This window comes from Mustela nigripes, chromosome 7 (genome assembly GCF_022355385.1).
Source record: "Mustela nigripes isolate SB6536 chromosome 7, MUSNIG.SB6536, whole genome shotgun sequence".
Classification (NCBI taxonomy): domain Eukaryota; kingdom Metazoa; phylum Chordata; class Mammalia; order Carnivora; family Mustelidae; genus Mustela; species Mustela nigripes.
In genome coordinates, this window is record NC_081563.1 from 40,384,496 (window position 1) to 40,452,877 (window position 68,382).

The 68,382-nt window shown below is 49.2% G+C and overlaps 1 protein-coding gene across 1 annotated transcript; it reads right to left on the minus strand.

Annotated features, from left to right (window-relative positions):
- Positions 1-45,724: 45,724 nt before the first annotated feature.
- Positions 45,725-52,884, minus strand: SH2D6 (SH2 domain containing 6). Its single transcript, XM_059407745.1, has 15 exons — positions 52,862-52,884; positions 52,709-52,734; positions 52,328-52,362; positions 52,038-52,120; positions 51,833-51,944; positions 51,208-51,266; positions 50,308-50,374; positions 49,360-49,382; positions 48,862-48,907; positions 48,380-48,458; positions 48,168-48,198; positions 48,019-48,043; positions 47,518-47,576; positions 46,832-46,990; positions 45,725-46,288 (listed from the first exon to the last, which is right to left on the minus strand). Exons 1-15 carry the CDS (start codon positions 52,862-52,864, stop codon positions 46,172-46,174), a joined length of 924 nt encoding a protein of 307 aa, XP_059263728.1. The 5' UTR covers positions 52,865-52,884; the 3' UTR covers positions 45,725-46,171.
- Positions 52,885-68,382: the final 15,498 nt, after the last annotated feature.

Consider the following 68,382-nt stretch of genomic DNA (forward strand, 5'->3'; position numbering starts at 1 on the left):
GCCTCCCTTAACCTTTGACCTTGCCCTCCTCCAGCTTGCTGTCCTAACTCAGGATGTATAGCTTATTCCAGATAGACTGTCCACTGAACTGTAGACCCCAGAGGACAGGAACCTTGACGTTCGTGTAGGGCGGGGCCTCCCATATGTTCTGTGCCAACATACATTGCATTTTACAACATGATGGTGATTGTGATAGTGAGAGGGAGAAAAACAAATGAAAGGGTAATTCCCTCTTTCTCTATGTCATAGTAGGCCCACTGGCTCCCTCCTTCCTCAAAATCTGCTAAAACAAAAAACAAAAAGACACGACAACGAGAGAAAATGCTGGGCCTGACTCCTTTGTCCTGTCATATGTAAAATAAGGAAGTAAAATTCTAGGGAATAGAGAATTGAAAAAGCAAACTAATACATTTCTCTTAATGACCCAAATAGCCCAGGAAAGATAAATAAACAACTTGGACCTGAGACAAAAGGTCATTGACCGCTGAGGGAGGCAAACCAGGTGCTTCTGAGAGCCAACCTGGGCCCCACAGCTGCTGGGCCAAGACTGATAATAAAGGAAAGCTGATTACCAAAAATAAAAGGTGCTGAATGGACCCTCAGTGATCATCTCTGAAATACCAATAGGTTAATATTGTGAAGGCCCCCATTTTTTTTTTTTAATGCCCACACACCATCATGACCAATCTGTGGTTATAAATCTGCAAAGCCTTGAGCAGAGAGACCCCATCTGACTTAGGACCTGCAGGGCCATGCCAGTCCCCTCACAGTAGAGTAAAGGTCTTGTTTTGAAAGGTAAAGAAAATTCTGTAAAGGGGAAACAGGAAACCCTGGCTGGCTCAGTCCACAGGGCAGGCGACTCTGGCTCTCTGGGGTGTGAGCCCCACCCTAAGCCCAGACCCTACTTAGGAAAAAAAAATAAAACAGAAAACAAATACCCTCTGAAAGCCTTGTCTTTGGCAGGAAGCAGAACCACCTATCCTAATTCACAGGTTATAGTGCAAATACTTAGGTTTCTTTAAAAGAGAAAAAAAAAAATCTGTCTTTTTTTTCTGTGGTCTCTCCATCACTTTATCCGGCTCCTCTCTACAAAACCCATCTTCCTTTTTTTTTTTTTTTTTTTTTTTTTAACTTATTTATTTGACAGAGAGAGCACAAGTAGGCAGAGCAGCTGGCAGAGGGAGAGGGAGAAACACTCCCTGTTGAGCAAAGAGCCCAATGCCAGGGCTCAATCCCAGGACGCTGCAATCATGACCAAGCAGAAGCAGATTAACTTAAGGACTGAGCCACCCAAGCGCCCCCAAACCCATCTTCCTAAAACTCCAGCCTCACCTCAGGACTCTGCTCAAAAATGTGCAGTGGTTTTCTGTTTCATCATGTATACAATATAAATGTTATCAAGGCTGGCTCTGCGGCCCTAGAGGCCCTAGAAATCCAGGCCCTTTTTACCTTCTTAAAGTCGCTTCCCCTCCCCACAACCAGCCTCCCCCTCTACAGGATGCGCCTGATGCCCATGCCCCACCCCTGTCCCCAGGCTCCCCTGGAAGCCCACTCTTCCTCCCAGCCTGACAGAGGTACTCCAGTGTCCCGTGAGCTTGGAGCATCCTGTGAGTCGCACACTTGGGCAATTATAACCCACTGTTAAACGATTTTGTGTGGGTTACACTTAGCTCTCTGGCTAAAGGATAAAGTCCTCGTGGGCAAGGACTGGTCTTATTTGCCGCTGAACTCATTTCTGAGTCTGGACTGCAGCCAGTCTTGGGTGGCTAAAATCTCTTCATTGCTGGGCTCATCAGGACATCTGGCCCTCTTTTTGCTTTGTCCCCCGCTGTCTTCCCCAAGATCTACGCCATCTCCCCAAGTCTCAAATCAGAGCAGCCTTCAGTTGTCCCCACTTATCTTAATCAGATGAGAATAATGGGAGAGATGACGTATTTGAGGAAGCCCGGAGGGGAGCAATCGGAAATAGCCCAGCTTCATTTACGAAGAAGAACTTTCACTGTTACCTCATTTATGAAGGGAGGCAGCTCTCACCCTCTGGTTTACAGATCTGATAAAAACTGTTTCAGGGCTAAAGGCTTTGCGTAAAGGGTATGTCAGAACTGGCACTTAGGACCCATCTCTTAAGTCTGGCAATATATCCTTTTTCCTTCACCAGGTTGCCTCACAGCCAATGGTGATAACAAAGCTAGTTTTATTTATCAAAAATGAAAACTATGTTAATATTTATGCTTAGACGTCGTTCTAGTAAAATGCTAATCATTACTATCCTGATGGGCGCAAAATATTAAAAATGGTTTTGCTGTATCGGTCTTCCTGAATTTGAGATTGGTTTTAGGATTAAAGTAGTATTAGCCACCTAGCGTGTTTGGGTGCATCCCAGTGAAATCCACTTAGCCTTTGGGTACTCAACAAAAAACCATGTACAGTTTACAAAGACTAGTTCAAGTGCCTGCTTATTGGTAGCAGTATCGTGCCATAGAAAAGACAGCAAGTTACTTTCAAGCATTCCTGGAATTGTGAAACTCAGAAAGCGTATTTATTTTTGAAGACATGTTTATTTCATGCTTTGTATTCATTTTAAACCCTAGGACTACTCTGTGGAACAAGTGTATAAGAATTGGCATTTTGGGGGCACCTAGGTGGCTCAGTGGGTTAAAGCCTCTGCCTTTGGCTCAGGTCATGATCCCAGGGTCCTGGGATCCAGCCCCACGTGGCTCCCTGCTCAGTGGGGAGTCTGCTTCTCCCTCTGACCTTCTTTCCCCAGCTCTCCTCCCCTCACCCCCGCTTATGCTCTCTCTCTTGCTCTCTCTTTCTCAAATAAATAAAATCTTTAAAAAAAAAAAAAAAAAAAAAAAGACGAGGAAACCAAGGCTGGAGTGCCTAGTGGTTGTGACCAGGGTCGCCCAGCTCATTAGTGGCTGCAGCAGTCAGGGTCCTGGCAGGAAACCAAGGACACACTCTAACTGGGTGATTTCAGCAGAATTCAGGACTCCTTACAAAAGTGGGGGCAGAGCGTAGGGAAGCCACAAGGGACAGCCCAGTGTTTGGGGGAGCTACCTGGCGCTGAGGAGAGGGGAGGGCACTGTTAGCAGAAGCAGGAGGGAGACCCAGGGTAGGGGGAGCTGGCCCCAGCCTGCAGAGACCTAGGGAGAAGTCAGGGGAACTGACACCCAACCTGTCTCTCCTGCTGGGAGCCCCTCATTGGCTGCGCCATAAAGCCAGAGGGCAAGGGAAGCCTAAGTTTGCAGAGGCCAGCCTCCTGGAACATAAGACTAGGTGGAGAAGAGCAGGGAGTGCCTCCAGGGTGGGTTAAGCAAACAAAAGATAAGCAGCACGAAGGTGAATAGTGGCTAACCCTCAGACTTCCTGTCTCCTGTTCCTCCTATGCACTTTCCATAATGCTGTGGCCTCTACACACTGGGATCTGGCAGAGAATTCCAGAGAAGATCCCTCCAGATACCACCCTTAGGCCCACAACATCTCTCAGCATTACACTTCAAGCTAGTTCTCTAAAACCTTATATGTGAGTATTAGCCTCTACATGAGGACAGACTACCAGTCCAATGGGAGCTGTGAATGAGATTGAGTCACGCAGCTGGTTACGTAGACCAGGGCAAGCTGGTGGGCCTAGCAGGTGCAGAGAGCTCATTCTGAAGTCATCACTGGTTCTTGGCCTTCACCTCTTGCTAGTCATGTCCCAGGGTCTTTAATGCAGCTGCAGTGGGCATTAGCCGCAAGGATGGCGAAGTTTCAATAAGAGAAGATCCTACTATCTTTTGCACCTGACAATTAAAATATCTTGAGAAAGACTTCATTTCACAGCATTGTCTATAATGATAGAATTTGCACTTGGCTACTGTGGCTTTATTTTTATGTAATGCCCCTGGCGTAAAACTTTGGGTTTTATGAAAAGGAATCATCCTGGGCATTGAGAGTGTTCTGCTCACTTGAGTGAGCTCTTTATTCACCTTTGTCCTTGGTTGGTTGGGAGTGAAAGTCATGAAAGAGTCTGACCATGGCCTCTTCCACTCCCGGGAGCTGTGAGAACAGTGTAAGGAGAAATGCAAACCCGTGTTCTCCTAGAACACCAAGAGGCCATAGAGAAAGAATTTTCAGTTCCTGTCCTAGCAGAATAGTTCCCAGAGAAATGAAGTTGTGGTCACATGCAACTCTTATGCCCTGTAGTGATCACATTCCCCCACAAAAGGTAACAGCTGCGTCTATAGTGACTTTGCTCAGAGTCTCTACAGCCAAGTCACTCCCCCAACTCCTCATCCAAATTAGACCCTATGCACTGCGTATCCCCTCCACCACACACACGCACACGCATGCGCACATACACTGCCCACCTCCCCAGGGGAGGTTTTTCCCAGCTCCACTATTAAGCAGTTTCCCTAGTACCATTGCAATTGACCGAAAAGGCACAGAGATAAACCAATAGAATCTCATGGCAATGGCTTTGCAGTCTCCTTGCTGTTTCTGCCTTGGGCCTTTTGTACTTGCTAATCCCTCTGTTTAGATTACTCTAGCCCCAGATTTCAGCCTGAGGTGAGTATATACCCTGAAGTGGAATTGCTGAATCCAATGGTAATGCTCAATTTCATTTCCTGAGGACCTACCGTATACTGTTTGCCGCAGTGGCTGCACAATGTCACACTCTCGCCAGCCTGCCTCACCTACTTGCACTTACATATATTGTGTAGTGTCTGTCCCTACTCTTACTCGAACGTAAGCTCCACGAGGGTAGAGACTTGCTTCCCAAGTGCTCAGAACCTTGCTTGGCATGTGGTAGTTGGCGGTCAGTATTTTTTTTTTTTAAGATTTATTTATTTGCCAGAGAGAGAGGGAGAGTGGCAGGTAGAGGGAGCTGAGCAAGGAGCCTGATGTGGGACTCGATCCCAGGACTCTGGGATCATGACCCACGCAGAAGGCAGATGCTTAACCAATTGAGCCACCCCGGCATCCCAGCGATCAGTATTTGTTAAATGGATGCAACAGATTCAGTGCCTCTGAGTTCATTTGCAAGGCCAACCCCTTCAAGCCAGCTTGATGCCCAGGGTGCCTCCCTTAGCCCACTTCATCAGAGGGCTCCTTCCTTTTTATTCTTTCTCCTTTCCACTTTGCTTTCTGGTCATCTGGGAACTCGCCCCATCTCGCCGGCTAAATCCGGAACAGTGCTCCTCAAGGTTAGGGAGCATGGTTTGTTTGTTCTTGGCCTTTTGCCAGCTTCCTGGCCTAGAGGATATGTGCTCAACACACACTTAGCAGAGGAAAGTTCTAGTTACCCAAGCTGAGGAGCGACCCTATAGGGGCTGGGCTTGAGGTGCTCCAGAGCTCTCTAGAAAGAGTCCCCCAGTAAACCGTTGGCTGTGTGGCCTCGGCACATGTCTCATTCTCTGGCCTGGTTCTCCTGGGTCTGATGAAGAGGTTGGATCACTGATTCCTCAGGTTCCTCTTAGATATTTAGGTGTGCTGCAGGGCCACTCCTTTGGCAGGAAGACTTCAGTCTGCATCTCTGAGAGCACATGGTCTGAGATGGAGAAAATAAACATGTGAGAAAATTTAAAGACGCAGAGAAAGCTGGTGCCCAGAGCAGTCCTTGCCTGGAAGTACAGGTGTACGGGCCCTCCCCTAATGCCTTCCCCCACTGCTAGAGCTTCAGGGCACAAAATGTCAGGAAACTGAAGAGGAATGCATGACCTTTCCATTCTTGTTGAGAGAAGGAAAAAAAATCTTTATAGCTCACGTGATTTCATTGGGTTATTTTAAACTGTTTATTTTTCTGTCCCATCCCCAGGGAATGAACATTTGCAGGCAAAAATGTACTTGCCTTTGCTCAGCTATTCGTGTATAAATATGACTTGAGCAAAGTCTCCAAAGGACGACCAATCCCCCCTTCCCACTTGTTTCCTAAGAAAGACTTAATGAGTTTGTACCCAAGAGTGAAATGTTTCAGGGACACTTAAAGCCCCCTATATATTTTTTTAATCTTTTCAAATGCATAAACCATGCACTAACAACATTCACAGATTATTTGAACAAATCACTCATGACCTAACAACCCTAACACACAATTCTTTTTTTTATTTTTACCAATTACCTTTCAGGTTTACCCATTTGATTACATAGTTTAAACTGTAGTATCTGGACCATAATACAACCTTGGATTCTATGTTTTCCTCGTAACATCTATAAAGAAATCACACATTTCCCCAGATGTATCTTTTTAAAAATATCCATAAATCTGGGTCAAATCTACCATGGATTGAGTGCCCAGTGAGTGGGTGCTGGGCTATAGAGGCTATAGAAAGATAAAAGTTGTGTCTGCCCTCCAGGAGTTTCCATTCTTTTGGAGAGATGGTACACACATTCATCGGACACTCTTGGAGAGTCCTGATTTTTTTTTATGAGTTTACTTATTTATTTGACAGACAGAGATCACAAGTAGGCACAGAGACAGGCCTCCCCGCTGAGCAGAGAGCCCGATGCAGGGCTCGATCCCAGGACCCTGGGATCATGACCTGAGCCAAATGCAGAGGCTTTAACCCACTGAGCCACCCAGGTGCCCCTCGGAGAGTCCTGATTAATGGGAAGATGTGTGAGGTCAGTGGTGATGCACACATGGTGAGCAGGCATTCTAGGCAGTGGGGAGTTGATCAGGGGGAAGTCCGCCTCTCCTTGAAGATGAGAGAATTGATTTATCCATGATGAGCAACAGAGACAGAAGGAAGGGAGGGAAGAGGCGGTTCAGATGGGGAAAGCTGGAGGAGGACATGAATGTGTTGAGCATGGGGCCATATAATCCATTTGGGAGATGCTGAGGCACTTAGCCCAACAACTGTAGAAGGCGGATGTGTGAGGGAATGGTGTGACCGCACATAGGCAGGTGGTCATGAGAGAGGGATTTGGAGTTCCCCCGAAAGCTGGACAGAAGTATAAAGCTGATATGACTGGGATGAGGAGGGGACATGGTGAGACCAGCACTGTAGTCCCATTGGCCCAGTGGGGGCTGGGAGCTGTGTGTTGGCACCGTTGTTCTGTTCTGGAGGTGAAGGAAATCTATCCATCTGGACATAGCCAGTAGATCGGGGGAGAGTTAAGGGACTAGAGGGCAGAAGGTTGAAGGGAAGCAGGGCCCAGGCCTTGGGAAAGGATGACATAGCAGAACTCACAAGTAAACACCCAGAGCAAGCCAGGGCTTACCCCTCAGGTTCTCTGCTCCATTCCTGCCTAGAACAGTGCCCAGCACAGAAGGAGTCCTCATAAGGACTGAACCAAGTTTACTTTTGCAAAATTTCTATACAGAGTTCAGCAAATCTCTCTTCCTTTTGCAGGCCTCAGTGTCAACTCCCTCAGATAGGCCTATTTTTTCAAGTCTGCCTCCTGGTCATTTAGGGCCAGGTCAGGCCAGGACGCCATGTGAGCCTCAACAGCTAGCCGTCCGGAGCCTCGCTGAGGCTTGGAAGGATTGCCACTTGAGATCCTAGTTAGTCATCCTGGCAGCTGCTTCCTGTCGCCCTTCCCTGGGTGATTTCGCTTTGGGCCTCTCTGGGGTGGTAAGAGGATATTGTCTGGACTCATCAATTATTACCACGGGAAGGCAGCTTGCACAGAAGCACGTGTCCCCTCTCCACGTCATCAGCCAGATGAATGCAGTCAGGCTGGGAGGGAGGGGGACTGACCCGAACCACATACTGCCCAACAGTAGCTCACGGTCTAGCCTCATTCTGGCACATTTTCACTGCTGGAGATACAGAAAAAACTGCTGAGGCAGGGGGACCAATCATTGAGATAAGCGAGGTAGGCAGTAAGAAGTGCCAAGGAAAAAGCGGAGGAGGTGGGGAATGGAATGTGATGGGGGTTTACAGTGGTAGAGAGTGTGGTCAGGGAAGCTCTCAGGGAGAAAGTGACATTGGAACAATGGCCTGAGCAGAAAGCAGGAGGGAGCACTAGACTAGCTGGGTGAAAAGTGGTGCAAAGGCCCTGTGGCAGGAGTGACCCTGGCATGTTGTAGGAACAGTAAAGAGTGATGTGAGACGAGAGGAAGAGGAAGCGAACCCTGAGAGATCCGAGGGGCAGAGGCTGTGCGAGGTCTCAGAGTGCACCGTGGGAGGCCTTTGGCTTTTTTTCTTCCCACACACTGCTCATTGTTGAATTCATGATCCTGCCTTTTCCTGTTGATTCTCAAGGGTGCTGAAACTTCTGTGGGCAGAGGGGAGAATAGGGCAGCCAACAGGATTCTTGAAAGCCCATAGCTGTGGTGTGGGCAGCAGCCTGGGCCACCTGTGCTGGGCCCACCCCCATGCCCCTGCTCCAGGAGTCCTTCAGGCTGAGAGGACAATGTGGCCTCCCATTTCATGGTCAGGAGAGAGAGCACAGATGCAAAGTTAAGTCAAATTAATCCAGTATATAGAATCAGCAAAATGTCGCAGGGGAGCAAGTTCATAGCTGAAGCAAGAGCAAAGGGCTGAGCCCAAGGCCAGCAGTGCTGTGCATGGCTGTGCAAAGAGTAGAAGCAAGTACATTTACATAGCAGTGCCTGGCAAAACAGTCATGTCCTAATGGTGATCCATTTCATTCTAATTCCTGGTGTCCTATGCTCCCTGCCAGCTCTCTGTGCCCACGTGCATGAGGCCTCTGCTCAGACTGGTTTCGCAGGCATCCCCATGGATGCCATGTCCTGGGTGGGCAGCTGAAGCAAGTAAGCAATGAGCACTGTTGTTTACAGCAAGCTCTTGCCTGCCGGGGTTCCCACCCCTCCCCCCAGAAGGAACTGTTACACATCCTGGGGCAGAGCCAGGTTGGCAGATCCATTTCCCCTGGGAGATCTCAGCTTCTCCCGGTGACCCTGGCCCTTCTGCTCTGAGAGGGTGTGGGCAGAGCCCGGATGGTGGGCCAGACCATTGTCAGAGTTCAGTCAATCTGGTCTTGAACTCTGACTCTGGCTGGGATCTTCATCCATGTGCCTTCTCTCTCTCCCTCAGGACAATCCGGTTTCGGAGTCCAGATCAAGTCAATTTCACAATCTCTTATTAATTCCTAGCTGCCAGGCACTTTATCTCCTGCGGGGAATACTAAAATTGACAAGGCATGAATGTTCCCTGCAGAGACACTGAATCTTTTGTAAGTGTGGGGTGCAGGCGTTCATGTGTGTGCACTTGAACTCACATGTGCTCATGGGAGGCAACCTGGGATATTAGTGGGAAGAAGCCTGAGTTAGAGTGAATTGGTTTTGTCCCAAGTCACCCAGCTCAAGGCACGAGGCACCACCTCACAAAGGTGGGGAGATCCTGCCTGTTCTAGGACATAGGTAGGCTATGGTCTCATCTTTATAACAAATAGAAAAATTAAAAGAAGCTTGCATATGTATATGTGTACGAAAAGATCTGGAAGGACACCTGACAAGCAGCCATTGTGGTTACCCCTGCCCCCCACCCCTGGCCCCGGGAGTGGAAGGAAGCAAGCAAGAGGAAGAGGCTCTTTTTGCCTTATGCATGTCCTTATTCTTTTTTCTCCAAGAAGCACACGCTACTATGTAATTTTTTGTTCTAATGAAAAAGCGTAAACTAAGCTAGTGAGGCAGAGTCAGGGTTTAAATCCAAGCAACCAGCTGCCCCTGGGGCTCATCTGGTGGCGAAGATAGCACACACACCCGCAGAGAAGAACCACAGCCAAGGTCGCTGGACAAGGACAGTGCAAGATGATTGGTTCAGAAGTCTGGGGGTGGGAATGACCACTGAGCCATGGGGTGCCGATGAAAAAGAAGGACAAGGACCTTCTAGGCAAGGGAACTTTAGAGGGGAGAGAACAAAGCCCTGAAGGGTATTAGAGACAAATGCAGGGCTGGAAGGCTCAAGCAGGTGAGTGCCAGGGGCTAAGTGGAGATGGGAAGAGGAAGCAGCTGCAAGGACAAGGAACTGAAATTTGATGTGGAGGAATTGAATAACTGGGACTTTGAAGAGAATGATCTCGTAGGCAGTTCCCAAAGTGTGGTTCCAGGACAACCATGTGTCTTCAAGACCCTTCTGGGGGTCTGTGCATTTGAAACCATTTTCACGGTCATGTTAAGATATCATTCACCTTCTCCACTCTCGTGCTGAGTGTGCAGTGGAATTTTCCAGAGGCTACATGATGCATGCTGGCATCACCACTCTGATGTTAACATGCAATGGATTTTATTTTGTTGTGTTTTGTTTTTATTTTATTTTATCTTATTTTGGGGGGTGTTTCTTTTTAATAAAGTAATAAATATTTTTACAATTTCCCGCTTAAACATTGAATGCAGTAACTACTGATAGATACAACCCTATAAAGAAAACTCTTTGGGATCCTCAATAATTTTAGCGCACTCCAATATAAAACTCCGTGTGCACAGCTCTGTGTATGTGCACATGCCTGTGTGTATGTCAGTGAATAAATGGGCTTTTCTACTGGGGTGGGAATCCAAAGTGCTCATTCTATTCTCTAAGAGGTGATACACCAAATGCAAAAGTGGGAAATGGTTGGCTTGAAGGGGTAGAAAAATCAAACCCCAGGACTGAGCAATGGTCCACAGGAGGCGGGTTTTGGGGGCAGTGGCATGGTTTTAGATGAGTACCATAATCCTTTTTTGTCTCCAATTTAGGAATAATAACATTGGTCTATCAACTTCAGCAGGAAGGTGTATGTGAACACACTTTGCACATCAGAGATGACTCAGAGACCATCAAAATCTATGCCAATGTTAGTTTCTAAAATCCGTGGAATTCAAGTTTCTGAGACCTTTGCACCGTGACCTCTACCCTTGCTGCAGCAAAGAAAGAATGTGTGAAGTCTTAGGTTGGTGTTTGCAATTTCTCTTCCAGTCACATTCTGGGGGATGGAACCCAGAGAAAAAACTTAAAGATCTGGGCCTGTCTCTTGATTGGGGTAATACCTGCACGTTCACACATCACTTGTTCTTACATTGTCTGGCTGAGGGCCTGCCTGGCAGCTTGGCTAGACTCCTGCCTAGAAGTGGGATGAGATGAGAATGGGCTGGGACTTGTTATTTACTCCCAAAGGAGCTGTTCCCAGAGACTTAACTTCCCTCTCTCGCCATAGGTAACTTGCACAATTGCTTCAATATCCTTCCTATGGGAAATGATAATCTTATTTTCCTTTGCTTCTTTCACAGGCCTCGGAGTATTGAATATTTAATAGGGAGTGTGTGCCCTTGCAAGGCCAGGTGTGAAGAAAGGGCTGGAATCAGGACTCAGGCCTCGTTGGACAACGATTTTGGGCAAGCAAGGTAAGGATGACGAATGCCAAGTGGTCCGTGACAAGGTGAGCCCTCCTCCAATACAGGTTGCAGTTGAGGAAAAAGAGATATAAAACCATAATGATCTCTATTTCAATGAAAACACCCTCTTTATTGATAACGAGCTCAGGAAGATTTAGCTGAGCAAATTCCTAACAATACTTCCCCCAAGTTCTAAGCCAGCTTTTTGTTCTCAAATGTCAGGTATGAATTTCTCAATGTCGTATCTTCATGAGACATTGCAAGTTTAAACATAACCATTCCACTGCTGCTCACCTCTGCATTCCATTTTATGTTCTGAAATGGCTAAGACTTTTCAAAAGGTGTTAATTAATCTTTCAATAAGTTTCTGTTTAATAGCTAGAAACTTGACCAAGCTATGTGAGCCTTATAAAACCTTAGACTATTTGGGAGCTACTAAGAAGACGGAGTCCAACAGATGTGAGTTTGGATTAGCTGGTGACCTAATAGTTGGTAAGCTATTTAACAATTCTAAGCCTTGGTGTCCTCACTTGTAAAAGAGGATCCAAAATGCATTCAATAAATCCATTTTGAATGTTCGATGCCTGCCAGGCACTCTTCAGGGTTTACAGGGGCAGACATGACAGACGTGCCCCCCTGCTCCCATGGAACTTATCACAGGACCTGGATACTAAACAAAGATTACATAATGAAGTCATTAATTCCAATTGCAATACGGCATCCACTTCTGCCAATGCTGTGAGGATAAGAGAGGCAAGCAAATTCAAAACTGATGTCCTAATAGTACTTATTAGTTTTGCTAACAGTCCTAACTGGAATAGCTCCAGGCTGTGCCTTCGTTCCTCCCTTGTTGTTTTGCCCGTAAAGTGGTTAGAAGCAACGGCAAGCATGCGCCTTAGATGAGTGTCCTTTACAGAAGATGAGAAGGCAAGCATTCCTCCTATGTTGGGGACATGGGTTTAGTTAACCTAAGGAGAGAAGATGGGGTAGCTGGGTGGCTCAATCAGTTGAGTGTCTGCCTTCGGCTTAGGTCACGATCCCAGGGTCATGGGATCAAGCCGCATGTCAGGCTCCCTGCTCAGCTCCCTGCTCTCCTTCTCACTCTGCCTGCTGATCCCCTGTTTGTGCTCTCTCTTTCTTTCTCTCTCTCTGTCTAATAAATAACTAAAATCTTAAAAAACAAACAACAACAACAACAACAAAAACCTAAGGAGAGAAGCTGAAATTGTTGCTAATTGCTGGAAAGAACAGTTTAATGTTAACATTAACTGGAGTGAGCCCCAAGCCTCAGGGGAGTGGAAGGTGTGGGTACAGAGCTTGGCAGAGGGTCTCTGAATCATTTAATTTTTTTTTTAATTTTCTTTTTTTTTTTTAAGATTTTATTTATTTATTTGACAGAGAAATCACAAGTAGATGGAGAAGCAGGCAGAGAGAGAGGGAGAGGAGGAAGCAGGCTCCCTGCTGAGCAGAGAGCCCGATGCGGGACTCGATCCCAGGACCCCGAGATCATGACCTGAGCCGAAGGCAGCGGCTTAACCCACTGAGCCACCCAGGCGCCCCACTTTTTTTTTTGCAAAGCGAAGTACGAAGCTTCTGAAGAGGGAGGAGACTCAAGAGGGTTTCCTGAGGGTTTCTGAGTCCTGATGTGCGTCAGGACTTCCCTCTCCCACAGAGTGAAAGCATATTTTACCCACATATGGACATGATTATAATCGATGTAGATGCTGATGTGATTAATGCAATATAGATTCCTTTAAATAAATTGTTGAATTCTTACCAGCATTTTTGTAATCACAAGCTTTCTCTCAAATCTTATCCCGTCTCTTCCTGGCTTACACCCTTTAACAGCCCTTCATTGCACAGGATAAAGTCCAAATTCCCTCCCGGGCACTGCCTGATTCCACTGACCTTCCTTGGCATGCATGCCACCCCTATCCCTGTCTATCCACCAAGTTCTAACATGAAGGTTATTTCGGGCCATGGCTTTGAGCACTCACTGCTCAACTCAAGATTTGTTCTGGCATGAACAGATCTAGAGCTCCTGAGTGGGGAAAAATATCCACCCTTCCTGCAAGTGTCATGCCCTCTGAGGTGGGCATGTGAGTCCACTTGGGTTTCTGCTCAAGCAGGTCTTACCTTGGGCCAATGACTGCTCACCTAGACCATCTGTCCCCCACCCCCTTCTTTTTCTGGGAGTCAGCGGTAAAGTCCCCCTAGCTGCTTCTTCTGTCACTGTTGTAGCAATCCTGCCTTACTTTCCCTCCAAATGAGTGCACGAGCCATTTTCTGAATTAAAGCCATTTTCATCTCAAGGGTTTCAGAAAGAAACAATCTTGGAAGTCACAAAACTTCTTGATGTCCATTTTCCACGGACTCTCTTTCTTCAGTGTTACATAGAAACCTAAACGCTATAATGGCCCATATCTCTACAAAGCTAGGCATGCGGATTATTCAAACCTCTGGGGAAAGAGTCATTGATAAAGATGGAGGAGGCATTTTTTACTCCTCTTCCCACCCTAAACCCCTCCAAAAAACGAAAAAGGGAAACTTTTAGAAGATGAGAAAAAAGGAACAATCATTCCATTTTTTATTATGAAATTTCATGCTAATAAAAGGATTACTTAATGTATATGAACAATTTAACTAATCACAGTAAAATGAACGCATGTACCTACCAACCTGCTTTTAGAAAACCTGATGTAAGTAGTTCCTTAGACGGTCCTGTGTGGACTCGTCCTGTTACACCCCTTCCTCTCCCTCCAAGCAGTAACTACTATCCTGAATTGTGACTTAATCATTCCCTTCTCTTTCTTTAGAGATTTGTTCCTCATGTATATTTCCCTATACAATATATTTTCAATTGAGGAGTTTTTGCTTTTATGGAAATCACAGAGTATATTCTTCCATGACTTACTTTTCTTTTCACTCAACTGTATGTTTTTAAGACCCATCTAGAGTTCACTCTTTTTTGTTTTTTAAGTTCATTTATCTATTTGAGAAATCTCTATACCCAACATGGTCCTTGAACTCATGACCCCAAGATCAAGAGTCACAGGCTCTTCCAACTGAACCAGCCAGACGCCCCAGTTCACTCACTCGTATTGGTGAATTGCATTCCATTGTATGAATATGTAACATTGTATTTACCCATCCTCCTGATAGCTCATGATAGCTTATTCCTTTCTAGCTTTAGTTATCACAGTGTTGAACATTCTTGTACCCATCTCTAACTTCAATGACACAAAGAAGCTGTAGACTGCCAAGTAAAGGTAAGGGCACTATTCTGGAAAGCCATTCTTTTTCTTTTTTTTTTTTGTTTTTAAAAACTTACTTATCAGGACACCTGGGTGGCTCAGTCAGTTAAACATCAGACTTCCGTTCAGATCATGATCCCAGGGCCTGGGGATTGAGCCCCGAGTAGGGCTCCTTGTTCAGTGGGAAGCCTGCTTCTCCCTCTGCCTGCCACTCTGCTTGTGCTAGCTCTCTCTGTCTCATACAAATAAATAAAATCTTTAGAAAAAATAAAGACTTATTTATTTAAGGGAGAGAGCATGAGGGGTGCCTGGGTGGCTCAGTGGGTTAAGCCGCTACCTTCGGCTCAGGTCATGATCTTAGGGTCCTGGGATCGAGTCCCGCATCAGGCTCTCTGCTCAGCAGGGAGCCTGCTTCCTCCTCTCTCTCTCTGCCTGCCTCTCTGCCTACTTGTAATCTCTCTCTGTCAAATAAATAATTAAAATCTTTAAAAAAAAAATAAAAGAGAGAGAGAGAGCATGAGCAGGGGCAGAGGAAGGGAGAATCTCAAGCAGACTCCACTCTGATGCAGAGCCTGACTTGGGGCTCGATTCACAATACTGAGATCACAACTTGAGCTGAAACCAAGAGTCAGATGCTTAACTGATTGTGCCACTCAGGGGCCCCAAGAAAGCCCATCTTACAATTCACTGTTTGGAACCATAACTCAAGCATCTGGAATGGCTCCAGAGAAGTAACTCCATCAAGGTGTGGCAGGATGTAGGCAGTAGGAAGGTGCGAATCATGGAGAAGTCAGGTGTAAGTAACATATTCATTATCTATGTCCCAGCCCCCTACCTGAGGGAATCTGCTGGGAGTGAGGAGAGACAAAGGAGGGGGAAAGAGGGCACATTAATTATCAGAAAGCCTGGTATACACTGAAGGTTTGTGTTCCCTCAAAATTCCTATGTTGAAACCTAATCCCCAAATTGAGGATATTTGGAGGTGGAGCCTTTGGGAGGTAATCAGATGGTAAGATGAAGCCCTCCTAAATGAGATTCGTGCCCTTTTAAAAGAGATCCCAGAGAACTCTCTCACCTTTTATACCACATATAGATACAGCACAAAGATGTCCATCTACGAACCATGTGGGGTCTTCCCAGACACCATATCTGCTGGCACCTTGATCTTGGACTTCCCAGCCTCCAGAACTGTGCGGAAATCAATGTTGCTTTTTAAGCACCCAGTAGGTGGTGTCTTCTGAAAGCAGCCCAAACAGACTAAGACAGAGCCTGTCTTAGGGAGTGTTAACACACTGACTTCCTACATCCTGAAAACTGGAAGAATATGGCCCCAGACAAAGGCAAAAACAAATTTGGTGACAACATTTGAGGAAAATCAACAATTTCAAACTGTGGTCTGTCCAGATCACTAGCTTCATCTTTCTCGAAACTGATTTTTAACAAAGCTGGTCTCTTGGGGCACCTGGGTGGCTCAGTGGGTTAAGCCTCTGCCATCAGCTCGGGTCGTGATCTCACAGTCCTGGGATCCAGCCCTGCATCAGGCTCTTTGCTCAGCAGGGAGCCTGTTTTAACTTCTCTCTCTGCCTGCTGCTGCCTACTTGTGATCTCTCTCTTTGTCAAATAAATAAAATCTAAAAAAAAAAAAAAAAAAAAAAAAAAAAAAAAGCTCGTATATTTCAGAGATAAGCAATAATCAGAAAAACTTATGCATAATTAATACAACTTCCAGTTATACAAGCTGGTAGGCATAGCCTTTCCTCCCCAAAACCCTAACAGAATAACAATGAAGAAATATAAAAGGGCCTCGCCCCTGAAGGAGTGAGAGGCAACTAAATTAGCAAAGTAGAAGAAAATAGAGCTTAAAGTTTCTGCAGATCAGGGTGCCTGGGTGGCTCAGTGGGTTAAAGCCTCTGCCTTTGGCTCGGGTCATGATCTCAGAGTCCTGGGATCAAGCCCCGCATCGGGCTCTCTGCTCAGCAGGGAGCTGCTTCCTCCTCTCTCTCTGCCCGCCTGTCTGCCTACTTGTGATCTCTGTCTGTCAAATAAATAAATAAATAAAATCTTAAAAAAAAATAAAGTGTCTGTAGATCCCATGAAGGCATGAGATACTGTGTAAAGTGGAGGTGACACATTGGGAGAAAACAGCTATGAGATCTTAGGCCTTTTCTTCCACCCCTTAAAGCAAGGTGACCACCAATGCAAGCAGGAAACTGTACATTCAGTGTCTGTAGGAACTAAATCTGAAAGGCTCTTTACTTGGGGACACACATTGTAAAGGGACTGGTGATGTCATATGGAATTAGAAACATGGGGATCAAGAGTAAGTCTATCCTCTCATATGACCCAGCAATTCCACTAGTGGATATACAACTACAGCATTGGGCTCTCTGCTCAGCAGGGAGTCTGCTCCCCACCCCCCCGTCTGTCTCTCTGCCTGCTTGTGATCTCTGTTGAATAAATAAATAAAATCTTTTTTAAAAGAATTAAAAATATAGGTCCACAAAAACTTATACACAAATGTTCATAGCTTTCTCATCATAATCAAAAGGTGTAAACAACACAAATGTCCATCAACTGATAAAATGTGGTGTATTCATATAATGAAATATTATTTGCCCACGAAAAGGACTAAAGTACTGATACATGCTACAACATGACCCAACCTTAAAAGCATTATGCTAAGTGAAAGTAGCCAATCACAAAGGAGAACTTATTTTATAATTGCATTTATATGAAGTGTCCTCAGTAGGCAAATCCAGAGACAGAAAGTAGATTAGAGGATGCCAGGAGCTAGGAGAGAGGAATGAGGGTGACTGCTAATGGATAGGGTGTTTCTTTTTGAGGTGACGAAAATGTGGAAACAGATAGTAGTGATGGTTACACAACTCTGAATATACTAAAGACCAGTGAGTTGTACACTTTGAAAAGGTGGCTTTAATGGTAGTTGAATTGTATCTCCATAAAAAAAAAAAAGGAAGGGTAAAGTGAAAACCTGTGAAATCCTCCACGATTTAGCTTTAAATCCAGAGTCAAAATAAGAGGTTTTATTTTTTTTATTTTTTTTTTTATTTTTTTTTTTTTTTAAATATTTTATTTATTTATTTGACAGAGAGAAATCACAAGTAGATGGAGAGGCAGGCAGAGAGAGAGAGAGGGAAGCAGGCTCTCCGCTGAGCAGAGAGCCCGATGCGGGACTCGATCCCAGGACTCTGAGATCATGACCTGAGCCGAAGGCAGCGGCTTAACCCACTGAGCCACCCAGGCGCCCCAAAATAAGAGGTTTTAAATCATGCATCAGTTTGGTTACAATAGTAAATTACTGGAAACAATGGAAATGCCTGCCAAGAGACTGGATTAAAAAAATATGCTATATCATGCCAAAGGAATGTGATGCAACTGCTTAAATAATATGGGAGAAATATATCTCCTGACATAAAAACATATATGACATGAAGAAAACCAATTGCAAAAGAGAACGTAGATTGTCATCTTATTTTGTAAGGGAAAATTATGTACACATCTCTCTGGAAGTATACATACCAAAATGGTAGCCATGGGGCAAAAGAAAAAAAAGAAGAAGAAAGAAAAGAACAGAGGAAGACTTTCTCTGAATGGTGGAAACTCCAGCTCCTTTCTCTCACTCTGCTCCTAGAGCATAAATGGCCTTCATCTCCCGAAATAAAGAAAAGAGAGCCATAAGCAAAAAGCAGATGAAAAACATACATCAGAAAAGGGATTACTTCAGGAAACAGAGTCCAACAAATAATTCTCCATGATCTTAAAGAATGTGAGATGAAACAGTCTCTCTTTGACAAGAGAGCTCAAAGAAAAGATAACAAGAGTGCAAAGAAGAGATCCCAAGGCCCTAGAAGAGGATGAAAAGTAGGCTGGCCTACTTCAGAAAGAAGGAAAGAAAAAGATAGTAATATCACAGAGATACATACACCAGCAGAAACAATAGGAACTGGAATAAATACAACTGAAAAAGTTTTCTGAATGAATACAGTTGATAACACAAATGAAAGTGAAATGGAAAGAAAGCATTGTAAAAATATTTAGAGGAAGGATGATTAATATGGAAGACATGTACAAAGGGTACAAACACAGATACAAAGGTTAAAATAAGAAAGATATACAGAGTACAAAAGCTGGATAGTTGGCGTTCCTAAAGCAGAAAATGGAACAGGAAAAAAATAGTCACAGATGTTCTAGAAGCTTTCCTGAAATAAAGATTTGAAGCTACATATTGAAAAGACAGGCCATACCCCAGGAAAGAGCAGATACAGATTGATCATAGCAAAATTTTCTAGTTTTTCTCCAGTGTTCATTCCATTACAGTGGAATGTTTTTAGCTGCATATATAGTCACCCAGAGTGAAGACTGTATTTCCAGGATTCCTGCAGTTAGGTAGGGTCATATGACCAAGTTCTATCCAATGGGATGTGAGCAAAAGATCACTGTATGCAACTTCTGGATACCTCCTTAAAGGGAAGGAATCTGATCTTTTCTCTTTCCTTCTTCCTATTGGCTAGAGTATGTATCTTGGTCCATGGACAAGGACAATACCCTAGGGATGGTAAAGCAGCAAAACGAAAGAGCCTGAACCCCTGACCATTTCATTAGAGAATTGCTACTGTATCAGTTTATATCATTAAGTGAGAAATACATTTCTCTCTTTTAAAGCCACTGTTCTTTTGCGTTTGTGTCTGAATTTCTACGCTAAGCGATACACTGATTACAGTATATATTGGTAAAGTTGCTGAATTTTAGAGTGAAGGGAAGAATCTTAAATATACCCAGGGAGAACAAGCAAGTCATACAGAAGGAATAAAAGTTAGTTAGCCTTTGGCTTCCCCCAAAGCAACACTCAATGCTAGAAGACAAAGGAGCAATATCTGGAAAGATCTGGGGAAAAGAGATAACCCCAAATTTTTTAATCAGTGTGCCCTTTAAGTATAATGATGCAGACCATTTGAAGCATGCAAGAATCTATGAGACCTGTAGGAAAACAGACTACTTGACGACAAAACCCCACCAATGAAGGGATGACTCCAAATGTAGGAATGGAGAAGTCATAGAAAGAGAACACTAATGAGCACCAATGCCATTTAGACACAGAACCAACCAGACAACTGTGGGAATTGTGGTAAAAGAATGGAATGTAAATATTATTAACCTTTCCTATGTGAAAATGATACAACCAAAAAAATCAGGGGGAGGCAAGGGAAGAGGAAATGGGGAAAAGTACAAGTGTGTTAATGTCCTCACGTTTGTTGGCTGGAAGTCAACTGACATTGCCTAAAGGTGAAACATGCTTTTAAAAATGACTCAAAACTCTGAATGTCATCATTTTTCTTAACTTAACGGGCAATTTTTAGGAACCTGTATTTCTTGATGTCAAGAAATATTTTCTGAAGTTCATGAATTCCTTCAAGTTTTTTGTCCTGATAAATGTCATGCCTTTGTTGGAAAGAAAAATATGATCCCATTTGGCGGGGGGTAATGCTATTGTGGTTATTTCCATTCTCTGTAAAACTGTTTCTTTTTTTTTTCCCCTACACAGATGCAAACATACACTTTCTTTTATTCTCATTCCTATCTGTGCATTTGCAGATAGAAACATCTGGAACAATTGTCTCTACATGTCAACAATTAATTGTCTCTGAGTGATGAACTGTGACCAAATTTATTTTTGCTTTTTACTTTGCTTCTTGACAATTTTTGGCACGCTTCAAATTTTGATAATACAGTAAAAGTTCAATAACCAAGCACAGATCTGACTTGGAACATGCCAAATAATTAGAAATTCTGGATTGTTGGGCACCTGGGTGGCTCAGTGGGTTAAGCCGCTGCCTTCAGCTCAGGTCATGATCTCAGGGTCCTGGGATCGAGTCCCGCATTGGGCTCTCTGCTCAGCAGGGAGCCTGTTTCCTCCTCTCTCTCTCTCTCTCTCTCTGCCTGCCTCTATGCCTACTTGAGATCTCTCTCTGTCAAATGAATAAATAAAATCTTTAAAAAAAAAAAGAAATTCTGGATTGTTAAATTTACTGGGTATTCGTCTACTGCTTGTCCAAAGCATCACAATTTCACAAATGTATTTGTAATGTACTTCACTAATCTGTTTTTCACCTTAAAAGTATAATGATTTGGGGCACCTGAGTAGCTCAGTCAGTTGAGCATCTGCTATGGGTTTGGGTCCTGATCTCAGGGTCCTGAGATCAAGTCCCAAGTCGGGTTCCTTGCTCAGCAAGGGAGTCTGCTTCTCCCTCTCCCTCTACCCCTGCCCCTGGTTGTGCTCTCCACGCCCCCATACATAGATAAAACCTTAAAAAAATGTATAATGATTTAAGTATAATGATTTAACCCATATACTAAAATAATATACTCCAGTCATATTAGAAATGTAATGACTATAGTAAAAACACACTAATAATTCAGACCCTGAAAATATAATACACATTGCAGATTATAATTAAATATATTACAGTAGATGCATTACCTGAGTGGAGTTAATTTGAAAAGTAAAATAAGGGGCACCTGGGGGCTCAGTCAGTAGAGCATGCAACTCAACTCTTGATCTCAGGGTTGTGAGTTCAATCCCCACCTTGGGTATAGAGATTACTTAAAGATAAAATTTCCAAAAAAAAAAAAAAACAAACCCAAAACCAAAAAACCAAACCACAGTGGGTGTTAATAGCCAAATAGGATTCTATCAGATGATTCTACTTGGCAAATTCTCAGTTGTTAGACAGTAAGGTCATTTCCATTTTTTTGCTAATATAAAGTTTGCTTACATCCTTAATTATTTCTCTGAGATAGATTCCTAGCAGAATCTCTGGGTCACAGGAATGTGTATTTTACAGGAATGTATATTGCCTGGCTGCCTTCCAGAAGGTCCTAGATAGTTATGCACCCCCACCTGCACTTCAGAAAAGAAAGTTCAGGCCTTCCCACGGGGTGTTGTTCTAGGAGAGATGAACTCTGAGCTTTCTTCTCAGGTGCCTGGGGAACTGCACTCACTAACTGAAGACTTAGACTCTAACGCATGCATGCCTTAGAGACTGGCCAGTAGGGGTGGGGCTTTGGACCATTTAAAGCGTCCAAGTGGTTACACCCCAGTAGACAGATCTAGCCCTAATTCCCATGCCTACCTTGTCCTTCATCTCCCATTTCCCCCACACTGCTCTTCAGAAGCCAGCTCCACACAGACATGCTTGTGCTTGGCACCACAATGTGTTTGAATTGCTCGGTTCATTGGTACCCCGCCCTCCCAGACAGGAGTTCCCTGAGGACCGGAAGCACAGCTGCCTGTTCTGCACTGATCCCTTGAGGAGAGCAGCGCCAGGCACCTTGTTTAATGCCTGGGAATCGAAAGGCTGGGAATAGAAAATGCTTGGGAATCGAGAGGCTGGGAATCGAAAGCCACTCACGGATCAACTAGACGCAGCAGAGTCTTCTGATGGTCTCTGCCTCTTCCTCACTCTCCCTATAACCTGTGATAAGCCAACTTTTGCTTTTCTCCCTTCCCTCTCCAAACCTCTGGGCTACCAGGCCTTATTCAGGTCCTCAGGGCATATCACTTAAACAATTAGCTTGCCCCTTAGCTGATCGCCTTTCCCACGTGCTCCTGTTTTAGCTCATTAATTCTCACATTCCCTGGTTCTGGCCCCACCATACCCCCCCCCCCCCCCCCCCCCCACCCCCCCGGCCCGCCCCCCCCCCCCCCCCCCCCCCCAGCCCCCATAAACCTCCAGGGCTTACCAATCCCTCTAGAATCCTTTCAGTGGAGGTTTTGGCCCCTTTCACCTTATTTTGGCCTTCTCTTCCCCCAAGACTCTGATGACCCTATTTTAAAGAATACAGAATGAATCAAAATTCCCTCCCCTGCCCTGGGCCAAGAAGCCACCTGGTCTAATGCCTTCCTTTGCGCATGCTCTTTCCTGCACCTAGAAAGCTTTCTCCTAAATTTCTGTTGAAGGCCCACCTCTGCGGTCACCTCCTCTATGAATCTTTCCCTGTCTCTCTAGACAGCTCATCACTACCTCACTCTCCCAGAATTCTTTGTTCACATCTTTCCAAAAAAATTTTTTTTAATGGTAGCATATTCCCTTGATTATTAGCGTTTTCCTAAAACGTGTGAATTCCTAAAGGGCGAGGACTGTGTTGTCTTCATCTTTGTATTTCTTGAGCTCAGAATCACCTGCCACAGTCAGTATTTGTAGCAGAAGCTGCTTGTTGCCTACATCAGCATTCCGTAGTGAGCGCATCTGGGGCAGCAATCCACCGGCAGAAAGACATTGCCTAGATTCCTTTGTGGCCAGGTGTACCCACGTGATTAAGTTCAGTACATTAAAATGTTAGTGGAAATATTAGGTGGGACTTTCTGGAAGTGTCCTTAAAATAGAAGGGAAATAGGGATGCCTGGATGGCTCAGTCAGTTAAATGTCTGCCTTCGGCTCAGGTTATGATTCCAGGGTCCTCAGATCAAGTCCTGCATTGGGCTCCCTGCTCAGCGGAGAGCCTGCTTCTCCCTCTGCCTGCCGCCACCCCCCACACGGCTTGTGCTCTCTCTCTTCCTCTCTCTCTCCCAAATCAGTAAAATCTTTAAAAATAAATAAATAAACAAAAAGGAAATACCTTTCTCACTGTTCATCTTTCCTTCTTCCTCAAACGCAGTGGTGACAGCTGTGACTTGAAGAGCACTACTGAATGGTAAGGGATCTTGGTTTCCTGATGACCAGAAAGGCTCCCTACTAACCCTGGTTTCCCTACTTCTGGGCTTCTTTTACCTTCTTAAAAAAAAACATGCCGTTATTAGCTTTTTCCCTCTGATATGTAGCCATACATAAGCCCGACTGATTCAGTAGCCAATAAATGTTTTTTTGAATGTGGAGTAACTTCACAATTATGTAACTTTTATTTTGTCTTACCTACCAATGAACTTGGTTGGAATAAGACTTAGCACTTCATTCTATCAATGTATCATCACACTTTCCTTGTGTCTGTCTTTATTTTTTTAATCGTTTTTGCCTATATTTTATTAATTTTGTAAAGTTGATTCAAATTTGTCTAAAATACAGATGGGGTAAAAATTATAAATAAGTCAACTTTCAATTTAAAATATAGACAATCGGGGGTGCCTGGGTGGCTCAGTGGGTTAAACCCTCTGCTTTCAGCTCAGATCATGATCCCAGGGTCCTGGGATCAAGCCCTACATTGGGCTCTCTGCTCAGCAGGGAGCCTGCTTCCTCCTCTCTCTCTCTGCCTTCTTTTCTGCCTACCTCTGATCTCTGTCAAATAAATAAATAAAATCTTTGAAAAAAAATGAATACAATATAGACAATTGGAGTGCCTGGGTGGCTCAGTCAGTTAAGCATCTTTCTTCAGCGCAGGTCATGATCCTAGAGTCCTGGGGTTGAGCCCCACATTGTGGGTGAGGTGGGGCAGGGGGGTGACCCTGCTCAACCGGGAGCCTGCTTCTCCCTCTGCCCCTCCCCCTGCTTGCGCTCTCTTGCTTTCTCTCTGTCAAATAAATAAATACAATTTTTTTTTAAATAACGTGTCGACGATCAAAGCCAAAAGTCCAGGATTGGGGAGCAGCGCAATCACACCCACATACTGGAAAGTCAGCTCTGTTGTCCTCCTGGCACTTCCCCCACGGATTGCCTCAGCAGGCTGTCTTCCAGGCAGGGTTTGTCAACATCTTTCTCTGTGACACAATGTGGGCCAGGGCATACACCCCCAAAGGAAGTTTCATTTTGGCAAGTGGATGTGGCAGATAGCTGGCAGAAAGGCTGAGTAGGAGGAGAGGAGATGAAGAGGTTGACTGTTGAAAGGTGCACAGAATCAAAGAATAGGACCTTGCTCTATGGGCGGGGAGCCACAGGCCTAGGGATAGAAGTGACAAGCAAAGATCCTGTGACTAATGTTTTAGCTGCGATTCTTTCAGACTCAAGCAATAAAAAACAACTCTGACAAGTTTAAGCAAAAGAGAGAGCATGGCATCCATGGAAGAATTTCAGATCCTCGGTATAGACCTCTTATGATGGACGGTGAAGACTGACTTCCCGCAGACCACACCCTGTTATCCCCTCACACACACATACCAAGCCCTACATCCTCCCAGCAAATTATGTTCCCTTTCCTTCACAATTCTATCCTCCCTAGAGTAATGTCTTGTTTTTTTCATTTGCCTGGTTTTCTACATACTTCTTTTTAACCCAATCTCAGTCTCCTCCCTCCCCCCAGAGCGGTATAAATCTCTCATGTTCAAGCAAGGAATGTTCCATCAGTTTCATCATCTTGAAGAAATCTCTCCAGTGCCTTTGACCTGATCTTGTCTTCTGTGGAACGCTCTTTAGGACTGCTGTGTAGGATGGTCATGGGGTCTCACTAGACCATCACCCCGGGGATGTTTTAGATGCACACGTATTTAAAAGTGGGGCACAGAAAAGTTCCTTAGAAACCCCATATACACATGTGGGGCTGGCCACGTGGGGACTTAAATGAAGAGTAATCAGTCTGGGCCAGTTCATTGGGAAACCTCTGATGTCAGGATCTCTAGGTTTTTTTCCTTGGGTTTATTCAGACTTTCCAGAAAAGTTTCTGCCAGTCTCATGCTCAGAGGGAATAAGTCTGTCAGTATTCTAATTGTGGAATGGGGAAAGAGGGATGGTGGTCTCCTTGTTTAGTGTATAGGATGTCTCTGCTTAAGCCCCCTGTTTCCAGTATGCCACCTATGCCCTCAACTGTGACTGATGTCTTCCACGCCAGAAAACCTGTTTTTATCCTTTCCTAGTGGAAGAGTCTAGTGTCTCCTGCTGGAGTAGAGGGGGGGACGGCCACTCACCAAGGGCAGTGGAGGAGGGGTGAGGGGACTAATTGCTTCTTAAATCAATACTTAATCAGTCTTCTGTTTTTATGCTCAGCTCTACCCTTACTCCAAGTGAGTGGTACCTGCTGCCTCCTATCTCCTGGGGGTTCCGTGTATTAGGGAGAGTATACTGTTTTTTGGTTTTTTGGTTTAGGATTCCGCTTTCTCAGGTCTTCTAGCTCAGTTTTCATGCAGCCATCTAACTTCCCAGCTTACAGCATTTTGTTGCTCTGTCTCCTCCCACATTTTCTTTGTTCTTGTTCAATTATTCCTTTTCACAAATTCCTCCACTGTTGTTTTAATGGACTTAAGGAGGGAAATACTGATTTCTGCTGACTTTCGTTGTTTAAAGTTTTATACAGGGAAATACACTTGCCTCTCCTAATCCCTAGGAAGTGAGCATTTGTCCAGTTTGAATCACGTGTCCCTTCTAAGCCCATTAACTTTGGCAAGGAGGGTAGAGGCTGTGGCTGGTGTGGGAGGGACCAATAGAGTGGTGGGGGTAAGAGTCATATTTTACTAACGAGGCAGCTCCCATGGTCATGGAGATGGGGAAGGGCAGTCCCTAGGAAAGACCCTAGAGGGATAGTTCCTCGGGATCTACTACAGCTAGGAAATAGGAGATTGAAATCTAAAACTCTTCTTATTCTCCCCAAGCTGTTGGTCATCATAATGAGGGCAGAAACGAAATGGAGGGGACAGGAGGAAGAAGGAGCCATCACAGCTGCTGGGGTAGGTAGAAGCTGCTATCCACAGGAAACTTCTGAGTCTTGGCTACTACTGGATTAGATAAGGGAGAAGACAGTCTACACACAGCAGGCAGAGGGACAATGGGGAAGTCTCGGAGAGGGCGCTGAATGGGAAAGCCATGGGGGAAGCACTGCCTTGAGGAAGAACGTTGCCCTGCCAAGTGCTCATCAAGAATTTCTGGGAGGGTTGCCTGGGTGGCTCAGTCAGTTAAGTAGTCTGCTCCTTGCTCAGTGAGGAGCTTGCTTCTCCCTCTGCCTCTGCATGCCACTCTCCCTGCTTGTGTGCAGGCTCTCTCTCTCACTTTCTCTTTCTGACAAATAAATAAATAAAATCTTAAAAAAAAAAAAAAGAATTCTGGAAGTCTTTCAGGGGTGGCTCACAAGGACTTAGGAATACATGGGTCCTTCTCTGGCATTAGGGCTACCCCAAGTCTCCCACCAGATATTCTCTGGGCACCACTAGTTTCGGGGAGATACTGGCATTTTGTGATGCCAATATGGCACATGGTTCTGTTGCAAAATGGGGCAAGTCCTGTTCATCCCTACTGTGTTACATTTGTCGGAGGAATCCTAAAGCCACTATGGTGGCCACCATAGTGGCTTTATTGAAAAATAAAAGTGTTTTTCTATTTTTTTCATTTCTAACCTGACACATGGTACCTCTCTCCTCCAATGGACATGACTCTCTTCCAACAGCTCTTGCCTGGCCCAAGCTGGTCCCGCCTTTGGATTGAGTGCTTTCCCAGAAGTCTGCTTGCTCAGTCACTCAGGGAAATTAACTGCCGGGCACACTCTTGCATATCCAAGCCTCAATTTATACCCCAGATTATGTTTTCCTAGTCTTAATGTGTTCAGTATATTTTCTGGAAAATGTTGATTAATGTGGAGGAAGTTCAACAAAGAGGTGGTTATGTGCTGCCTCTCACACTCCTGGGAGTGAACATGGATGAGATTCAGTCTATGTGTGTTTGAGGACAGTCCTTTGTAAACTAGGACTAGCCCTGCTTTCTGTTGTGGTAACCGAAGACCTAACCTAGTGGGGGCTTGACCGTGGAATGAGCAAATGGGCCAGCAAGCCAAATCTGGCCTGTCCCTTGTTTTTGTAGAGCCCATGAACCAAGAATGGTTTTTATATTTTTATGTGATTGAACAAAAATTGAAAGAAAAATAAGGGGACTCCCGGGTGGCTTAGCTGGTTAAGCATCCAACTCTTGATTTCAGCTCGGGTCATGAGTTCAGGATTGTGAGATCAAACCCCACAACAGGCTCTGTGCTGGGCATGAGCCTGCTTAAGATTCTCTCTTTCCCTCTCCCTCTGCCCCCGCTCCCCCATACCACTCCTGCTTGCACACACTCTTCTCTCTCTCCCGTTAAAAAAAAAAGAAGAAGAAGAATGAGATCTTGTGACATGTTAAAGTTATATGAAATTCAAGTTTCAGTATGCATAATAAAGTTTGACTGGAACATAGCCATACTCTTTCCTTCATGTGTTGTATATGCTGTTTCCACGTGACAACAGTAGAGTGAAATAGTTGTGACAGACATTTTGTAACCTGCAACGTTGAAAATATTTACTATCTGGTTCTTTACAGAAAAGACATGCTGATCCCTGGCTTAAATCATCAAAAAAAAATCTTTATTTACTTAAAAAATCTGAAAATAGGCATCTCCAGGGTTTCGTTCAGCAGTTGCACTAAGTCCAGATGCTGAGCTGTCATCTCTAGAACTCTCTGTCTGGCCTCATAGTCACAAGATGGCTGCATCAGCTTGGAGCAGGACTTAGTCACAAGATCACATCCAAAGCCAGGAAACAAAAGAACAGCAAGGAGACAGAGAAGGGCCTTATCAGCACTAAGCCACGAGGTCATCCCTCCCATCCCATCATGGAAGTGGCTGAAACGGAAGGGGGAGGACACGGCCATTGAGACATTGCATGGCTGACTGTGTGACTGCCACCTGCATGAGCTATGGCTCTGACCAGCTGGTGAGTTAGGGTCGGGGGTGTGAAAGCCAGCTGTGAACACCTCTTCCCTACCCTGCATTTAGTGAGGTCTCATGGGTAGCTGGAAGCCAGCTGAAACTGACCATGGTGGGAGTATTGAAGTCACAGAAGTCACCTAATACTATAAATCAAGTGGTTTTATCAGCACACCACGGATGAGGAATAATTTTTATTTGGCTTATACTTCCCCAAGTTTTCTACAAGAACACGAATTAATTTTATAATAGGAAAGATGTATTTATTTTATTAATTTTTTTTAAAGCTTTAATTTACTTATTTGAGAGAGAGAAAGAGGTCACAAGCAGGGGTAGGAGCAGAGGGAGAGGGAGAAGCAGACTCCCCGCTGAGCAGGGAACCTGATGCGGGCCTTGATCCCAACACCCTGGGATCGTGACCTGAGTTGAAGGCAGACACTTAACTGATTTGGCCACCTAGGCGTCCCAAAAGCAGAGTCTTGAAGAGGTATTTATACAACCAGGTTCATAGCAGCATTATTTACAAGAGCCCAAAGGTGGAAGTCACCCAGTGTCCATCTATAGATAGAGGGATAAAAACAAATAAGGTATATACATGCATGCAAAGAAATATTGTTCAGCCTTTAAAAGGAGAAACTATTTTGACACATGCTACAACATGGATGAAACTTGAAGACATTATGCTAAGTAAAACGAGTCAGTCACAAAAAAACAAATGTATGATTCCAATTACCTGAGATCCCTAGACTAGTCAAGTTCAGAGACAGAATAGAAGGGTGGTTGCCAGGGGGTGGGGGCAGAGAGGGGAGAACGAGGAAATATTATTTACTGGATACAGAATTTCAGTTCTGCAAGATGAAAATAATTCCAGAAATTGGTTCCACAACAATGTAGATATACTAAACATTACTTGACCATACACTTAAAAATGGCTAAGATGGTAAATTCTATGTTACAGGTATTTTACCACAACTAAAAATTTTTTTAAATTTTCTGGGGACAGTGTCTAGAGGCATTTAGATGACCCAGCATCTGAGGTACCATCGCAGGCTGTCCTACGACATAGCCTCTGACAAAACCAGGCTGTCCCGAGCTCCTGGTAACAGAATTGTTTCCCTTTATACCGAGAAGGTTAGGAAAGCACCAAAACATGTGTGGGGCTTTCCTGGGCTGACATCGAGGAGGTCATGCTGTGAGACCTCACCTTCCTATCAAGTTGCCTCAAATGAACAAACATGTCAGCAGGGCCGATGGTGGTTCCATGTCTGCTAAATGTGTCCACAACGGGATCAAATGTACTTTCCTTACTGAGGATCAGAAGTATGAAAGTGTTGAAGGACAGAACATAAGCACAGAGCCAGAAATTTTTTTTTAATTTAATTTATTTATTTGACAGAGAGAGATCACAAGTAGGCAGAGAGGCAGGCAGAGAGAGAGATGGAAGCAGGCTCCCCACTGAGCAGAGAGCCCGATGCAGGACTCAATCCCAGGATGCTGAGACCATGACCTGAGCCAAAGGCAGTGGCTTAACCCACTGAACCACCCAGGTGCCCCCAGAATCAGAAATTTAACAAAAAAAAAAAAAAAAAAAAAAAAAAAAAAAAAAAAACTTTTTTTAGTAAAAAAGCCTTTTTTTTTTTTTTTTTTTTTTTTGGTAAAGGTTAATTTAAGCTTGAGGTGAAAACTGGAGTTAAAATATTTTGAGTCCAGGTGGATCCAGACTCAAGGACAGACTGACTCCCGAGGTCACTGGGGACAGTAGCCGGTAACTTGGGCTAGACCGTGAAATCCCTGAAGACCACAGGAGCTTAATTTCTTGGCAATTTGGGTTAGAAGCAGAAGCAAAGACAGTCCTGCCCCCTTCTGATCTGGGGTGCTCTTCTGAAACAATGAAGAAAACCAGGCTAGGATCACAACACTGTGGTCTAGTTTAAATGTCTACCTGTAATTTCTACTTTAACATAAAGGATACAATAAAATATCATTATACTTTTTTCACAGAATTTTAAAGAAAAAGGAGTCCATTATGCATCACAGGCAGAAAGGCCAGTCATTAAGCCACAGCGTGGGACTGGATTGACCATAGAGGTCAGGCGGAAGTCAGGGCTTGGAGACACCCACACGGATGCAGATGCTGAATCTGCGTAAAGATAGAAGACGGAGATCAGACACTGGAGAACATTGCTGTAAAGCCGAAATCAATTCCCAGGACAGGGTGGTTCTGAGCAGGCCTCTCAAGCCAACTGTGGTCTCTCTTAGGCCCCAGATGGCTTCCCTCTGGTCCTGTGGGCGTGGGTACTGGGTGGCTAGCTAGCAGGAGGACCATCACGCTCAGGTCTCACTGTCACAACAGGTCTCAAACTTAGATTCGTGATGTTATTTCCAAATACGATTATACGTACACTGACAGAGAGGCCCTGACAGAAATGAAAAAACAAAACAAAAACAAATTGACCTCCTCATTCTACCGCCGAGACTTAAACCTAGAATGATTTTCAACTCCTACCTCTGCCTTGGCATGGGGACCCGGTTAGTCACCACGCACAGTCCCCTGCTGCTGGCAATAGCTTTCACACTCACCTCATTGTAGACAGCTGTGAGGTTGCTGTGGGCGTCTAACCTGTCAGGCAGATCAGGCTGAATGGGACCCTGCCTGGGGCAGGCCGGTGTCAAATGGAAATCTGTCACTAACCGCCAGAGTGGTATGTAATGGGAGCCGCGGAGCGATAGGTAACAGGAGGAGACGTAGTCAAGGTCAGTGTCAGATTCCCAGGCGAAGAGGGGTCAGGCAGGCATGGAAGTCATGAGCCAGAGTGGACCTGAGAGCTGAGCTGGGTTGGTCTCACAGGACAGAGCAAGGGCACTGCAACTGGCTTCTAGGGACAGAATTTTGCTTTGGGGGGTGGCAGTGGGATCTCTTTGGAAAGCCCAGGCTGTGCTTTCCTAGCTGTGTTATGTGGCCAGGCCTCATGGAACTGTGTACCCTTAACACACTCCTTCTTTTCCACCATCCTACTGCACTGCAGCCCAGAATGACTCCTTCATTGTCTTGACTTTGAGAAATATATCCCGACCTGGGAGGAGACCATTATGAATACAACCTTGCAGCCTCTGGAGGGGGAGCTACTAGCCTCTGTTGTACACCTGCTAAGGTCTTTTGTGTATTTTATCCCATTCATCCTGGCAGATAGATGGGGCAGACACCTGAGATAGGTGGGGACAACTGACATTTATTCGGTGACTTTGTTTTTATTTTATTTTCACAAACGCAAACTCTTTTGAGCCCATGGTAACCCAGTGAAGTGGTCAGAGCCCTACTTGGCAGATGAGAACACAGTGACTCCCTAAACTCACCCAGGTCCTCGTTACTCCAAGTGTAGTCCATCAACAGCACCTGGGAATTGTTAGAAACAGGATGTTGGGCTCACCCCAGGCATCTGCAGCTGAACCAGGACCCTGGGGGATTCACGGGCCCATTAACTCTGGTCTGGGGAGTTGTTGGAGGAATCTATACTAGAAAGCAGTCTGACAGAACCAAGTTGGCTTCAGCTAGCCACGGCGGACACAAAGACCAGGTTACCTACAGCTCTTAGAGTCGAGCTCCCCCACGGGCCTTCCGTGCGGAGGAAGCTGACGGAGCCAGGAACTGGATGGGGAGAGAAGGGAAAGGAAAGTCAAGTCAAGGGGCATTTGTGGAGCTCCAGGAACACAGAGTAAGAAGTCCTGGGAGCTGAGGTGTGTTTGGGGAGCCCGCCAGGGAGGCCTACAATCCAACACACGGAGGCAAGCTAAGTGGAGAAGACGCTGGTCCGTCAGCAGTGAAGGAACTTCCTGAGCAGAAGCAGAGGGAAGGCCGGAGGAGGCCAGTAGGCCTGGGTGTTGTGGGTCTTTTAGACGAGGCAAGTGGGCTCGGGTTTGGTCCCTTTGTCTCCTCACCCATCTCCTCTTCTCAGGAGAACGACTGTGCTTATGCCATTGCAGCTTGTAGAACTGCTCCCCGCCCTTCCCCAACATCCAGAACTGAGTCCCACCAGGCCCCATTCCCTCTTCCTGAGTCTTGATAAAGCTGCCACTCTCCACCCAGGCAATCGGCCGCTCACCTTGGGAGTGATCTCTAACTCCTCCCCTTCTAAAGACCTTCACTTTCAGTTCAGTTTCCTCTGTGTGAATTATCTCTGCTAAGAACCGTTTATCTCACAATGTCTCCCTACCTCTCCTATCCCCACCCCACCCCCCACCCCCTCGCACGCAGGAATCTCAGGAGGCTTCTTTTGTGGAGTTCTAATTCCGCAGCCTCAGCTACTGTTCTCAGCTCTCTGTGCCTTCCTCCCACTTGGCCACGCCTCTCTTCCCCCCCCCCCCCGTGTTCCCCTTGAGACGGCCATCCCCATCAGCCCCCACCTCCCTGCCCTCAGATCCTTCTTGTCCATTCCTGCTTATCTGCCCCTGACTGGGGAGACCTCAGGTCCTTGTGTCCTCTAGCCAAAGCCTGTTCATCTTTCTCTGACCATAATATGCCTTTGCTTCTCTTTCACTGGGATTAGAACCAAGGATTTGTGGCCCAGATAATAACGATGATCCCTGTCATAAATGTCACAGGAAACACCGGAATGAGAGAGCCATATAGTAACCATGGTGGCCTCTGGTGTCTGGGCAATTGGTAATTTTGTCCTTCCTACTCTGAAAAAATATTTTCCTATTTTCTCCATGTGACTGTAAAAAGAACTTGAACTATTATGTTTTCTAGAGCATGGACTGCAATGAGAAAGAGACTGAAGGGCAAACTGCTGTTCAGGAAGGTGAACCTTGGGTGGACCAAGGTGGTTGGCGTTAGGAGGCTGGGAAGGTTGAAAGCACAGTAGTTAATTCGGACCTGGGCTTGAACCTCAGCTTTGTACCTCTTACTCTGACCCTGGGCAAGTTTGTTAACCCTCTGAGTTTCTACAGGTGCTAGCTGTTTGGCCTTGGGGAACTAATTCAGCCTCTGCAAGCCTGATGATTCATTCAATAACGTTAATGACTATGGAACTATGTTCCAGAAACGGTTCTGGTTGCTGCAGTCTAGCTGTGCACAATTCACACGCAGTCTCCACGCTCATGGAGTTCCTAGAGGGGTAAGGCAGATAATAAACATCCAAGAAAGATATAGAATCTGATGTTTATATGTGCACACGTATACGCAAACGCATATATGAGATCCCAGGCTGCAGTTAAAGGCTCTGAAGAGAATGTAAGGAGGCGTGTAGAGGCCGGAGTGTGGGAGGCTTTGCCATCTTACATTGTTCATGGAGGTCCCACTGAGGAGGTGATGTTGAAGTGGAGATCAGAAGGAATGAGAGCGCCTGCTCTTTGAAGGCCTGGGGGAGAGAATTCTAACCCAAAAGGATGGCAGTGCCAAGGCCTCCGGGCAGGAGTGGGCTGTGGATCTGAGGAGCAGCCAGAGGGAAGGCCGGGATGGCAGGACCCAAGTAGGGGGAGTGACAGGAGATGAAGGCAGAAAGGGGACAGTGGACCAGATGTTACATGAGCCTGGGAGGCAGAGGTCAAGGCTTTGGTGGCTAAGAATAGTGGCAAGAGGGCATGGGGGATGTATCTTGAAGGCAGAGCCAATGTGATTTGCTCATATACTGACTGTGAAGTGTGAAAAAAACACACGAGGAAGAGTCCTTGAACCAGTTTGGGTCTGAGCCCTGGGAGGATATAGGTGCCATGTAGCTGTTTACTGAGAGTGGGAAGAATCACGTGGCTGTTTCAGCCTATTGGTAACCAATGCCGTTGTGGGACTGGCCCTGTAGTTCTCACAATGATAGCAACACTCCCTTCAGCCATAACCATCAGGAAACTTAAAAAAAAAAAAAAAGGTTTATTACTTCAGGACCTGGAAATTACATAGTATGCTTGGGGCCACAGAGTGAGGTCACAGGGAGAGAGAGAGAGAGAAAGAAAGAAAGAGAATACACAGCCAGGCCCGGGGTAAAGGGTGGAGGCCTAGGGTTTCATAGACTCACTCTGTGTTGGAGAATTTAAAACATAAGAGGGGGAATTTAAAGCACGGGAAGAGAAAAGGCAAGGGGCCCAAATGATCAAGTATCAAAATTGACCAAATTCTGTAAAAACAAAGGAGCCTCAGTCCAGGGAGTGGCCTGGCTCTTAGTCTAGTCCTGTGGCTGGTAATGTGGAGTGGATGCCTCTTGGAAGTGAGACCTTGGTGATCCAAGCCAAAGTCAGGCACTTGTCTTACAAAAAAGAGGAAAATCAACGGCCAGAGTTTCCGCTTCAGGAAGGCTCTGGAAGGAGCAGGCTGGGGCACAAAATAAAGGTTTGATTTTGGACAGTGTGTTGGCAATGCCCATTAGATGTCTAGGTCAAGGCGTTGAGTAGACCGTTGGGTCCTCAAGCCTGGAGCTCAGGGGACAGGCTAGGGCCGGAGATATAAACATAGTTGCTGTCAGCATAGGGAGATGGACCCATTTCATGACTCTGGATGAGGTCATCTAGTGTGAGCAAGGACAGAGGAAAAAGAATGGCCCAGTTCTGGGGCCCTCCAATGTTAGATGTCAGGAAGATGAAGAGGAACCAGAAAAATATGTGGAGAAGGAGAGGCCGCTGAAATGAAGAGAACCAGAAAAGAGTGGAAGCCCAGAGGCTGGGTGAGATTGCGTTCACTAACCATGAACCCTTGTGTTGTTGCTAGTATTATTGACGGACTAAGTTTAGGCTCCATGTGGGCGATGCTAGTAGTCCTTTATCTGAAGGAATGCTATTGCGGCTGTGTTAAAGAAAGGCCACTCTTTTCAATGGTCAATGGTTCAACAAACCAATTCCACCCAACTGAATGCAATAGTCATCCCACACTCCAAATTAAGTTTACCCTGACCTCACACAGCCACCTATGATGGAAATCCAGAGGGAACAAGGCAAGGCTTGGGGCTGCGTGGGGGTGGGGAGCAAGGCTTGGGAGGATGCCACATCTGGAATCCTTGGGAAGCAGGTGGGGCCCGAGATCCCACAACAGAGCTTTGGTCTCTGGGGAGCCTGGTGAGAGGTGAGGTCCTGGATGCAGAGGAGGTGCTCAGTCCATCAGAATGGAGACAGCCTGAGCAGAATAAGAAAGCAGGTAGAGAGGCCAGTTCTTGGAACAGATGAGTTCTTTGGTGAGTACCTTGATTTTCTGGTATCTGGTGGAGCCTCCAGCTTCCTTCTCTGTGACCTCTGACCTGCCCCTCCTTAGATTCGCCATTCTCTCACCCTTCTCCATACTCAGGTGTCCCCCTCTCTGACTGCAGTCCCCAACTGCGACCTGTTCTGTCCCTCCAGCAGCACAGCCTCCGATCCTCTCAGGTCAGCACCCTCTGGGTCACAGGCCTCGCTACAGGCCCTCCCTCCCTGGGCCCCGTCACCCGCCAGCATCCTTACTCCCACCACAGAACGGAGCCTGAATTCACACGACAGCCCTGACAGATACTTTGTGTTCTCTGAAATGAATAAAGCCTCCCTCTTGTTCCTGCTGCATCACTGAACAGGCACAGCTCATACTTTTTTGAAGCCACTGTCCCCTGTTATGACCTTGTTTTCTCAGAGCCTAATCACCCTGGGCACATTATAACCTTCAGAGAAGACCGGCTTTATTTTTTCTTTTTTAAAGATTTTATTTATTTGACAGAGAGAGACACAGCAAGAGAAGGAACACAAGCAGGGGAGTGGGAAAGGGAGAAGCAGGTTTCCCACAGAGCAGGGAGTCTGATGCAGGGCTCCATCCCAGGACCCTGGGATTAGGACCTGAGCTGAATGAAGGCAGACACATAACCGACTGAGCCACCCAGGCACCCCAGACAGGCTTTACTGAAGCAAGCCTCGACATATCGGATGGAACTGGACGGTGAAGCAGGGCTCACCCCAGAGAAACCCCAAGGATCACAGAAGTGGGGGTGGGGAGGAATTGGGAGGAGGAAGGGATTACAAAGGAGGTCACCCCCTCAGCTAGATGACTGCTCATTTTGCTTTTCACAGAGGGGAAAATCTCTTTTTGTCACCCAGCTGTCATTTGCAACAATCTATATAGTTCATGGGCAAGGAACAGAATGTTTCACCATAAGATGATTCCACCCCTGAGGAGCAGACCCACGGCCTTGGCCTCCTGAGCAGGGCCATTAACTAACTGGGCCAACTACACAAGGAAAGAACTCCCAAGGCACAGGCCTGTGGGTCAGTGAGTTTGGTGGTCAGGCATGTGCATGTGTCCAGGTAGCAAACCTCTGGGTCTTGGAGGCCCCCAGAAGAAACAGCACTCCCTGTGCTGCTCTCATTGGACCTCACTGACATCTGTTTCCCACTGCTGGGAGGCTGTACAGGGCCCAGCTCAGAGTCCAGCTCGGAGGGGGCGAGAGAAGAGGAGACCTTGACCCTGCCCTTGCAATGTCTGGAGTCAAGTTGTAGCAAATAGATAATGAAGAACTTGAGGTAGTTTAGGAGACGAGGGGAAGATACCAGAGAAGGGGGTGGTGGTGTGGGGACACCAGGGTGCCTCAGCGTGAAGTGTGAGACCTTGCTGCTCTTTAACCTCCTCCTCTCTAAGGAATGAGGACAAAGCCATCTGTCCTTCGCTCTTGCCTTGGGCATCTAGCGAAGTAACAGGTGGAGGGCAGTGACGGGGAGAGAACTGGAACATGGGCCTGCTGGGGGAAGCTAATCTCCGGTCACTTCCTGTCCGTTCTCAGGGAGCGTTCAAAGCTGGGGAGTTTACCTTTCCCCCTCCTGAGCAGAAAAGAAAAGCAAGATGTGGGCGCCTGGGTGGCTCAGTGGGTTAAGCCGCTGCCTTCGGCTCAGGTCATGATCTCAGGGTCCTGGGATCGAGGCCCGCATCGGGCTCTCTGCTCAGCGGGGAGCCTGCTTCCCTCTCTCTCTCTGTCTGCCTCTCTGTCTACTTGTGATCTCTCTCTGTCAAATAAATAAATAAAATCTTTAAAAAAAAAAAAAGAAAGAAAAAGAAAAGCAAGATGTGACCTTGCTATGTCAGCTCTGATAATCACAAACCCTGTGGCTAATCTAGCCTGTCTGGAAAGATACACAAGAAACTGGTAACAGCGGTTTTGTCCGGGGTGGAGAACAGGGCAGCGGAGAGCGAAAGGTATGGGAGGGACGTCATCTCTCTCTGTGGTAGACTCTTCTTACACCTTTTTACTTTAATAGCATGTGATTGGAATATCTGATACGAAAACCAGTGTAATTCCAACTGAAAAGCTGTTTTAGGAATTGGTTTGAGGTCAGGACAGAGTTGAGAGCTGCGTGTGCACAGTGTGTTCTTCCTCAGATCCCCTTTCTCTGACCAGGTGCGCTCGGTGAAGGGCGAGGAGCAGCCACCGAAAGGCTTGCCGTGTCCAGCAGGCCGGTCCTGGAATGGCCCCTGCAGTCGGTGTGTTGTCTTGGAGTGCTTCTAATGAGAGGGGCGCCCCTGCCTTCCTCTTTGCCTCTGGCTCCTGCAGGCCAGTGAGCCTGAGTCAGGGACGGCGGGTGCTGCTAACACGGGCTGTACCCTCCAGCGCCGGGCACTGTGTGCTCACCTGCCCGCGAGCCAGGCCTGCCTGAGCTCACCGGGCTCCCAAGTTGCACCAGCAGGAAGCAGCCCTGGGAAGGTGGGCAAGGGTCATGAAGACGTGTGTGCAGCCACCCAGAAAGGTCCAGGCATGGCCGAGGGCAAAGGGCAGGCCCGAATGGAATGGCCTCCTTCAACCCTGGCCTGGAGAGGGAGGCCAGCAGCGGCCACGACTGCTGGTCTCAAGCCAGAACTGCAGGGACTGGTCCTAAAGTCTGCTTCTGTCCCCAGGCAGAGACCCCAGCTCAGCTGGTGGCAGCCTGAAGTTGTCGTGACCCATGAGCCTTTGTCTGAGGGACACATAGGAGCTGTGGCTTCTGCGCTCCAAGTACCCTGCCTCCCATCTCTGTGCTCCCAGAATGTCTCCAGGCCTTTCCAGACGGGCTTGGCTCCCAGCACAGCTCTACCCCAGCTCCACAACTGGTCCTGCCAGCCCCCTCTACCTGGTCCCCAGGGTCCTCAAGAAAATTTCCTCTGCCTCAGCCGGGTCCCAGTAGCAAGCAAGTCTGTGGGAGGCTGCTTCCTGCTCAGGGCCATGCCTGATGGACGGGCCCATGGGCATGACTCCTGATTCTGCCCCTTGACCTCTCTGCCGGAGCTGCCCTACATCATGGCATCATCCCTTGGAGGACATCAAATGTGACACCCATCGTCTACATGATGATATTATACCTCACGTCATTATCACTGAGCTCTTAGCGAATGCCATAGGAATGCCCATCTTGAGCTGACGGTGCCTTGGGAGGGTAAGAGGGCCTTGGCATCCCTGCCTTAGGCCTGGACGTTGACAGAGTGAAAACAGGTAGAGGTAAGTCTACCCTCAAACGGGACAAGAGGGTCTGACCTCCTGGCGAAGAGGAATCGGGCCAGCCTGGAGAGAGCCTGAGAGCAAACGGTTGCCCAGGCCCTCCCTGAACAGGTGCTCCAGAAGCAAAACTCTGGGTGCCCACGTTGTTCACAGGCTGCGGGTGCAGGCAGCTGGGCTGACTCAGAAATGCCCAGCGCTACCGCAGCTCCCAGCAGCACCTGTTCCCAGAGCCTTCCCTTAGAGGGCCCTGCCCTGCTTCCAGAAGGAATGGAGCTAGAGACCCAGGAGGGCCAAGGCAGAAGGGAACGAATTGGTACATTTTCTAGAGCGCAGAGGGGGTGCAGAAGCTCCCGGCACCGGAGCCTGGCTGAGCTTACCCACCTCTGGCCTTGCATCAGCTGCAGAGCTGGCTGGGAATTAGGCAGGAGGTTCCCTGGAGGGGAGCCTGGCCTTGCTTCTGCTCTCAGGCAGGGGCTGGCCCGGTGGAGCCAGCAAGCCTGGGGCTCCCTGGGCTCTCCATTTCCAGGTCAGCCAGCTGCCCCAACTCCCAGCTTCCCAGGCAGCAGATGGCCTGTGTGCTCAAGGACAGGCACAGCTGAGGACCTTGTGAGGCCACCCCGGCTGGCCAAGGTCTCCTTGCTGGAAGACTTCCTAAAGCTGGTGGTGTCTCCCAGGTAGATTCGGGAACTCTGGAGCTGGCTCCTCTCTGGCCCCTGACATCACCACTTTAAAAATGACCCTCTACCAACAACAACAGGTGCTAGAGTTATGGGCAGGATGCGGATCATGGAGACTTCCAGGGCAGCCTTTATCTCACACTTATTATTCACCTCAGGGTTGAATGCAACAGGAGGTTCGCGGAGGGATTCCTGTTCTGTTGTTCTCCCCAGTGTTTGGGGTTTGTGGACTCCATGGGAACTGCTGGGCACCTGCTCTATCCCTGGATCCTTCTGGGGTCCACAGTACATGTGTGGCGGGGAGAGGAGTCTGTTCTAAGTGCAATGCCAGCTCCTCTTCAACTCCCCTCTTTCTGGAGCTTCTCAAAAGGGCATGCAGAGTTTCCGGGCACTCTGGGGGGCACCCATCAGCCCTCCTCACTCTCTAACCAGCGCTCTCTCTTGCCAGCCTCCTCCTGCTCCAAGCCCATGAGGGCTGCTGTCTGTGATATCCTGAGAACTGAGCTGAGAGCAACAGGCAAAGGAAAGGACAGCTGGGGGGCCAGAGCAGAGAGGGCAGGCTGGGGGGAGGGACACAAGGGCTCACGGGGGCCTGGGTCATCCCTAATCTAGTGCTTCTGGCCTCTCCTGGACTCAATTTCCAAGTCTCCCTCACTTCCTCTCCGTCTCCAGACCTTACCCCCAGCTGAGGCATTGCTAGAGAAAAAAATGTACATCCCACTCCCAGCCATAGACTTCTCTCCCTTCCCTGGGCTTTCATCTCCTCATCGTTAACAAGAAGAGACAGGACAAGAGGGCTCAGGTGCTGTGGGAGTCCATGATGGCATTCTTTTGCTAGAACTTTCTCTTTTAATGCAGACTCTGTCTTGGTGTTTGTTCTTAGGTTTGCTCCTGGTATCTGACCCTCCGCCCTTCCAGGGTTTTATGGAGGCTGGGCTAATCCACTCATGATGTCAGGACAAACATTAGGCTATTCCAAACCTATACTTGCCTTTTATAAGCTGTATCCCCTGGGTTTCCGGTTAATCCAAAGTGCACTGTGAAGGGGGTGTTTCTCTGCAAGGAGCACAGAAGACCAGCTCAGCCGAGAGGGTAAACATTATGGTGCTGAGCAGGGAGGGCTGGAGGGGATGAGGGGAGAAGTAGAGAAGGGGGCGGGGAAGAAGGGGGAAGCAGGCCAGGCTATGAGCGGCACAGTCCCAAGCAGCAAGCAATGAGCCCCGGGCCTGGAGATCTTGGGATATCAGGTTGGAAAGGCCCTTGGAGGTTACGTAAGCCGAGCACCCTGCCCCCCCATTCCATTTTAAAGATGAGGCCCAGCAAAATAATGTGGCCTAAAAGAAAGTATGATTTGATACCAAAAAAGGAGCACAAGCTTGATTTCCCTCTAAAAGTTCATCCTTTAAATGGAATAATTTTGCTTCAGGAAGCGCTCACTCTGCAGGTTGTGTTTTTCTCCTTTTTTTCCCTCACCAACTGTTGATGTCATCATCATGGTCCATGGGTGTTCTGAGGACCAGATTTGGAAACCACTGTCCTTCTCTTGGGAAGAGAAGTCCTTCTCTTCCCAACACCCCTCTCTCTCCTCAACCAGATTTGCAAAGTAAACAAAGGGGACATGTGGGTCCATTGAGATAAAAACCACTTTTAAAACAACCTCAGTATCCCCATAAGTGACCACAGCAGCCATAAAAGGGAGCAGGAACCTGTCGCTCATGTAGGGTGCAGGCAGAAACTCTGCCTCGGGGCTCTGGGCCAGGGCTAGGACTCAACTCCATGCCAAGCAGACTGCAGTAGGTAGGTAGGTAGGTAGCTGGCTGGCTCCTCTCCCATCTTTGGCACATGAAGAGGATCCTGGAGTATTGATTCTGAAAAGACCATGAGTGTGTTCCCCCTCCTAGGGGAGAAAACTGTTTTTCACATCCTCTGATTTGCGGGTCCTTAGAGATTAGGAGTGAAGGTGGGGAGGAGGAGACCTCCAGTAGGTGTGGAGGGGGAACAGGATGCTAGTTTGGTGCGTGACACATAATATGCACTCAGTAAACACTTGTGAATGATGTGTGGGCTGTGAGTTCATGGCCGACCTAGAGCCAGTCAGACAAATCTAAACTCTGGTTCTACCACTAAGGGCTCTATGCTTCAGAAAAACCCCCAATGCCCCCAGACTTCAACCACACAAGTGCCTGTGGCAGGCAAGGGTCATCTTGACGAATATCAGATGCCATACTCCTACTAGCTTAAACCAAAAAGGAAATTTCTAGCTCACATAGCTGGGAGGGGCACTACAACTAAAGCTGCGACATTGGCCCCGGACCCAGTGTCTCCAAGAGTCTTGCTCCTTGTTTTTGCCTGATTTTGCTGTTAGGCTCTGTCCCCATGGTAGGGAAGGTGGCCATTTGCAGCCCAAATTCAGGCTTGGAGAGATGGCTTCTTTCTCTGAACATCAATATATCCATCTTTTTTTTTTTTAAGATTTTATTTATTTACTTGACAGAGATCACAAGTAGGCAGAGAGACAGCAGAGAGAGAGAGAGGAGGAAGCAGGCTCCCCACTGAGCAGAGAGCCTGATTCGGGGCTCGATTCCAGGACCCTGAGATCATGACCTGAGCCAAAGGCAGAGGCTTAACCCACTGAGCCACCCAGGCGCCCCAGAACATCAATATATCCATCTCAGAGAAGGCTTTAATTGGGCCTGTCTTGGCTCTAGTCAGACCTAGGTCAGAGGCGGGTCCTATGGTTGGGGGAGCAGATGACATCACCAGAAGGACGTGAAAGGAAAGCCAGGTGGGCAGACAAAACAATCATCACAGTACCTGCAATTCCTAAGGGCTGAGCACGCGCACACGCGCGTGTGTGTATGTGTGTACGGGGCTGTTAGGAAAGCCCAAGTCAGAAAGAGCCCCCGAAGAGCATACAAGTGGGACCAGAACCAAGCTTGGTCTATTCACAGGATTATCATTAGGTACCAATCATTTGGCTCCACTCTATGTCAGACTCCACATTAGGCTAAGTATATGTTACATAAATCATTTCTCATTCTCACAGTAACCCTAAGAAGTAGATACTATTAGCCCCATTTAAAAAATAAAGAGAGGTTGCCAGAGGGGAGGTGGGTGGGAGGGAAGGGAACTGGGTGACAGGCACTAAGCAGGGCACTTGATGTAATGAGCACTGGGTGTTCTATGCAACCGATGAATCACTAAATTCTACTCCTGAAACTAATAATACACTACATGCTAGCTCAATTGAATTTAAATAGAGATTAAAAAAAAAAAAAAAAAAACTAAAGAGACCGACTTTAAGGACACACAGCCAGTGAGTAACTGAGTTGGCTTTAAATGTGGGTCCTTCAGACTCCAGAGCCCATATTTTTGCCGAAGGTCAAGCAACTGCTTTAGAAACCAAAGCCAAAAGCTTGCTGAATGGTTGCAGGGAGCACACCATGAGCCCCAGCAGGTGCGGTCTTGCCAGGGACTTTCACGAACTTCCTGGCTGCGTACTTCCTCAGCTCCCCATCCTACAGGCCTATCCTGGCAAATGGAGACAGGCAAACCACTGGTGGTAATACAGGGGCTTCTTCTGTATTGGCGTTTCTCCCAGACTTGATCTCCCAATTGCTGACCCTGCCTGGAATTTTCTAGAGTCTGGCCTTTTAGGTGAGAGGAAGTGGGGCTGGGGTGTTTGAAGGGACACTAACATGGCAAAAAAAACAAAAACAAAAACAAAAACAAAGGATGTCATCTCTCATCTGAATCACAGAAATATCTGCAGCCCCTATTGTTCTCTCTGTCCCTGTGCTGCCTCTTCAACCCATTCAGCACATCACAGCTAGAGAGACCCTCCTCAAATACTATTTCTCCTGCACCCCCCCTCCCCTGAACCTCAATGGCTCCCCTTTGCCCACACTCATTATGGAGGCTTCCCAGGCTTCTCAGGACCTAGCCGCCCTCCCAAGTTCTCCAGCTTTCTCTTCTACCACTGCCCCTCACACTTAATGCAAAAGATTTGGAACAATAAGATAGCAAGGAACCACATGTGGCTATTTAAATTTAAATTAATTAAAATTAATTCAATTAGGGGTGCCTGGGTGGCTCAGTGGTTAGAGCCTCTGCCTTTGGCTCGGGTCATAATCTCAGGGTCCTGGGATAGAGGCCATCGGGCTCTCTGCTCAGCAGGGAGCCTGCTTTCCCCCTCTCTCTGCCTGCCTCTCTGCCTACTTGTGATCTTGCTCTCTGTCAAATAAATAAAATCTTTTTAAAAAATTAATTCAATTATAGTTAAAAATTCAGTTCCTCAGTCACACTAGTCACACCTCAAGTGCTCAGTAACCTCTGTGCTAGTGGCTACTATACTGGACAATGCAGATATAGAATGTTCCTATCATCACAGAAAGTTCTATTGAACTTTTACTAAGGAAGCTCTGATCAAGGAATGTTAATAACTTTAGAGGAATCCAGGTTGGATCTGACCTATTCAGTGACTTTTTTTTCTTTCTTTCTTTCCCTTTTTTAATTCAATGACTCTTTGAACAAATATTTGGCACCTATTGTATTCCAGGTCCTAAATACACAATAGTGGGCAGTGGTAGCTTGGTCCTTTCCTAGGAGTAAAAAGGCAATCGCTAAGAGGTATCCTAAGCACCTGAGCCCAGGTTTGGGGATCTGGGAAGGCTTCCTGGAACAGGGGACATCTGAGTGTAACCTGTAGGCTGAGGAGGGTACTAGCTAAACTGAGTGGCTCTTGAAACGAAGCTCTTTTGGGCCCTTGGTAGCCCTTATCACAGGCTATTCCCACTGCCTGGACTGTTCCTCCTCTCTTTTTCCCTAAGGAGAGAAGGGCTGAGGCTAGTTCCTTAAAGTTAGTCCTCCAGCTGGTACCAAGCTGAGAGTGTCAGGCTGCTGGCTCAAGAGCTCTGTGCTGTGGCTTCTGCTCCCCTCACAGGCCAGCTAGCTTTGGGGCTAGGCAAATTCACCACTAGGAAAAGCAGGCCCTGAGTAGAGGGCTCCTCAAGGGAAGTGAAAGCTGAAAATCTGGTGGGAGATGGGAGAGTCTGATTGTACCCTGAGGCCAAGGTTGGGCTGGCCACCTTCTCCAGTCCTTAAGTTCCCACCTGAATCAGACTGGGGAAAGTGTAGAGGAGACAGGCCACACTCCCACATAGGGCCTCGAGGGAGCCAGGACTGGCTAACAGAGCCGAGGGAGGCTGTCCTGAGGTCTCCTAACCACCTACTTCTGCGAGAGCCCCCAGCTGCTAATCCCCTTCCCACATCACAGGCCGTGCCACCCTCACCTGCCCTGTGCCACCTGCCTCATGCTGCTCCCCTTCCCCGTGGCCTGGCCAGAAGGTACATCCCTGCTGGGACTTGAAAGTCATTGACCCGAATTCCCGCGAGTGCTTATCTGGGAGACAGACGCTAGCTAGGACACTGTCCATCAGGCCCTGCACTGTCCAGAGCACGCCTCCTCCCCCTAGGATAATTGCGTAGGGACCTCTATCTCCACCACCATCACAGAAATAAAGGAAAGGGTGATCTGTCAGAGCCGGGAGCGCGGGGGCCAAACGCCAACGCCCCACCACCAGCCTAGCCCCGTATCGCACTTGCATCTCCCAGTGCCCGCCGCGACCCTCGCCCATCTCCCCGCGCTCCAGCCTGGGCCTCCGCACGATCCGATGCGGAGCCGCCCCGCCGGCCAGCGCCCGGGGTCCGTTGGGAGGCGGGGCCGGGGGCCCAGCTTGGGGTAGGGGGTCCCGCCCCTCGGTGCCAGCCCAAGCGCCAGGCGGCCGCAGAGCCGCCCTTTGTTTGGCGACGCTCGTGGCTTCTGCGCAGTCACGGTCACATGGCGCTTCCGGCACGGGGCGTTCCGGGCGCCGGGCCAGGGCTCGGAACGCTCCCGTCCCCGCGCGCGCGCGCGCGCGCGCGCACGCGCGCCGGCCAGCCGGCGGGCCGCGGATCTCTGGCCATCCCCCAACCCCCGCCCAGGCTCCCGGAGCGGGAGGTGTACCTTCCCGGGCGCGTCCCGCAGGCAGATCTGCTCCCTGACCGCTAATCTTCTCTAAGCCCCACCCTTGGGCCTTCCATAGCTTTTGGTCTTCGGACTGGCACGTCCAATACCCAGTTGCTTCCTGGGGTCCGCCTGTCTCCCCTACTCTAGACAACACCAAGTGAGCAAACTCGGGCTCATTCCTCGGTGGGGGACAAATACTTAAGGCCGTTCTCGTCATATGTGGGGCGGCAGACAGTACCAAGCCTTTCACACCCTTACCCCATTCTGAGCCCCGAAAACACAAGCAAAAGCAAGCCACCCTCCACGGGACGTCTAAGGGTAAAAAACCCAATCAGGTACAGAAATGGGGCTGACCCTTCCTGCCCTGGCCACCGCTGCTCCACCACGCTCAGACCCGGTCTGCATCCTGGGACATTTAAGGACCTTGGAGCCTCATGGAGGCCACCTCTGCCTCGCCCAGCAGATTCCAGATTCATTCAACAAATATTTATTGAAAGCAGACTATGTACAGTGCAACCAAGCTGCCAGCCCTGTGCTAAGCCCCTAAGAGAATGTGAAAGGATTCCCTTTGTGTCCAAGCAGTGCCCCCGGCAGGCCTCCCGACGCTCAGCTTCCTGGAGGAGGCCTTTATCCAGAGCTGCTGGGAGGCCCTTGGGAACAGTACAGACCCAGCCATGCCTGGGGCCTGGGAGAGGGGGCTCTGCCTGACCCCTGCTTCCCAGCCTTGGATGTGCAGCAGGGAGGGGCACCTCCAAGCTCCAGGTGAAGCTGGTGTGGGGTCTCAGGGGTTCTTTCTGCTTCTGGGGAACCTTTCTGAAAGCCTTTCGGCCAGGTCTGCAGGGACTGCAACAAGAGAAGGGGAGGGCCTGGAGGGGTGGAGACGGGGGAGAGGCGAGAGGGACACAGCAAGGTGACTAGGGCAAAGAGCAAACTGTGGGGCCAGAGGCAGTTGCGTACAATCCACGCTGTGGTCAGGGCTTAGTCGGGAAGAGCAGGCAGGTGAGCTGACAGCGATGGCTGTATCTGTCCACAAGGGGCAGGGGGTGCTGTGTGTAGTGCTGGACCATGGCGACCACGGATGGAAACAGCTAGACAGGACGCAGGGCATCAGTGAGTCCCCCGAGCCTCATGCTGGGGAAGGGGCCTGTTGACATTTTTCTAAATCCTTTCCTTTCAGTTTGCCCCATGAAGTTCTACTGCCCTTTTGTGCCCCGTTCCAGGCCTCATGGAATTTTCTCACCACAGCACCCACGGGCGTGCTGTTAGCCAGGCCAGGTAGAAATAACTCTGGGGCCCTTCCTCTGCCCAGGCCTTCTAGCATGGAAACCTCAGCAAATGCCGGGCACAAAGTCCAATCCTTGGCATGGACAGAGTCTAGATTACCCGGTGCTCACTCTCCTCCTGGCTGGGGTCGTGGCAGGCACAAAAAACCCCCACCCCCACCTGGGGCCCTGGACAGACTGAGCCGTGCAGGAGGGGGTGTCTCCTTCTGAGAAGGACTTCAAGTCCCTGGCTTCTCTCATGTCCACCCAGTCCAGAAAAATGCCAAACGTGTGTTTTCCCCTAGGCAAATGCACCTGGCTCTGTTGTGCCCTCTTGTCTGCTAGTCCCCATCCTCCTCCAGCACCCACCTCCTCGTTGTTCCTGCCCTGCCGGCCCAGGGCATAATGCCTCCCACCGTCCAGCTGCCGGATGGGAATATTGAAGACCCGGCCATGGAGAAGCACTGCCAGGGTGAGGGGCTGGGAGCTGTGAGGCTCTGAACTGGGGCGCACAGTGTAGGCGCCATCCTGTGGAGGAGACCCCATCTGTCAACCCCATCTCTCAACTAGCCTACCTGCAGCCTTGGCCCACAGATGGTCAGCAACCCACCTCCCACCCACCCTCCCATCTCCAGTTGCTCAGTCAGCCATAGCCCATGAGCAGAAGGGTTTCCGCAAAGGCCCAGGAAGGCTGCAGTTGCCCACCTTTTGGACTTGGAGCAGGGCACTCTCAACAGCATGGCGGTCACAGTTTCCTGAGTACCAGGGCTGACCCAGCAGGCTGCCGTCCTGTGCGTACACATACAGCCACTCAGAGATGTGCCAGGGCACTGGAGAGGGGCTGGGACACAGAGAACCCTGGGCTGTGTGGTTCTTTGTGTTCACATCTGCCTTCTCCAGACTGAGTCTGTGCCAGTAGAACCAAGATGTGTCTGTGCCTGCTGCCCAGCACAGGGCTACATGCCCACGTTCAATGTGTTCCTTGTGATAGCAGCCACCAGCCCAAGGCGGGTCCCTGTCTGCCTCCTCCCAGCCCTCTCCTAGCCCCACCTCACCTCAGCAGTTGAGGTGCTCCAGGTAGGTGCTCTAGAGGAAAAAGAAGATCTCCTTCCTGCTGGGAGAAGCAGATTACAGAGTTGAGGCTGGGAGGGGATTAGACAAAGAAGGCTTTGGGTCTGGCTGCAGAGGTGGGGGAGGTTAGAGGGCTGTGCGCATAGGCCTGAAGCCCAAAACTGGACACTGAGTGCGTTACCCCTCCTCTCCAGGCCTCAGACTTTGGTAGGACCTATCAGCTAGGCCATATGTGACCTTCAAATGAGGGATGATCTTGAGGTACAGGCTGGGAGTTTCCTGCTTTGTCGAAGACCCTAGAAATTGCCCCCGTAGGATCCCTGTAGGCCTGCTCTCACCTGAAGTCAGAGCTGCAAGGATTCCCACAGCAAAGTGGGGCATGAGAGGTGGGCAGAGGGCTGGGGAGCAGACTTGGGGCTGCAGGCCTGTGGCTAGGGTGGGAGGCAGGACTGCCTAGGGTCCACACTGAAGATGCCCGTACTCACCTTTAGAGGTGGCATTCGCTGCTCCCTGGGACACAGAAAGCCTGCTCAGAAGAGACTCAATTCTGTAATCCTATCCCCTGGGCCCAAAGTCTCTCCCTGAGCCTACCCCCAACCCCAGGTCACAGGTCCCCTGGCTAATAGCCTCTTACGTTCCGAGCTTCCTGGGGAGCTACAGTGGGCCTGCGGGGGGCAAGGTGGGGAAGAGAGCTTAGGTTTTACTTCCTTTAAGAGAAAGAGCCCAGGGAACCCAGAGATTGCGGGGTCAGAGATGGGGAAGCCAGAGTTGGCCATTTTGTGTGTGTGTGTGTGCGCGCGCACACACACACACACACACACACCCATACACCCAGCGGGCACTCACCTGGGCACCATTGATATCCTTGGCAGAGAGATTGGGGGCATCAGGACTTGGGAGCTCAGAGTCCTAGTCAAGGCTGGGACTGAAATAGGGAGGGCAGGCTGGGCTGAGCTGGGCACCAGGCAGGAGTACCCACGCTGACCAGAGAGGGGAGCAGATGCCTGCAGGGCCTGCTGCCTCTCAGCAGCCTGGGATCTCTGGGAGTCCTTCCAACCAGAGGGAGGGCTGTCCTGACACAAGAGCTGGGAAGCCCCATGCAGCCTTTGAGTAAGTACCCCCCGCTATGCAGTGGGGGTTCAATCTGGACCAAAGGCCAAAGCATGGGTGTCCCTGTGAGTGTCTGAAGGCAAATGTGTATTGGTGGAACAGTGAGGGAAGACAAGGGAAGAACATGAAGCCAGAATGTGTCCTGTTTTGAGCAGCCGAGGGCCCCAGGGCAGGAGGGACCTGGGACAGAGGGAGGTGTTCACCCGGACTGGACTCACATTCCACATAGACGTTATTATCAGGTTTCTTTGGAAGGCCTGGCACCTAAGGGTTTGACCCGCAAATGGGAGAGAGGGTGAATCCATCACCGGGGAGCCTTGGGGGGGCTACTTTGGGTATCTCCCTCCCCCCTCACAAGGTGGTGACTTTCTGAGAGCTAGCTAGAATGATTTCAGTTACTCCTTTGCCTGGGGGAGGAGCACCCACGAGCACCTTCCCCTTCAGAGGTACCTGTAGGCTCCAGCTCTCCTAAATGTGGGCATCCAGGAAGAGTGGCCTCTGGGAGGCCTCTGGGGGAGGCCTTCCCCAGTAGCGCCGGGTGGCACGGAGAGCTCGCTTACATCCTGACAGGGGCCCATGGCAAACAGGATGCCACTCTGCTCTGAGCCCTTTTCTTTGGTTTCAGGGATATTTCCTGGCTCTTCCAGGCCTGCTACCCCAGCCCTGCCAACTTCCTAGCCAGAACCCTGTGACGGGTGGGCAGGGGGGCCACTCACCTCTCTGGCTGGTGTAACCAGCTCTGGAAGGAAAAAGAGAAACCAGCAGTCAGAAATACAGAGAGAAAGGAACTCAACGAAAATTAAGCTGGGAGAGTGGAGTGTCCTCGGACCTTATCTGAGAGCACCCCCTGAGCCAGCTTTGAAGCTCCAGGAGATAGCCACCTGAGTTCCAATCACCCCACTTCATAACCCCAGGGGTGCTGCCCAACTGAACCTCCCAAATGATTTGCCAGGCTTGCTCCAAATGACTTCGGGGTATTCCAAAAATCAAAATCACCCCCAAGCTCATGAAGGCTTATCAACCACTGAGCATAGAAGACACAAACATGCCTCAGGTTAGCTGTTTGCCCTGAGGCAGGAGGAGACTGCCCCTCTTGAGCCATTTTCAGACAAAAACACAAGGCTGAGGTCCCTCACTATCCCGACACCCCAGAGGTTCTGTGTTCACAGGCCTTGGGGCTCTTAGCTTGGGCAGTCTCTGGACAGTGATAGCAATAATGACAAGGGCAGAATCAGAGACGGGCAGCCAAAGGGCCCCTTGGATGGGGGATGACACTCAGATGTGTTTCAACAGTGCAGGTCCTCTGGGCAGGTGAGGCTGCCCTTCAGAACTCCTCAGTCCAGAGTGTCCCTTGCCTGGCCCGGACACCACAGCAGATGCACAACCAGACCTGGGAGTCAGGGACTCTGCTGCTTTGTGATCTCAGGCAAAGCATTTCTGGGCTCCAGCCCTCAGTCTCCCCCTGAACTGCCTTAACAGGGATGGGCAATCAGCAGGCAAAAAAAAAAAAAAAAAAAAAAAAAAAACCGAGGACCCCCAGTGATTGCAGGGGGTAACCTGCAAAGTGACCAGGCAAAGCCTGAAACCAAGTTACAGGAGATCAGGTCTACCCTCAGGGGTGGGCAACCAGTGGGCCTCTGAAAAAGACTGGACATCCTCATTACCTTGCTTCCTGAGGGGGAAGGGCTGTCCCTGCTTCTTAGCCTCCTTCAGGCTCAGTACCGCCTTCAGCTGTGGGCACAAAGGGGCGGGGAGGAGGACTAGGGTTAGGGAGGAGGGAGAGGGGAACTGAGTCAGGGGGAGGGCAAGGATGGCGGGGTGGGAATGGGCCTTGAAACCACAGCAGCACAAGGACTCCTGTGCAGAGGTGACTCTTTGCCTCGGTCCTGTGGCTCTTGCTTTGTTGTGAATCTCTCCCTGATTTTCTTTTTATTCCAGTAAAATCTATGATGAAAGCGGTAACTTGTGAGACCATAAGCTTCTCTCAGCCCAGCGGGCAGTGATGGCAGCAAAATGAAGGATTTCTCCACTGTCTAGGCAGGGAGGGGTCCGCAGGCTCTAGGGACTGGGGAGGAGAAGCCGAGCCAGCCCTGCCTTCTGGGCTCCGGCTCCAGAGGAAGGGTGAGTCCTGGGGGATGAGGACAGCCAGGGGCACAGCGCTGGGGGGGGGGGGGGGTGGGAGCAGCGAGGGGTGACAGGGTTCCTCTTCTAACACATTTAATTTTTCAGGGACCTCTTTTTTTTTTTTTTTTTTTTTTTTAAGATTATTTATCTTTGTATTTGACAGAGAGAGAACGCAAGCCGGGGGAGTGGGAGAGGGAGAAGCAGGTTCCCCACCGAGCAGGGAACCCGATGCCGGCCTTGATTCCAGGACCCTGGGATCAAGACCTGAGCTGAAGGCAGGACCCTTAACAGCTGAGCCATCCAGGCACCCTCAGGGGCCTCTTGAATGCAAATATGGGGGAAATCTTGCAAATGAGATGCCTCTTAGATTTACACCCTGGGAAAGGGTAGCCGGGTCGGGTGGGTGGGGAAGGAGGGGCTTGGGGGAGGGTACTGTTCACCGTTGTGGCCTGGGGCTGCGGTGGTGGTGACTTGGATGCGCCCACGGGGCCAGCGTGATCTGGAAAAGGCCCCAGGCATTGTGGGTCGGTGGGTTCCTCCCACATAGGTTTCCAATTTTCCTCCCACCCCCCACCTAGCCTCTGTTTCCTCCCCTTCTCCCCCTCACTGGCTTCCCCACAGCCCCGTCTCCATGGCAACTGGAGGCGGCCAGCTTTGCTGCCCCCACCTGGCCTCGTGGAGGAGCTCTGGGGGTGGGAGGCCAGCAGCAGCCAGGCTCTCCTGGCACCCCTACCCTTGCTCTGAGAAATGAGGGATCTCAGAGGAAGCCCCAGGGACCTTGTCGGGCCTCCTGCTCTCCCACTGTTGCCTTGGTTACCGTGCCCCTCCAGCCTCCTCTCCCCTTCCCACTCTTCCTCTTGCCTTTCTCCCTCCTCCCTCCGCCTTTCCTTCATCCTTCCCTCTCTCTGCCCAGCCCAGAAGCTTCCGCAGCTGCCGGCTGAGGCCTCCCCTTGCCGTCCCAGCCCAGACAAAGGGAGAAGAGGCAAGGCCTGTGCCCTCCTTCCTCATGGGGACCTCTGTCCTGCCTGACCACCCAACCCCCTGCCTCAAATGCCCAGCCCTTACCCAAGTACACAGAGTCCTCCTCGGTGTCAGGAAGGTGGGCTGGGGCGAGACTGAACGGCAGAGCCTCACAGGGGGGCAGCTCATATTCATCTTCATCTTCTTCCTCCCCCCCCTGGGCTTTCCAGAAGGGACAGAAGAGGGGCAGTACCAGTGGTAGGCACTGTGGCCCACCTCCCTCCACCCCAGGCTCAGCACCTGCACTTACCTCAAATCTGCTGGTCCCCGGGGTGGGCCAAGGAGATGGGCTGGGGGCACCTTTGTTCCAGGCTGGGGAATCTGGACAGGGGACTGAGGAGACTGGCCTCACCTTCCAGCACCCCCCCACCCCGCAGTGACTTCCTCTCTTTCCCCCATAGAATAAACCATCCGTGTTTTTACAGTGGGCCTTTCAGGCTACTTCACTGGACTCAGAGGAGCTTTCATGACCAGTGTCCAACATGGCCGCAGGGCCAGTGAGGTCGGTGTTTTGAAACCCAGGGGGCCACCGTCACTTACCTACATATCTGGGGGGTGGAACGGGTGGCTCCAACCTGCAATCAGACTCTAGTCAACTCTGCCTGAGGGGCCAGACCCTGCACCGCTCCCAGGACATTCACAGCCACGGCTATGTGAGTGGCGCCCCCTGGAGTTGTGCGCCAATAGCCTGGGACCGGGGCAGCAGGAAGAACAGTCTGGGGGTAGAGCTGGTGCCTGGTGGGTGCACAGCCGGATGAGCAGGTGCCCCAGTGAAGCCGGTGGGGCGGGAGCCCTAGTGCTCGCATGGCATGGAGGTGGGTGGATGGTCTCCCTGGGCAAGTAGGGCTGTGCCCAGGAAAAGCGGCGGCGAGGGAGAGACAAGAGAGGAGGCGGAGGAAAGAGAGGAGCCTGAGTACTCACTGGAGCTTGCTTCCCCTGAGCTTGTCCTGGAAAGAATCAGGGAGGGGGCATAAGTCAGTGCAGCCAGGATGCCTCTCCCTAGCAAGCATCCTGGGTCGCCAGGGGTGGCGGGTACATCTGTGCACCTGCTGCTGCCCCAGAACCAACTCTCACCATGGCTGGGCTGAAGGAGCTCTGATCCCTGGGAGCCCAGACTCTACCACAAATGGCCTGGGGACAGAGGTCCTATTATTCTCATCATTTGCATCTCACAAGCACCAGGAAGGTGGGTCTGCTGTGGCCTCTAACCCCAAACCCAGTTGCCCCATGAGGCTCCCATGAGCTTCCCCACATGGCCTCCCACAGCTGTGGTCCACGGTCTCCAGCCTCTCTGCCTCTCTGGAGGAAGGGCTCTCCCCTCTGCTCCAGGGCCTCAGGCCCACAAGGCCGGACCCGAGCTCAGAGGCTTCCTGGAAGCTCTCTGGTCCGTGCCCCCTCCTCCCAGAGGCTCCAACTCTCCCCATGGTCTGCCAAATGGTCCTTTCCCAACTCACAGAACAGAGGCCATTAAGGGGCAGATCCAGTTGAAAATAGGACACTGTCCTTGCACTTTTCTTAAACACTTTCGCTTGCTGTCCTTTCCTGGTGAAAGGTCACCAATGATGAAAGAAGCGGAGGTTAGTGAAAAGCTCAGAAATACGCATGTGTATTTAGTTTGACAGCTTCCTTTCTGGATGGCTGTATTTATTCATGGAGTAAATATTTATTGAACATCCTCTCTATGCCAGATACTGTTCCAGGTGATGAAGATGTTATAGAAAATCCCAAAGAAGCATGCGTATTTCCTGCCGGACCCTCACAGTAGCCCCATGATGCAAACGCTAGTTTTATCCCCCTGTGAGGGAACTGAGCTTATTAGAGCGAACTCCTCACAGAATACCACAGATGCAGTGCCTTCGACAACAGAAATGACTTTTCTCACTGTTCTGGAGGCCAGAAGCTCACGATCAATGTGCCATTAGGATTCATTTCCGGGGAGAGGTCTCTTCCCGCTTGCAGACCGTCTCCTCCTCTCCGTGTCCTCACATGGCCTAGACTCTCTGCAGTCCTGGAGAGAGACATCTCTCATCCCTTCTTAAAGGGACAACCAGTCTCATGGAATCAGACCTCCACCTTTATGACCTCATTTAACCTTAATGATCTCCCTAAAGAGCCTGTCTTCGAATCTAATCCCAGGGGTGTGAGGGCTTCACCATAGGCATAGAAGAAGGGCAAATGCAGCCCAGAGCTCAGAGGCTTTGAGGAACTGAGTGGCTTTCCCAAGGTCAGACAACTAGTAAGCATGGGAGGTGGGGTTCCAACCCAGGTTTGCCCAACCCAGAGTCTTTGCACCAACCTGGAGGTGCTCCTGTATCTCATCTAGGGTTGAGTCCCTACCCTCCTTTCCTGTCATGGAATTAGACACAGCAGGAAACATGCCTTCCTTAAGCCTGAAGGAGCCCATGACCTCCAGGTGTTGTTACTTTAACATCTGAGAAATGTTGGGGGAAGGGCGTGGGGTCTGACTTTGTTAAAACCAGGGACTGAGGAAACACAGAGGAGGACCATGAACTAAGACCTTTCTAGTGCACCGTGACTTTCCTGTGTCTGTTATTTTGGTGATGTCTTGGCTGTTGGCAGAAAGGAGAAGTGAAAGCCAGGTGCTTACATCTTGGGAAGCCACATGGCTAGGACCCTAGAGAGGAAACCCCACTGTTGGAGCTGGCCACAGCCTTCAGAGAGGAAGACCAGATGAGTTCTGGGACCTGCGGGCCAATGGGCGCTTCGGAAGCTATGAAAAATCACTGGGGTGGCTTACCAGGGAACCCAAGTGGTACAGTGGAAAACACTGAGAAAACAAGAACAGAGAAACCATCCAGGCCTGGGTCAGGGGCAGGAGGCTCCTCCCCAACCTCTACTCCCCATTTGACCTTTGTTCCACATTTGGACCATAATGCAGGGGGCAAGCTCCCTTACCAAAGGGACTTCCTATGAGACAGGGCCAGCAGGTCAAAGTCAGCTGGAGGCTGCTGCTCTAGAAGCCCAAACCAAGTGGGTTTCCAGTCAGCACTGCCCTTGCCCCGGCACCTCCCTCCTGTTCTGGGCTTTGCATAGGCAAATTCCAAGACCTGGGTGAGTGAAAGTGTCCCCCCCGGGGAACAGAGGATGGAATCATGCCATCTGGGTGGGGGCATGGGCCAGGACAGATCAGGGAGAAGCGGGGAGGATGGAAGGAAGCCTGCTTCATGGCTTTGTCTCACCCTGGCCGGCCTTCTGAGGGGTGTGGACTGTGCTTCTTACTAATTACACAGACTGATTTGTTGGACAACCTCTTTCTCCCCTGGCACAGGATAGTGCAGAAGCCTAGCTCTTCCCTCAGGATGAATTCCTAGAAGTGGAATTGCTGGAAGCTCACATTTTGGTTGCAAGTCTCCATGGTCTGGTAGCCCTCGAGCACCTGTTTTAAGGCCCTTTCCCAGCACTCAGTGATTCTCCACGTTTGCTGGGCTTCAGGAGCTGATCTCCAATGGGAACAGACTGTAATCTGCAGGCCCAGGGTAGTCTAAATCCACCCAAAGCTCTCTAGGGCCGTGTCCCTCCTATTTGCATGATCACAAGCATCGCTGGAGAGCTTGTTAAAAGCCCTTGTTCCCAGATCTTCCCTGAGTTTTTTGTTTTTGTTTTTTGGGGTTTTTTTGAGAGAGAGAGAGAGAGAGATCATGTGCATACCCACGCGCACGTTAAGCATGGAGAGTGGCTGGCAGAGCGTTCCCTGAAATCTTAAGGACTGGCTACTCCAGGAGGGAATTGGGATTCTACATTATTATTTTAAAGATTTATTTCCTTGAGAGAGAGAGAGGACACACGTGTAAGCAGTGGGGAGGGACAAGAGGGAGAGGGAGAGAAGTGGACTCTGAGCTTAGTGGGGAACCCAACGCAGGGCTTGATCTCATGACCCTTGAGATCATGACCCAAAACTAAGAGTGGGACACTTAACTGACTGAGCCACCTAGGTGCCCCAGGACTTTATATTATTTTTAACAAACATCCTTGGTCAATTTTATGATCAGTTTTGGGAAATGCTGCTTTACAGGAAACGGTCTGAGAACATGTGACTTCTAGGACATGTTTAGAATCCCATATGGACTTTTGCTCGTTCAGAACACAGTGGTCCCCAGCAGAGAAAGAATGTGACACAGACCTTGCTTTCAGGGGGCCCCTCCGAGTGATGGAGAGGGCACACCCGAGGAGATGTCCAATCTCTGCGTTTTGGTTTCCTCTTGTGTAAATGGAGATGTCTGTGGGCAGTCCTCTTGGCGGGGGAGCTTCTGAGGGTCAAATGAGGGGAGAGCCCAAGAAACACACAGCAGCCGCACAATAAATACCAGCTTTCCTGAGACAGTGGTGTGGTGCCTGATGAGGTTGTCCAGCAGACAGGGCAGGTGGTGGGATCCTTGGTGTGGCCAAGTAGGAAGCACTGTGAGGAGGAGGGCATGGTTCCTGAGGACCCGGAGGAGGAAGGTAAGCAGGCTGTGGCCTGAGGTCTCAGGGATGAGGGCAGGAGCCCTGAGATGGGGGTGACTGGACTCCCAGAGAATGGAAGGTGATGTGTGCCATTCCTTCTGACTGGGGAGCGTGTCCTGCACTGGGGGCATTCTCCATCTTCCAAATCCTAGATCCAGCCATAGGAGCCCCTTGAGGCCTTCCCAGCCTTCCTTGAAGCTGAGGTGCAAGCATTTGGCCAGCGACAGGCCCCCATGTCAAACTTTGTATCCAAAGCAGGCACCAAGAGGAACCCAGCCTGGGGAGGGGATGACAGCTGTGTCCTATTTCCAGAGTCCGGAGATTGAGAAGCTAGTGCCACTACCAGGGCCCAGGTTAGCGGTGCTGGCAAAGCGTGGTATCTGTGCACAAAGGTGCCTCCACCGGGCCAGCTAGGCCGTGACCTTTGGGACATGATTCCTGGGAGTTTCTCTGGTCCTCCCAGAGCTACTATGAGCTACAGAATATTTTTAATACTTATTTTTCAGCCTAAACTAGCTAGGGTGGGCTTGTCTTACTTTCACTTGAGAACTCTAGAGTTGAAACTGCAGAAGTCCAAACAGTGAGGCCAGATGTGGGCGTCTCCTGGAAAGGTGAGACCGAGGCATGGGATGGCCTGAACATACAGGGCGGGAGAGGGGAGCCTTGCAAGTGGCAAACAATGTCCTATGAGGAGTCATAGAGATGGAGTCCTCAAGATATTTCTACCTGAGCAGGTGGAGCCTGAGGCCAGTGGAACTCTGAGGTTGGGTTAAAGCGAAGGTCAGGGACCCGCCCTCTCACTCCCTAAAAGTGATACAGAGCTTGGTGTGTAGTAGGTCTGTGTTTTTTTTTCTAGTTTCCCTCAGATTTCCCAAGGGTTAGGGTGGGGGCTGACGGTCGATGCCAGCTTTCTGGGTCTCCAGGGCAAAGAGCACGAGCCGCTAGCACCCTGCTTCTGCCCATGCTTGGCACGCCTCTGTCCCACACACCCTGCCCTTCCCTCTTCCGGAGCCTTTGCTCATAGCAGAATTTGCTGTGTCACAGCTCTGCCTAAACCTGGGAGGGACGCCCCATGGCTCCTTGAAAGAAAGAGCCAAATGCTTCTTGTTGCCTTGTAAGGAGGTCAGGCCCCTATCTGCTCTTCCTGCCCCAGCCTCTCCACGTTCTCCACGGACTCACACTTGCCTTCTCTCTGACGTGACAACAGGAGGGGTGTTGTCCCTCTGCATCCTGTTGACTGAAGGAAATTTCAGTTGGAAGAAATTTAAATCTCTACCGAGTCCTTAGAGAATAAAACCAAGGGAGGGTACTCTTCATGTACAGCAAAACACAGGAAAAAAAGAAAAAGGACTCTTCTCTATGTATGTAATACTTCAAAAACATTTTACGCCCCCCCCACCCTCCAGCGACTTTACTCAGCTCTGCAAGTGACAAGACTCTCTTCACAGATGGTGGAAGCACATTCCCCTTCCCCGGACACCAGCCCTCTCCCTTCCACTTGGGCCTGATAATGCAGATCACCACAGCTGCTTTAGCTACCTTTAAACTTGATCTGTTAGCCACTGCCCAGATTCTAGAAGGAGCACCTGGTTTTAGAGAACTGCGGAGATGTCCCAGGATTCGGGAAGCCTGGGGAAGGTGACCGGGGACAGGGTAGTTGCAAACATTTACAATGTTAGATGGCTTCCTTCATCCCTTTCTAGCCTCAAGCTAGAAAAGGAGCCCTTTTTAGATGTGCGGCTGGATCCCAGGACCCTGAGGTCATGACCCAAGCCAAAGGCAGAGGCTTTAACCCACTGAGCCACCCAGGTGGCCCAAGCAGGCTCCTTTTCTAGAGGTTACACACCTGCCATGCTTTTGCTAGAACACTCTGGCCCATCTCCTCCCTCCTCCTTCAGGCCACAGCTTCTGTGACCCTCAGGCGAGGTCCCAGACCAGGGCCAACTGTCTCTCCCCACAACACACTCTCTCTTGTGGCTCCCACCATCATTAAATCTAGGGCTTTACTTCAGAGCTAGACTGTGGACTCCCACTTGACTGTAAGCACTCTCCATGGGTAGTGACTGTGTCTGTTCAGTTCAAGGCCCAATTCCAAGTGCCCAGCCCAAAGCCTGGCACAGAGCCAGCTCTTAACAAATAGTTGTTGCTGCATATTCAAATATCCCTTGAAGCCTGCTTCTCTGTGTGCACCTACTAAATGCTAGGCATTGGCCTGGGCACCGGAAATACTGCACAGAATGGCAGAAAAAAATCCGTGCCCGCTGGAGCCTACATTCTACAAAGAAAGGTAACAAATAAATAAGAATTTTAAAAAAGCCTGCGTCTCTGCAAACATCTCTGGTGTCTCTCTTCTGAAAGGCTATAGGTTGTTCCTTTACTGCCCACTGGACATCAGGCACTAGGCCTAGGCTGAGCACAGTGTCCTACCTGCTAACAACTCTTCCCTGAATGCAGATGGATTACTGTGGAAATCTTCTCTGTGCCCTTACCCTACTGGGTCCTTTCCTCTATTTAACTTCCAGAGAGCGTGTCTGTGTGGTGGGGGCACCTATCCCCCTCCCCCTGTGCTCCAATCCCTCATTCCCCCACTCCCCCATCTCCCTGGACGGATGTAATATGGCCCAACTTAGGTTTCCCTCTTCAGCCCAAAGCCAGAGAGCCAGATATCTGCTATTCCCGTTGCTTGCTAGTTCCTCCCTCCTAGGACTGGTGAGCGGAGAGAGGTTATGGAAAACCAGCCAGGCCTTTTACCTCCCCCTTCGGAGAGACCAGGCACTGCCCCTAACGGATGTGTCACCATTCCACATCCTTCCTTTGATGGGCGTGGAGGGCTCTGAGATCACCCTCCTCGCCTTTACCGACGGAAAAATTGAGACTCAAGCAGGGATGGATGCTGGGCCTTGGGCCAAGGCCATCCAATCGTATCATAGGCCAGTACTAAGGCCCTCATTCCCCCATCCCGACCTTGTCGGCCACCGGGACCACAGCAGTCTTTCTACGGGAAAGGGCGTCCCCTGGTGGTAAAGAGAAGCGTGTCGGCCTGTCCTCATCTCCAGGATGACAGGAAGGGGCGTGGCCTGCAGGACCACCGACAAAGGTTTACCACCTGCTAGTGATGCAAGGACCCTGCTTTGAAAATGGGCACAAATTTGTGAGGCCTATACAAATGAAAGATTTTAAAAATATGCACAAATAAGATGGAAAGTGTTATTAAAACGAGTTTCTGTTTATGAATTTGTTAAGTTTTTATTTTTTAGTGATCTTTACAACCATTGCTGGGCGAGAACCTACAACCCCCAAGATCAGGAGTCACATGCTCTACTAACTAAGCCAGCTAGGTGCCCCTTTGTTTATGATTTTAAATGACGGTTTTAACAAACTTTTATTTAAAACATTCATGTGTTGAGGATAACTCCATCCAGCACAGGTGCAGGTCCTTCCCAGTATAGACTGTGTATGGTTCTGAATTGCTCCCATGACCCTGAAGGGAAAGAACCCAAATTCTGGTGCACCTTATCCTTAGCCACATTCCCTGTAATGACCTAATTAACACTGCCCTGTGACTTTACCTGCATCCTGTCAGCTGGATCATCAGGAAGCAGGGATAGGCATTAAACAGCTTTTGGCACAACCCGGCCAAGTGACACAGGCTCTAACTGGTTCAAGAGTCCAGTGCTCAGTCCTGGAATGCAGAATTCCCTGTTACAGGAGAGAATGGGCCTTTATTAGAGAGTCCAGGGCCTGGAGCAAAGCTGTCTCCAAGTTTCTATAGTATCTATCGCTCATCTCTTGGCACAGAGGACTATTCAACAAAAGGTTGATTGTCTCAACCAAAGTACTTGGAAAATCAAGAGTTTGAGAACGTCCCAGACAGAAATGGGTATGCTTAAAGACCACCTGACTAGTTAATATGACCCCCACTCCTGCTACCAAGGGAACCTGGGTGATTTACTTTGAATATCATTTCTGAATTTGTTTCTAACTGTACCAAAAATAAATGGAATATTTCTAGGAAACAGCTGGTCTCGACCTAAGTACAGAAGAATAAAATCTCACTGTATCACAGGGTCATGACTATACCGTCACAAACCAGGTATTTTCCTATCAACCTTGATGATCAGGGACACAGCAGTACATGATCAGATCAGAAAGTGTATAAGCTGAAAATAGGGTTGGAGACATAAAGTCCAATATATTGCTGGCCACTGTGGTGTCACTGCTCCCGATACAGGTGTAACCTGAATCCCCACTTGGGAGCCAGAAATCAGCTGAGAAGAAGCCTCTGGAGAGAGACTGTCCTGGTCCTGGAGGGTGGATGAAGTGGGGCCTCCCCACAGCTCATACCACTGAGCAGACTGGACTGAGTTCCTGACTTGCATTTAAAGGATTGGGTAAGTCTCTTCTGTAACATCTCAGAGGATCCCTGAGTAATCTGGAAGTTAGACAAGAGTCTGGCGCTGACCCTGAGCTGTGAGCAGAGCATTTTGAGACAGAGCATACTGAAGGAGAATGCCCAGCTTCTAACTTCCTGGCAGCCTCTCAGCCTTATCAGGGTCTGTCCTGTAAAGTTGATGCCTGGGCGCAAGACGCTGACAGCGGTCCGACACCGTGGCCCGAACGCCCGGACACATATCCCAGGGGCTGAGAACCCAGGCCTTCTGCGAGCTTCTCAAGGAGACCTGCAGGCCATACAAGGACCCTAACAAGCTTAGTCCCGCCCCAGGGTCCCGGCTGCCCCTCCCTCCTGGGAAGAGGCGTTCGCTCCACGCTAAGGAGAAGAGGTCAGGGAGGAGTACTCTGCATCTTTCCACAGCGGAGGGGCCAAACCCCAAACAACCATCCCCTTTCCCCAGCAGCCCAGGCCGCGGTAGGGTGGGAGGCGGGCCAGGGCTCCGGTCCCCGGAAACGGAGGGCTCGGATCGGCGGCCCCGCAGTCGAGCAGTGTGTGCAGGGGCGGGGAGCCCGGCTGGCGGGGAGAGAAGACCCTCTTCTCTGTATCAGGGAAGCCCCCATTCCGGGATGAGGGTCCCACCTCTCGCTACATTCTTCCGGTCCTGAGCGTCCCTGTCTCTGAGGCCCCGCCCCGCAACCCACTGCTTGCTGGGATTTGTAGTTCCTGGGGGCGGAGCTAGCACGGCCTGTGCGTGGGTGTGTCTGTGTCCAGAGGTCCACTGTGGCGTCCCGGTCCTCGTGACCTCCTGCCCGAGGGCCTACTGGACCTGGGGTTGGCACTGAGGTCGCAGGCCACTGCTCCCGAGGACCCGCCCCGTGGCCCACTCCTACTGGGACTTGTAGTTCGGGTGCGGATTCGCGCCTGTGTAGGTCGGGTGGGCGGAGAGTGTCCCACGGGAGCTGAGCCCAGCTAGTGCCATCCTATTCCTCTTTGGCCTGGATCTGCACAGTAGACCCGGAGTAGCAGCTCCGGTCGGGCTTCTGGTGTCCCTTTTTGCAGCCGGCCCACCGCCTCAGCGGCACCTGAAATACCAGCCTCTAGGTGGGCAAATTGAGGCACGAAGAGTTGCGTGCTCTGGCTGCCATCTGCCCTGGTTTCAGGCGGAGCCAGGCCGCAGTGTAAACGTGGGAGAGGAAAGGCCAGAGTGAGAACTTGGCCTCGGAGGCCCAGCCGAGGCCTGTGGGCCATTCCGGGCAAGGGGAGGGTCCGGGGACCTTTCAGTTTTTGTTTTTGTTTTTTTTTTAAGATTTTATTTCTTTGAAAAGTAGGCAGAGAGGCAGGCGGGGCGGGGGGGGGGGGGGGAGCAGGCTTCCTGCTGGACAGAGAGCCTGATGCGGGGCTAGATCCCAAGACCCTGAGATCATGATCAGAGCAAAAGGCAGAAGCTCAACCCACTGAGCCACCCAAGGGCCCCTGCCCTTTCAGTTCTTAAGAGTCTGTGATCAATGATGTCTCGAAATGATGAACAGATTCGCTCAGGACAGACTGAGCACATTAGAGCTGACCAGGGTTGACAGATCAACCCTAGAGAGGGAGATCAGGGAGGAAGGACGTTTCTCCTGAGGAGGAAAAGCAAGAAATGGGACAATCTTGGCCCACAGGTTTCCTTTGAGGATTACATAAATAGGGTTTTGGGGCGGGTTATTATTATTGTTTTTTATTGAAGTAGGTGAAATACAATATGATATTAGTCTCAGGTACAACATAGTGACAGTTCCATATATTAGGGAAGTATCATTATCATTTAGTTACCATCCGGGGATGAGACTGTTTTGTAAACTCTAAAGTACAGGGCATTGTAAGGGGTTACCATCCTCAGAATTTGAACTTGAGACCCTGGAGAAAAGGCTCTGGTCCTTTAGGACCCTCACTTTAAAAGGGAAGGTACACTCATGTAAGATCTCTCCATCAAGAGAAGCTGGGTGGTAGAAACATGGGCCCTGTCTATAATATATTTTTTAAGTCGGGTGCAAATGAGTCAGGGATGGCCTTACTGCTCAAAAGTTACAAAGCTCTTTGAGTGTTTGTTTGTTGACTGCTTTATTGACTGTACAATTCAGTGTTTTTCAGTGTTTTCACAGACTTGTGCAACTACCATCACTATCTAATTTCAGAACATTTTCATCACCCCAAAAGGAAACTCCTCCCTATTAGCAGCCACTCCCTAAACCCCACCTTTTTATCTCTTTCAGCCCCAGACAACCATTCATCTATTTATTTCTACAGATTTGCCTGTGCTGGACATTTCATGGAATCATATGATATGTGTTCTTTTGTGATGAGATTCTTTCACTTAGCATAATGTGGTTTTTTTGTTTGTTTTTTGTTTAAAGATTTTTATTTATTTATTTGAGAGAGAGAGTGAGAGAGAGAGAGAGCATGAGAGGGGAGAAGGTCAGAGGGACAAGCAGACTCCCCATGGAGCCGGGAGCCCGATGCGGGACTCAATCCTGGGACTCCGGGATCATGACCTGAGCCGAAGGCAGTCGCTTGACCAACTGAGCCACCCAGGCGCCCTACTTAGCATAGGTAGCAGGTAGCAGTACTCCATACTGTTTTTTGCAACTTCTTGTGAGTCTACAATTATCGCAAAATACAACTTCTTTTCTTTAAAGCCAAGTATCTGGAGGGTGAACAGAAGTAGCTTATTACAAGTGAAAGGGCTCCCATCTAACATTTGATGCTGCGAGAAGGGTGGGCCCTGGGGAAGGAGGGAGGACAGGGCCTGGTGGGGAGGAAGGGGTCCCTGATTCAGCCCAGCTTCACCTCAGGAGCCTGTGTGCTCTGAGGGTTGGGATGGCCTCACCACCAGGCTCCTAATCCACCCTCTGCCGCTCACTAAGCGGCAAGTTTTTTGGTTTGGTTTTACCTCATTTGGCCTCCATTTCTTCATCTGCAAAATGGGGATAATAAAATCATCTACCTTAGAGAATAAACGGGAAGATTAAAGGGAAAAAAATCGAATAAAGGACAACACCTGGCATATAGTGCCAGCACTCAAGATTGTTAGCTCTTTCTTTTTTTTTTAAGATTTTATTTGTTTGATAGAGAGAGAGAGAGATCACAAATAGGCAGAGAGGCAGGCAGAGAGAGAGGGGGAAGCAGGCTCCCCACTGAGCAGAGAGCCTGATGCGGGACTCAATCCCAGGACCCTGAGATCATGGCCTGAGCCAAAGGCAGAGGCCTAACCCACTGAGCCACCCAGGCACCCCAAGATTGTTAGCCTTTATCATGAGCTTACAGTGGTATTGAAGACCCAGTGTGACCCTGGCTTTGAGTGGATAAACCAGCCCTTCCTCCTGCCCCTGTCACCCAGTGCCCTTCTTGTCACCACCGTGCACCACTGGAGCTCCTCCTGCCCCATTCTTGCTGGACTGGAAGAGTCCCACTTTCCCAGAGGTCACCAAGAAATTCCACCATGTCACTGCCCAGAATGTCTCTGAGCACCCAAAAGGTTTATTCAGAAAATATGGCGGTCCACACCCCTGGCCATTCCTCAGAGCTGGTTGAAATGATCTAGAAAAATTCATTACAGATCAAATTTAAAGGGTAGATGCATTCTGAGTCAATGCCTTCAAAGGAATATTTTGGGGAATTTGATGTTGGAATTTTTAAGTGTTACAACTGATCCCTGCCAGCTTCCCAGGCTGAGAAAATACGACAGCTCAGCCTGACCTGTGCCTCTAGATTGCAGTTCAGGACCCAGAAGGGACTGCTTTGCTGGTGTCTGCATTTTATACATGGGAAATAGACTCAGGGAGGATCATACAACAAGGTAGTTAGAAGCCAGGTTGGGAGCTCCATTAGGGAAACTCTTTTCCAATTTCAAGAAATCCTTAGCCCTGGAAACCAATTCATAAACCTGGGTCCATGGACACAGAAGCAGAGAGCTGGCCATCTTGGATGGCTCCAGACCTTGGCCAGAGACCAAGCAGCCAAATTCAGAAGTCAATGTCAGATGTCTCTCTCTCCTGGTGTTTTTTCAGCCAGATGTTTGTCCTAGAAGTAATTTATTAATAATAATGGTAATAGCACCTTGCATGTGTCCAGGCCTTTATTTTTTTCAAAGAGCTTCCCAAGGATCATCTCACTGCATGCCCACAATACCCCAAGGTAGGATGACGGTGAGAGGAATCTGTGGCTCAAAAGTGTTTTTTTTTTTTAATTTTTAAAATTTTATTTATTTATTTGACAGAGACAGATCACAAGTAGGCAGAGAGGCAGGCAGAGAGAGGAGGAAGCAGGCTCCCCGCCGAGCAGAGAGCCCAATGCAGGACTCGATCCCAGGACCCCGAGATCACGACCCGAGTTGAAGGCAGAGGCTTTAACCCACTGAGCCACCCAGGCGCCCTGTGGCTCAAAAGTTTTAAGTGACTTTCCCAGGGTGACAAGTATCTTGGGGACACACTAGAATGTGGGAGTTTTGCTTTCTATTCTGCTAATCAGAGTAGAAATCTAGTAAAAAAAATTTTTTTTTACCTGCTAGGTGCTCTGCTGAGTGCTGGCATCTGTGGGGAGCAAGTATTTCTTGTTCTCTTCAAGGTCCTTCCAGCTGGACTAAGAATTAAATTGATGTGAGACAGATTAACAGGAGAAAGTCTAATTTAATAGTGTACATATGGCGAACCTACACAGACTTGGAGATTCCAAGGACAGTCAGGCAAAATGAGATCTAGTTGTCATTCTGAATTAAGAAGGGGGTAGTGTTCTGGGACTTCAAAGGGAAAGAATGCAACTCACAGGAGGATGAAAAAGAGTAAATGTTTGGTCAACAAATGTTTTCTAGGCCACTCAGAAAAAACGGGACAGAGAGGACTTTGATCAAATGGGCCCAGGCTAAGTTCCTTCCAGTCTACCATACCTAGTTCACAGTATAATGTTGTTGATGGTGATAGCTGTCTTCCTGGAACAGGTCCTGAACCTAAATTCTTTTAGGCATTTGGGAGGGGAAGGGGGTAAAGAGCTTTTCCTGAATCTGCTGGGTTTTGATTGCTTTTTAACTCAATATGACCTTCATGTTGGTGTGGCCTGCCCTTGGACTCTTCATTTCACAAGAATAATCTGATGTAGCTCCTGGGCTGAGGAAGCCAGCAGTGTGATAGAAGAGGCATGCATGTAGCAGATGATAAAAAGTGATGGCAAGAGAACTTTTCAGGGGGACAGAAGTGTTTTATATCTTGGTAGGATATAGGTTTACATGGGTGTTTGTATATGCCAAAACTCATTATGCGTATGCTTTGTTCATCTTGCTATATATTTTCCCTAAAAATGTAGAAAATGAGAATGCTCTGGGAAGACTATGTCTAGCCAGGTGCTGGCAGGGGGCAACTGTTGGGAAGTGGGCCAGAGGCAAATTAGGTTGCGCATGGGTACAATTCCACCTTTCCTTGTGGGGTGTGGTTGAAAAGTTTTCCCATGGAGGCTGTAGATCAGATGGCCTAGTAGCCTTGATGCCCAGAGCACCTGGGAACTACAGAGGAGGGGGACAGGGATTGCTGCATGTTGCAGGGGACCAATATTTCAACTGAGTGTGCAGGGTGAGCAGTTGGCAAGAGGACAGTTGACAGAGGGGGGGGTGGTTTCTGAGCACTGCTCAGTGAAGTGTGGTTGCCTAGCATGGTTCAGATAGAAAGAGGTAGTACCAAGCTTTGAACTGCTTCCCTTCCTCCAAGCCCTATCAGTAGGCCTCAGTGAAATTCAAGCTGGTTGGAATTATTTTTTTAAAGATTTTATTTTTTATTTTTTATTTTTTTTAAAGTTTTTTTTTTATTTATTTGACAGACAGAGATCACAGGTAGGCAGAGATGCAGGCAGAGAGAAAGAGGAGGAAGCAGGCTCCCCGCAGAGCAGAAAGCCCGACGACGCAGAGCTCTATCTCACGACCCTGGGATCACAACTGGAGCCCAACCCACTGAACCACCCAGGTGCCCCTGGTTGGAATACTTTTTTAAAAAAATAGGGGCACCTGATTGGCTCAGTCGGTTAAGCAGTTAAGTGTCTGCCTTAGGCTCGGGTCATGATCTCTGAATCCTGGGATAGAGCCCCATGTCCTTGGCATGCTCAGTGTGGGTCCACTTGGGATTTTTTTTTCTCCCTCTCCCTCTGTCCTCCCCCTGCTCGTGTGCTCTCTCCCTCTCTCAGATATATAAAACAAAATCCTTATTTATTTATTCATCTGAGAGAGAGAGAGAGCACAAGGGGGTGAGGGACAGAAGGAGGGGAAAAGGCAGACTCCCCACTGAGTAGGAGCTCCCTCCCAGGACCTGACCTGAGCCAAAGGTGGACGCTTAACCAACTGAGACCCCCAGACACTCCTAAAAATTTGTTTTAAATTAATTTTATTTATTAATTTTTAAAATAAATTCTACCCCCAACATGGGTCTCAAACTCATGACCAGGACATCAAGAGTCCCAAGCTCTACTGACTGAACTCTCCAGGTGCCCCTAAGCTAGTTGGAAGTTTTTAGGGTTTTTTGTTTTTCAGATTTATTATTTATTTGAGAGAGAGAACACCTGTGCTAGCAAGCAGGAGAGGGGGGGGGGCAGAAGGAAAGAATCTCCAGCAGACTCCCCTCTGAGCAGGAGCCCAACCTGGGGCTCAATTCTATGACCCATGAAATCACCGCCTGAGGAGAAACCAAGAGTCAGCTGCTGAGCCACCCCAGTGCCCCTAGTTCGAAGTTTTAAAGCTACTTCCAAGAAAGAAGAACAATGTCCTGTTAATCTCCCCAGGTCAGGAGGCCAGGTCCATATCCTGATCGCATTGTGTTTTGTCAGCTGACATCTTTTGGGGTTTGCCGGTGGCTCCTGACTCTCCACTCAGGATCCAGGGTGGAAGTGTGGCCCCTGTGCTGACTCACTTCCTGGAGGGCCCGGCTGACTGGTGCAAACACAGGCTGGCCTGTCTTCCTCTGGAGAGAAGGGTGGGAGGTATTGCAGGTCTAGTCCAGGCTTTGAAGCCAGACCAGCCTGGGCGAGAATCCTGGTTCGTGGCTGAACTGGCAATGTGACCCTGGACAAGTCACCCCCTCTGAGCCTCCCTGACCCTTCTCTGTCCATGAAGCCTAATGATGAGGGTAGTAGGTCTGAGGACAGAAGCACATCGCGTGTAAAGCAACGGAGTCCACAGTAGGCACTCAAGGGACAGATAGCAGCTGTGAGAGCTTGAGCGAGTCCAAGGCTCAAGGGGCTTGGGGCTGTGGACACTGCCAGCCCTGGCGGAGTTTCCTGCGCGGCCTGCTATTAGCCTCCTCAATACCCGCTACAATTCTAGGTCCACGTGAGCATCTCTGGCTCCCGGCAAGGGACAGGGGCGAGGGACAGCTCAGCAGCGCCCCAAGCCGGTTCAGGCCTCCGGGCTCTGACTCGCCCGCGTGCGGGGCGGCGGAGGGTCCCGCTACGGCCACGAGCTACCGGCGAGGCGCTGGCAGGCGAGCAGCGCTCTGGGGTCTAACCCCCGGAGCCAGGCTCCGCTACAGGGGTCGGAGGGGCTCTCCTGGCCCGGGGCGCCTCCTCCGGGATCTCGCTTCCCGAAAAGAGGGGCCTTCCCGAAAGGAGAGGCGGGAGGGGGCGGATCCTTGCTAAAGAAATGCTTTATTTTATTCCATCTGTAACAAACTGGGCATTCCCGCTGCGGCAGGCTGGAGGGAGAGGAAAAATGCGAGTCTGGTTAAAAGAA

Bases quoted from the DNA above. Each gene is read 5' to 3' on its own strand.
- SH2D6 (XM_059407745.1), bottom strand. The intron at 50,375-51,207 runs GTGAACAGTACC...TTGTGCCCACAG, and splicing joins CGCAGCCCCAGGCCACAACG to CTGAAGGCGGTACTGAGCCT. The intron at 48,199-48,379 runs GTGAGTGCCCGC...TGCCCCCCGCAG, and splicing joins AGGATATCAATGGTGCCCAG to GCCCACTGTAGCTCCCCAGG.